The sequence below is a fragment of the Alosa pseudoharengus genome, unplaced genomic scaffold, assembly GCF_046254945.1.
Source record: "Alosa pseudoharengus isolate Yale_2024_CS ecotype anadromous, Long Island Sound unplaced genomic scaffold, YU_APseudo_1.1 YU_APseudo_1.1_scf_8, whole genome shotgun sequence".
Classification (NCBI taxonomy): domain Eukaryota; kingdom Metazoa; phylum Chordata; class Actinopteri; order Clupeiformes; family Clupeidae; genus Alosa; species Alosa pseudoharengus.
In genome coordinates this window covers 34,463,936-34,535,513 of record NW_027468870.1, presented here as the reverse complement: position 1 = coordinate 34,535,513, position 71,578 = coordinate 34,463,936, and the positions used below count along the sequence as shown (strand labels likewise).

The 71,578-nt window shown below is 43.5% G+C and overlaps 4 protein-coding genes across 5 annotated transcripts; 2 read left to right on the top strand and 2 right to left on the bottom strand.

Moving 5' to 3' along the window:
- Nucleotides 1-318: 318 nt before the first annotated feature.
- Nucleotides 319-1,793, top strand: timm8b (translocase of inner mitochondrial membrane 8 homolog B (yeast)). Its single transcript, XM_076273613.1, has 2 exons — nt 319-542; nt 638-1,793. Exons 1-2 carry the CDS (start codon nt 423-425, stop codon nt 806-808), a joined length of 291 nt encoding a protein of 96 aa, XP_076129728.1. The 5' UTR covers nt 319-422; the 3' UTR covers nt 809-1,793.
- A 12,166-nt stretch (nt 1,794-13,959) lies between these two features.
- On the bottom strand, nt 13,960-29,485 carry zbtb44 (zinc finger and BTB domain containing 44). 2 transcript variants are annotated; one of them, XM_076273459.1, is made up of 6 exons: nt 29,155-29,485; nt 24,011-25,136; nt 20,372-20,456; nt 19,549-19,700; nt 18,819-19,119; nt 13,960-17,298 (listed from the first exon to the last, which is right to left on the bottom strand). In XM_076273459.1, the coding sequence occupies exons 2-6, from the start codon at nt 25,104-25,106 to the stop codon at nt 16,923-16,925; spliced, it is 2,010 nt and encodes a 669-aa protein (XP_076129574.1). In that variant the 5' UTR covers nt 25,107-25,136; nt 29,155-29,485; the 3' UTR covers nt 13,960-16,922. The 2 variants fall into 2 exon arrangements, with proteins under 2 accessions (XP_076129574.1, XP_076129575.1); XM_076273460.1 differs by having other exon boundaries at nt 17,182-17,298; nt 19,036-19,119.
- Nucleotides 29,486-29,768: 283 nt separating this feature from the next.
- adamts8a (ADAM metallopeptidase with thrombospondin type 1 motif, 8a) lies at nt 29,769-41,176 on the bottom strand. The gene is made up of 9 exons (XM_076274619.1): nt 40,127-41,176; nt 37,861-38,100; nt 36,981-37,110; nt 36,168-36,335; nt 34,476-34,762; nt 33,216-33,402; nt 32,760-32,932; nt 32,464-32,639; nt 29,769-32,293 (listed from the first exon to the last, which is right to left on the bottom strand). Exons 1-9 carry the CDS (start codon nt 40,865-40,867, stop codon nt 31,558-31,560), a joined length of 2,838 nt encoding a protein of 945 aa, XP_076130734.1. The 5' UTR covers nt 40,868-41,176; the 3' UTR covers nt 29,769-31,557.
- A 2,116-nt stretch (nt 41,177-43,292) lies between these two features.
- adamts15a (ADAM metallopeptidase with thrombospondin type 1 motif, 15a) lies at nt 43,293-61,741 on the top strand. The gene is made up of 8 exons (XM_076274618.1): nt 43,293-44,413; nt 50,272-50,404; nt 51,162-51,329; nt 55,164-55,450; nt 55,863-56,040; nt 56,613-56,788; nt 58,440-58,615; nt 58,776-61,741. The coding sequence occupies exons 1-8, from the start codon at nt 43,478-43,480 to the stop codon at nt 59,608-59,610; spliced, it is 2,889 nt and encodes a 962-aa protein (XP_076130733.1). The 5' UTR covers nt 43,293-43,477; the 3' UTR covers nt 59,611-61,741.
- Nucleotides 61,742-71,578: the final 9,837 nt, after the last annotated feature.

The window sequence follows — 71,578 nt, the reverse complement described above, 5'->3', positions numbered from 1 at the left end:
TGTTGCCCATAACACGCTAGCATTGATGCTATGCTATGCTATGATCATGCTAATGAATGACGTCATTGGCACGTTTGAAAGGCTTTTTAGAACAATTAAGTGACTTTAAAAAATATAATACTCAACCAAGTGTATTGTCTTTGCATCCCCTTTCGAATACAATATTCTTTCTAGATCTGTCTAGAGAAAAGTGGATTTTGAGGGGTACAGCTCCATAGACCTCCATTCATTCTGGACTCGCCCGTGAGCGCCCCTAGATGCAGTACCACACCGGAAGAGTTCCGAGAGTGAAGGTTCTCTCCTTATTAGACATTCTCTGACATGCTCGACGTATAATCTGACCGACTTTCCTTCAGCCATACCTGCTTTCAGCCAGCTGGTTGGGATCCTCAGTCAAATCAGTTTATTGAAATATATTAAGTATGGCAGATTTTAGCTCCGATTACGGTTTATCATCTGCTGGTGGCTCAGAAAAGGCAGAAAGTGCTGAGCTTCAACGATTGATAGCGATAGAACAGCAGAAAGCACAATTTCAAGCCCAGGTAGGCTAACCTACACGGATATTCAATGCATGACCTCTATGTGTTTCTATTAGTCTACATTTGGACAAAAACAATATTGATTGTGTGTTTCACAGGTGCATAATTTTACTGATGTCTGCTGGGACAAGTGTATGGACAAACCAAGTTCAAAGCTAGACTCGCGAACAGAGACATGTCTTGAGAGCTGTGTGGAGCGTTTCATCGATACTACGCTCACTATCACGAATCGCTTCTCGCAAATGGTACAGAAGGGTGGACATATGTGACTTTTCCGATGCCGACTGGAGGCCATCTCAAGGACTCTTCTACAGATCCCCGCAGTTGATTACTCCAGGCCGTTGGAGATGAGGTGTGAACAAAGCTGAATGAAACGTCCACAACACATCTCTGAAAGTTTGTCATCCACAGTCGAGTCATTTGGGTTGGAGCAAGACATAGCCTAAGCCTGTCCCTCTGTCACCTGTAGCAAGATACATTAGTGATCACAGATCACTTAAGCACAGTATACAACAATAATTATGTGCTTAAATATCCAGCTCCAAACATAGCCTACCCTCAAAAGTCATTTATGTTATATTTCTGTTTCAATGTTGAATGAGCCATGATTATTCACCACAATATTGAAAGTACAATAGATAATATTCTTATCTGTGACATTGATGTTTCTTTGTTTGTTTCAACTGAACTGAACTGTGTGATGCAAATGCATTACATACTGTACCGGTATCTTCAAATGTCTGGCCAGTGTGTATCCCATTGTAAAAGTTTCTTTACACCATTCAGAGTAAAAACACATGAAAATTGTATTGCATCTCTGGTCTGACTTTGCCTCGTCAGGGCTATTGAATTGTGTGGAGAAGTGACAACTTAATGTCAAGTGAGCTCTTGTGTACATCTTTTTTAGAAAACAGGAGCTCATTTCATTGTCATTTGCCAATTGCTGTATGAATATGTAAAATGATTAATCTGACAAAGATGCCACACACAAAATGGAATTTGTATGTAATGAGTTTTTGGGTTTTAAGTAAGTGGGTTAGTCTTTGGGTGTTGTGTTTCTTCTGTTCTATCAAAATTGTAGACCAAGTTATGCAGAAGTATCAAGAGTTTTTGGATAGCTGTCTTTTCCGAATTCATGCTGAGTCAGGCTAGGTTCCATATCAATAGGAATTTAACAAATGTAATGAAACAGCCTGAGGGTTACTGTATGGCAAGGTTAGAGATTACTGAAATAAAGAGCAGTGTTTAATTTTTTTTGTTTGTTAATTAGACATCATATGGTAACAATTTGTTTGTGACGAATAGAGGGAAACAGAGCAGAGCCACATGGAGGTGCCCTCGCCCTGCTGATTAGAGTAAGGGGGCGGAGACCTGAGGTGCCACTCCCTCTCCGCAAGAAAGAAACAAGGGATCACAACCCCAGGGATCTGCCCCAGATATGAAGGCAGATATAGCCTTCATAGAAAGATAACTTGAATGATTGTAGTGAAGGCCTGAATGATTGAGTCCAAAACTTGCTTTTTTTTAACCACTGCCAGTTACAGTTCCGCCAAAGAAGAAATAGAGAAACGCATAGATATGGAAGAAACTATTAGAATAAAAGCATGCATTGTAGACATTCAACCTGATAAATATACACATATTCAATTGCATTTTCAAAACACCCTTGGTTGAATCCAGAGCAGGTCCATGCACCTCCTCATGTCAATGTCTTCTCATTCAGTTCACCTTCACTGTTGATCTGAGGTGGCCCAGGTGTGAGTGGTGTCTGCACGTGCGGGGGGGCGCTGCAGTCAGATCATGCTTCCTCTTGTCAGTGGACTTTGTGTCGGACACAAGGTGGCCCTTTCATGGCCGTGGTCTCTGTGGCGCAGCCCCCCCTGGGTGATGAGGGACCTGTCAGCACTGCTAATTAAGGACAGGAAACAGGTTAGCTTAGTGGCCTCTGACGATCATTATCAGCACACACAGGAAACAAGTAGTGTCTGTGTCCCCTTTGAGGTCTGACCGACTCTGGCAGGAGAACACTCAGAGCGTCTTATTCCTTCTAGCAGCCTCGTGTATTAAGGTATCAGCTGAAATCTTTGCATGAAGGAGGCGTAATTGAGTTAACAAGAGAGAGTGAAAGATGAGTTGGTGCTCACTGACTGTACTGTATGTATATTACAAAAGATGGTGGATACAGATTGTGGCATGTAGACAGAGAAGACTCTTAGACAGGGCTGCCTGAAAGGGAAAGGCATTGCTCTTTGATCTTTTTAATCTCACTGGCGTGTGGGTGATGATTTCTTATGAAAATATGTGTCTGAAATGTGTGTGTGTGTGTGTGGACCTGGATTTTTTCCATGACAGCTTTGTCTTGTCTGTCAAATTGAGCTTGAGATTTGAACATTCTCCTGAAACAAAGAATTTGTGAATAAAATGTCAGAAGCTTTGAGGTTGCAGAGGAGATCAAAGTATATTAATCATGGAAAAGAAGACAAAGATAAAACTCATTCTACCAGGAAATACAGTAATATTAATATTGATATTATATATATATATATATATATATATAAATATGTTTTTTTATCAATAAACTATTTTATGTTTGTCTCTTAGCATACAATACTGAAAACAAAAGCACTCTTTGTCCTTCTGGGATTAAGGATGTTATATAATTAATATAATTACAAATGAGGGGAAATTAGATATGATCCTCAACGTCCTGATATGAGCAAACCAAGTAAAACTCATTAACTTCACAAAGAGCCTGTGTACAGATATGGCTCCCTCATCAATAAAAGATTAAACGAATGATGTAAAACAAGCTCGCTCTTGATCTCGGAGCCATCACATTTCCTTCACCCAACTGAATGGCTTCCAGACATTCGGACTGACACCTAAAGGACATGGTGTCCCATGGCGGTAAGCCACTTCAAAGCAACCTTCTGGAAATATTACCCTCTGGCAATGTTCCAATGTCTCTGTAGTTTGCTGGTTATAGGGGCATTTCCTTCTGAGACCAATTTCACTTCCTCAAAAAAGGATAACTTTTCAGTAAATAGGTAGCCCCTCCAGCCAGATATCTTATCAATCAGTCTTCAACTGACCAGTTTCCTAGTTGTTATGGTGGTGAATACACACAATATGTTGCAATGACATTTAAATCAAATTAGGAAATAGATTTAGTATTTGTGTCACAACATTCAACTTCACTTTCTCTGTGCCCAAATATTTGGTGAATCCCTCTAAATGAAGTGTAACAGTAGCCTAATTTTATTAGTGCTCTGTGTTGAATGTTTCAATTGCAAAACACAGAGCAATATTTATAAATGTTAACATTTAAAATCATATTATTGTTTAATTTGACCATCATTTATCCTCAGATTCACCCCTGTGGGCTGAATAGTAATTGAGATATAGGGCTATATTTTGACAGTAATACGCATGGTCACTATAGCTTAGGGGTTTATCCAGTCCACATTGGGTATGGTTTTGTTTTCAAAAGTCCGGCGCCTGGCGCAAGAAGGTGGATCTTATGTTTCTTAATTAGTCATGGGTGTGTTTTGGGCGTAACATCCTTTAAACCAATGAGAGTGACATTTGTCATTCCCTTTAACAGCAAGCAGTGTGACTTCAAACAGCGCATCAGTATTTTGAAGGAATCTGCTTGCATGCGAGACCGTATGGAACAGGTATTCCACTAAACCAAGGGTCACCAAATGGCGGACCGCGGTCCGAGTCCGGACCCTGACGTGATCCTATCCGGACCCGGACCATAATAGCCTAATTTAGATTGCCTGGACTAATAACAACGGATAAGAATGACACCATTTCAATCTATGCCAGTTTCGACCTACAGTGTTATGAAAGATCCACTGATGATGTAGGGCTCTGAGAGGCTGCCAGTGATTCTGTGGCTGTGCAGGAAATCCTCCATTAAATCATCTTACCTCAAACTACATGTTTATCTTACATTGGTGTTGTTATCTGAGGCTGAACAACTGCTTGTCTTTATTGGTGTCCAGGCATAATGTGAGGCGTTCAACCCGAGGAAAGGGTGATGTCAGGTGGCATAATCGCTTGTGGCGACAGGTTATTCACCGCCCCACCCAGCAGGTGCAATTCCACATGATGAGCACTTGTTTACATGTGTTTTGATCATCCCACAGTTCCTTTCATACGTTGCTAAGTCAAAATGTTGTGAGTATGAGTAATGTTTTATTAAGGGATAATGAAAAGCTTGGTCAGGGTTAGGCTGTTTTTGAAAACTTCTGAGAGCCTTATACAGCATTTGTTGAAGTTTACTGTCATCTCTGTTAGACATTACAGCAAAAACATGACAATGTATTTCATCGTTACATTTGAGCACACTTTTTAGTTTGGTTGGAAAGTGTTCTCACTTTTCACCAGGGGTCAGTATTTCATCAAATTGTTCAGTCTCCCACTTGGCATTTGCCAAGTCTGTGATCCATGAATCTGCTTCTAACTAATATGTTGACAACATAGTCTAAGCCTAAGTCATGGATATTTAGTCTACAAACACAATCCAAGTGGGAACAACAGTTGAAGTTGTGCAAAGAGAATATTAAATTATGGCACCCTGAATCAGTGCAAAATAATTAATTTATTTGACGCAATTGGCAGAAAATGTTTTATTGCACTTCTTTGTTTGGCCAATTCTTTGACATGAACAGAACACCATACCATAACAAAACATCTAGGACTGATTACTCCTGTTATGTTACTTAAGTGTTGCAACCCAGATAGACAGGAGCCTACACAGGCTCTTTACGCCAGGGATGCATCTTCGCCTGGGTAATCTCCTGAGTGCCACTACTAGCCAAAAGTTTCTTAGAAAGCATTTGAATGTCATGCAATGACCCGAAGTCTCACTTTAAGAGTTTGGAGCAATCCCCTCTACAAGTTCATGACCACAGATACAGAGGGAATACTCTTTATTTTCATAAGGCAATGACACTGAACCAGCCAGTGGCTATTCCATCTCTCATGAAAGGGATGTAATAGCTACTGGAAATTAGACATTTGCGTAACAAGCAACCATCTTGTTTTCATAGATATTCTTATTATTTCCTTGTCCATATATTTTGGAATACTTTATTATGCAATTTCCTTTGTTGCTCATGTTAACATGTCTCTTGTTATAGAACAATATGAGTATTGTAAATGGCCTCCTTTAATCTCTTGCCCTTGCTCTCTCATGTGTGCGTTTGTATCTGAACTCAGTGTTCCCTCTCCACGCACCTCCTCACTTCACCAGCAGTCCCTGGCAGTGCAGGAGGCAGATTGCTGTCCAGATGTGGCTCCATCGAGCAGCGAGAGTTACCCAGACTGCACTCTTACCTCCTCAGTGTTTTCTCTCCCTTTTTCTCCATGTGAGTGTGTGTGTGTGTGTGTGTGTGTGCGCGTGTTTTAGTTTGAGTGAGTGTCTCATCAGTGCCCTCTCTGAGAGCTTCATATTGTGCAGACAAAACATTTACCTTGGGGAACCATCAGGTAGAGACAGTTAATCTGAACGGCCAACAAGGAAAACATACTATTTCATCTCACAAGGTCTTGGTGAACCGTTGGGGCTTCCAAAAAAGGAGATACAGATTTTTTAGCTCAAAAATGGAAAGAGTTTGGCAGACAGCATGTATCTCACAGTATTTTACTGTGGTCTCCATAAGTGAAGAGGCTGAAGTTAAACTGCATTAGCTGAGGGGCTTGAATCCAGTGCGTAGTTTTAGTGGATACACCACTCAGTTGTGCATCACATTTACAAGCTCGCTTTTATAAACGTTCTCAAGCACCGTCTTTTTGAAGTAGAAGGAGATAAGGCAAATATTGGGCCATAACATAAACAATGGGAGATGAAAACCGCTGAGGTAAGAGGTACGTACTCTGAGTGAAAGAGCGAATTTGCTGAACATGGTAAATATCTCTGAAAGTGTTTGAAATGCAGAGTGATACTGCAAGCGTGTAACTTCGTTTTCGTTGGAACTCATGCAGGTACAACTAGAGGGTTGCCTGAGACTGAGAGAGGGCATCTGTGAAAGCTATCTCAGTAACTTTAGGAGACAAGAGACGAGGTACACACATGGTAGTGTCATCAGTTTTCCTTGGTACGTTTTTTTTTCTTGTCTTTTTTTTTCAAACTTTTTTTTTCTTATTTATGATGGGGAGGACCAGTCTTGGCAACTAACTTTTGGCTAGCCTCTGCTCCTCCGTCCTGTCCTCTCTCCTCACCTCCTGGGTGAGTGCAGCAGGCAGCGTTTGACCCCCGAGTCACTTAAAGCAGCGATGCTGTTTGGGCTGCGCTCAAGAAACCACTCCAGCGATTAGTATCACAGCTTGGGAACAGGAAAGAGCATCAAGCTTCTGCAACGGTGCCACCACAAAAAAAAACCCTCAAATTAACGGTCTCTTTGTTCAAGTGCAAAGACAGAAATAAATAAAAGAAAAATATTTTTTGAAGGGAATGCTAATAAGAAGCAGAGATAACACATAGAAAAAGGTTTTATGACTGCTGTGATTAGGCTGTTTTTATGTTTTTTTATGATAAGGCACAGGGATAATGAAACACTCTGGGCTTCTCTTATTTCCACAGACATTTTTAAGAGGGACGGTCAGGAATGCACTTCCGTCTATCCAGCTGCGAGGGACTCTGGGATGCTCTCCATGGGCTGTCCCAGAGCAGCGTTTGGCTTCCATGGCAACAAACATATCCTTGGAAGGACGCAGGAATGCTGGGGTGTTTTACGTCAAAGCAGTTGGAACCGGGCCACGCTGCGACATTCCTTTTTTCAATAAAGGATACCCAGCAGCTTCCAGAAAAGGACTCACACACTGAGGGGGCGATTCTAATGGACTTCCTGGACTATGTTTAAAAAATCTGTTTCGTCTTTTGTCAGTTTCTTTGTGGATCCTCATCTTGAAGATGCCAAGAAGCAACCGGATAAGTGTGGTGTCATCACGGTTAACTCCTAGACATTAGACGTTTTATTTATGGGGTGAGGTTTGACTCATCCGGTGGGTTTTTAGGTCATGTCTAGCCACTGGACGTCTCGCCTTCATGGTTTGTCCGCAGTATTCCTTGATGTAATACAAGGTCCACCTCCCCACAAGAACTCCCTTAACTTAGCTCACAGATTCAGTAAGGGATGGAGACCAGTGGGAACGTGATTCTGAGAACACACTAATTCAAGATGACAGATATAATATAAAAAATGTAGACAAAACATCCATCTATAACATTCACGTCATATACTAACAATAAGCACTGTCAAACGCAAGCCATGTGCTGGGATGTCCAGAGGAACTACAGTATTTCATATCAAAATCTTCCGGGAGAGAAGTTTGGAGAGATTAACACATGACGCTCTGTTGCTGCTGCTGTAGTGGCTGATGTACATTGCCTTGCAAAAGAAAATGAGGAAAAATCCAACCTTTAAGTACACCAATTTTCTTTGGGAATGAATAATGTATCGTAAATTAATAAATGTTCTTCATTAAAATACAGGGTGCATAAGTATTCACCCCCCTATTATATGTTAAACCTATGTTAAATTGCCATAGAGGCAGGCAGATTTTTATTTTTATAGGCCAGTTATTTCATGGATCCAGGATACTATGCTTCCTGATAAAGTTCCCTTGGCCTTTGGAATTAAAATAGCCCCAGATCATCACATACCCTTCACCATAGAGATTGGCATGCTGTTATTTCAGTCAGCCTATTAGCTGGTTTGATTTGCATTGAGCTCAATGAGCATCAAACCAGCTAATAGGCTAACTGAAATAACACCATGGCAATCATATGGTGAAGGGTATGTGATGATGTGGGGCTATTTTAATTCCAATTTTTTAGTCAACTTTAGCATGGGGGTGAATACTTTTGCAAGGCACTGTATGCGTCCATGTGTTAACTGAAGTCACAGACTCAGACGCCTCCAGAGCTGTATTCATGTGAGGGGACACAATGTGTGTGTATATCACAGTGAGACTCCGCCAGACCATGAAGCATGGAGAGATGGAGTGACAGATTAAACTTGTTTTTTTTGTGACCCTGACTGAGAGGAGTGGACTCTGATAAAAATTTTACTGGTGCCCCGCTTTTTTAGCTCCAACCATACTTAAAATCACAACCAGCTCTAACTCCAAGTTAGTTAAATTGTAAAGAGTAGGATGAGATTGTCTGATTAATTTACAGCACATTAGATTTTGCCATTACCATACAGACGGAGTCTGGGCAGAAAGAGAGTGAATTTATTTATACTAGCGTTCTAATGGGTGTGTGGTTGGATAGCATACAGTTTGGAATGACTCAATATGTCTACCCAAAAGCATTCTGTCTAAGGAAGTATCCGGGGGCCTGATGACGTGGTCTTCACTTGAGGCCACTGCAGTCTGACATCTGACATTCCATTTGGCTGGAAAGACACTCTCTTATCATGTTATGTTTTAAACGTTCTGTCATTTACGTCAGGTTGAGTGTTCCAGCAACTCTCCCGACGTGCAATGGAAAAAAGCAATGGAACAAAATGCTACTCTTAGTAAGCAGTGAAAGAATGGAACATTGAAGCCTATCGCTTATTTTCACTGCACCTGGCATTGAGTCTTGAGCACTAGGAAGAACGGTTGTTATGAGATTCTTAATATTTAATGAGAGCAGAGCAAAGAGCAATTAAGTCAAGTGAAAATGGGCCTGTCTCAAGAGAGAGTGAGAAACGGTTATCCAACTGGAACTCTGATTCACAATAAATCTTTACAGACACTTAAATATCAATAACTTGCATTAATTAGCAAAAATGAATCTCATTTAATGAATCGACTTGAACAGACGCTTTATATTTAAGGCATGTCAGTACAGAAAAAAATGAAAAGTGTTCTTTATTTGCCCCCCCCCCCCCCCTCATTCACAAATTTAAACATAATTGTGGAACTGTTTTCTCCAGGATTTCTGGCTGTCTTTTTGATGGCCTTCTATGGTGTGGAATCGAAGCAACCGGCCTATCGTTGGTGCCTCAGGGAAGAACCAGAGAGGCAGTTATCTTACCTTTTTCACTTCTGTGGGGAGACAGGACTGCCTCCTGGTTTGCAGCATCTCCGATCGCAGCTATGTGGACTGTCTCCAGGGTGACGGCGGCAAACATAAAATGACAATATGACTGAGTACATGTTACAGTCCAACACACTGCCAGAAAACTGATTCCACTGTTGTGGTAAGAATTAGAACATCACTGGATGGAGACAGGAAAATGACTCATAGTATTCGTTATCACCAGCCAGATTTCAAGAAGCTATGAGTTCAGATAGGGAAAAAGAATAGGCCTACATAAAACTACAGGCATGTTTGATGTCACATTTAATATTTTAGTTTATAGAAAGTTACATTACTTTTTGTTTACACAAGGCAGGTAGAGACACATTTATCCTCAGGGGAAAAGCCATCAAAGTCATGGACAGGGCCAGATGTCTGTGAAGACGCAACAAAGTAAAACAGGCATTACGATTACGTCTTCTGTTATCTGTCCGACTGTTCCACATTATATGACCTGTTGGCTAAATACGTATCAATTCAGGAGCTCTGCATTTTTGGCTTGGGGGGTGGCTGATACCTCCTCCACACAGAGTCAGATGCTATACCTTTTAGTTTCGCAAATGAGGTTTTCTATTTCCTTCTCCCTCTGTGGTACAACCCATCTTTGGTCGTTTGATTTATGTTTCTGTGTAGGCCCATCGTCTGTGCTTGGTTTTCTCTCTCCAGGAGCCTGTCGGAGAGTGGACATAAACACATGCTCTTCATTTCTTTAACACTTCATTAGACAAGCCATGAAAAACACATGGTTTCCATATAAATTAGACTTAACTCCTATGCAATAATGAATCAGAATTTCAGCAAATTTAATTAGAATATATTCTAAATAGATAGCCTGAATATTACATTTATACGGTACATCTCTTCTATTGGAAAACAAATACACATACTATAACTCTAAATGGTGTAAAACTATAAATAGGCAAAAGAAATTCCATCCTTACATTTCAGTATTCGTAAAGAGGTATTCGATTCTAGCAGTGGTTGGCGTTACCTTTTTCCATTCACCTCGGCCTGATTTGAGTCATGGTGTCTTTGACATTGTATAAGAACTGAAATTCTGTAACGCCTCACCATAATCCACTGCAGGTGGACATGGGCACGTTTGCCTCGAGAGTAAGATATGATCAGAAACTAAACGTCAACAGCTGGACAGCATCAGAGGGACCTGGAAATGTGCGGCAGCAGATGCACCTTTACCTTGACTCATAGGTTGTGATTTTTTCCAGTCACAAATGGAAATACTGCCTAATTGCCATGAAATCCACAAAGCCATACACAGGAAATGAGACCCTATATTTTCCTACTGACATCAATGCAGACTATAGTCTTAAAATGTAAATGAAAGGTAAGGAACTCAAGGAACAGTTTGTCCTCCTGTATAGGCCAATGAGTTACTTTAATGGATTTAGGAATATATAATTTGTGATTGTAGGATTCTTTAAAATCTACCCCTGCTGTGTTTAAATGACTCACAGGCCAATACTCTGTCCTCAGTATTATCACTTTCTTCTGCCACAGATGATATATTAGATTAAATGGTCATGTATTATGTGTGACATAACACACATTCATTTAACAACCCTATGTTTGGCTGTGTACAAGGTATATTTGGCCCCCTCTCTAAAATGTTTAATGGATGGTTCTACCAGACTGATCTTGACGACAACAGTCTTGGCAGATGAAACTGTATGCCTAAGAAACCTTCTTGAAACTGGACGCGTCTCTGGTGACAGTCTGGGGAAACGTTTACCATTCAGTCTTGCCGCTTTAGTGTCTCCAGTGCCATTACATAACGCAGGTACGTGTTGGCGTCCCGCATGTGGTCAGTGTCCATCAGTGTGTTGTACAAAATGTGCAAAGGATGCTTGGTCTGTGCAGAAAGACAGACGGCTGCATTAAGGAAAGCGGAACACATTTGAGCTGTCGCTGGAATGATGGAAACCCATTACAACAACGTAAGGTGAACTCGCCCGTTCTTCACTATAAATCTGCAGCACAGAGCCAACAGCTGGATTCCTTTCGTACCTGCTGAGTTGTCACTTACTGTAGGCTGCCCACATAGTGGACTCTACAAAGAATATATGAATGCTGACATACACCCCTTGGAGTCAACAGGAAAGCTCCAATTTCAACTATTATATTGTATTATGTTGTCTGTGTCTTGCAGTAGCTTGCTGATACTTCAACTGCATTCATATTCATAGAGATCCAAGTAGTTCAATGATTTTTTTGCCATTGTATTGACACTACAAACCATTTAAGGCCATTTAAGTTTGATTTTATTATTTGACCATTGCCTCTACTGGAATTAATCCATGAGAAGTAAAACAGTTATTCATACCATCTCGTATGGTGCAAGTGTGAGGACTATTGTAGAAGTCTGCTGTTGAGTAATGTGTGAGACTGCAAACCTGTTTTTAAGACCAGGACTCAAGTTGGTCAAACAATTTTAAAAGGTGCAGGTTAAATACTTTTTTCTTTACTTCGTTTTAGTTCTAATTGGATACAAGCAAGGGGATACAAAATCTTTTACAACAAAAATTCCTTGGCATTTTCTCCTTGTGAAAAGCCCTGATGGGACTGCTTTGTTTATGACAGGTCTAGGTCTCAGGGATTGTCAGCTCACCTATGCAAAATATATGGCCATATATTTTAATGTTTTGGACTTGATCAGTTGTTAATTACTTACATGTATACAATCATTGCTGGTTCAAATATTCAGAGAAGTTTAGAAGCTCCCTGGGCAACTGAGTATTGCCGTTTGGTGTAATACCCCACCTGGACTGTAGTTTCTGCAAGACAGGTGTCTAACTGATGGACATTGCATTCAAAGCAGATATTCCTTGCACTTTCTATTCATGAAAGACTCAAATGAGTGACATGTGACTTTTATATCATATTTTGTTTTAATTTCTCATCATGTATTGTCAATTTGACTTAGAGCTACTTTTTCTAGATAGATAGATAGATAGATAGATACTGTATTGATCCCCAAGAGGAAATTCAAGATTCTAAGTAGCTTTAGTTGACCAAACTAGATGTCTCCCTAGGGTAACTTTTCTGTAGGTCGACATCTTCCAGTTTAAAGTTATTAGTATCTGCAGAGCTATATGCTTTCAAAGTAGCCTCTGTAACACTGACTAATATTGCAGTAACACTGTAGCTCTCCCCTGTTTAAGGTATTAGTTCCTCCTGTGCAGCAGTCACATGATGGAAAACTGGGACCCGACACACAATTCATCACGACAAAAGTAATCTCCCCAACAAAGTCTTGGCACCGAGTCAGGTTTCTTATTTGAAGAGATGGTGGTCCTTTCCCGTTATGTAACACTGCCTTAGTGGGTTCTGCAGGTGTTTGAGGCACATGCAGTTTAGAGTAAGGGTGTGGTGTTTTACATTCCTCTGAGTTCTGTCCAATTAGTTGTGTTAACCACTGAGTTATAGTATGGTTGACCCAATTCAGAGATTTCCTCATATAAAGTTGCTGCAATGATGCATAGTTTCTACTTGAGGAAATAAGACTGGTGGATTTTTTACACGCAGGTCATTTTCAGTGAAAACGACATAAAGCCACTTAATTGAATCCATTAACGGGCCGATGGAGCGTGACCCACTTTGTAGCTCTGACCCAATTTCCCCCATCCCATCTCCTGACCTGCAGGACGTGCAACAAGGCTGATGTGAGGGTCATGACGTAAGAGGACACCAAATCACAAACAGGTGTTTGGACTTTGCAAAAAATATAGCCTTGATATCATAGCCTAGTACTCCCGCATTCTCAATCTCAATCCCCCCACATCATGCACCCCCTTGAAGTGATCATTTATTTGTGCAGCTGTGCGATTTACTCCATGTTTTCATCTTCGGCCTCTCAAAGCACTCCTGACACCGTCAGTCCAAATGAGTCTTCCTCCTGTGCATAAGAACTGGTTTCCCATGCTAAACTTACACCTGGCTTAAAGATGCAGATGCAGGAAGTTGCGTTTGTTCATGTTTATATTTTCAATTGTTAGCAGACGCTTTTGTCCAAAACAACGTACATTATATTTTAACCAAGGACCAAATGAAATGTTTTTGTTGCGGGGGACAGGCTGCCCCAACTTTGTTTGTTTCCAGCTTTCGGAGCCTGGGCTGCCTACAGAAACTGATTTTTTTTTTACAGTGTACTCACTGAATTGGGCAGCTAGCGGATCGTGAGGAGATGATTGCAGAATGTGACAAAAAATGATATGGGCTTGAAATCACGTGCAATCGCTAACTGCACCTTTAAGCCCTCACTGGCACCCGATTCTGTGCCACTGTGTCAGTTGCAAATGATTGGTATTCTGAGGCCAATGGTAAGATTATTCATGACTTTACTTTCAATCAAAACATTGTCTATACAAAACATGGTTCAGTATAACACACTGGCACGGTAACTCAAGATGAAAACCATTGGAAAGTTACAAAAAACAGTCACCACATTTTTAGATATTAAAATAAAAATGCACACAAACAAAATATAGTTTAGCACTTCAAAAATACTTTAGGTTACAAGCTACATCAGAGCACTACCAGCATTTGTAGTTGTGATATGAATCATAGCAATGGATGTTCATGACTATTAAAATGCACTACCGATTCAATATCCAAAGGCACAAGTTACAAATAAAAACAGGTTTTAGAAAATAAAACTATACAGGAACACTTTAAAGACATTGTCACAAAGCGAATAGTAAGGCTCAAATCCATCGACTATTGAAACTCACATTGATAATAGAAATATACAAAGTTCTATACTTGAAAGATGACAAATACAAAAAACAGACCAAAATGTGTCATGACATCTGAATACCATTTCCTCTTGCTTTTAAGCATTTTACAGAGATGCACTACTGTATACAAAAACGTAGTTGCACATATCTGACAAAACAGCCAAGAAAGTAAACCATGCTATATTGATTTTTTTTCTGTATTCTTTCCCGGTATTTTTAATATGTCTGTGTGGGAAAACATGCCAGTACCACAGTGAGGTCTGGGACAGTGATATTTGCAATATTTGAAACCTTATAGAGAGTGCGTCACCAGAAGCTAAAAATGACAGACGTAACTGCACCGACCACGCAATTCACATTACTACTAATAAAAATAGGGCGTTCATACTATCTCACAGGCAGAGTTCTCAGGCATAGAGCTTAGTGTACCATACAGGATGCGGTACGGTACAGTACAGTGAGGGATATTAAAACCGCTGACATCAGAGGAAGGGCTCCCCGATCCCCCTCGCACTGCAGGAAACCCTCTGCACCTGTAGCTTCTGTTCAAAGTGCAGACACAAAAGCGCAAAACGAAAACTAACCGAAGAAATGTCACATTTTAGTTCATTATGCCAGCCTCCTCCAACCACCAACTTTTAAGAAAGGAAGTGCCAACCAACTCGAATATTCACAACTTTCACTTTCATATTGCTCATTATTTCGAACAACCAACAATACATTCTTTTTTTTTACATGATGTTCCAAAACATGTACACTGTATAACAACTGTATTGCACAATAAGGGAGAAATTGTTTTTTTCTTGAAATATTGGAAAACATCACATTAAAAAATATCACATTATAACTAAGCAGCATTTAACAATGATTGCCCTGTGCAAATGGTAGACACAAAGATATGTATATTAAATATCTAAAGAAGTCAAGTAAATGCTAAAGGATTTTACATATATAAAAGCTTTCTCACATCACCAAAAACATTGCATCCTTGCATTCCTAATTGAGTAAACAGGACTTAATGGGAGCTAGGAATAGGCACAAATAAAAGAATGGCACAGATAGTCTTTAAGAAACTTGCAAATTGGAAATATGGTTATATACTTCACTTCTACTGTATCTTTCCACATGTAACATTCAAGACTGACCATGTCCACACACCTTAACAATCCCAGTGTGGAACTGCACCCAAGTGTGATTGGGATACACAGGGTTTTGTGCAGCAGGAGCTGCAGCACACCCAGGGCCAATAGAAACCCCTCTCAGTGCAGGTTAGCTGTGACTGCTGCCAAATTACGGCTCTTTTTTTAATTTCATTTTTATTCAGTCAAAAAAATTTTTTTGGGGGATTTTCAATTTTAAATGAGCGTACAGTTCAGCGTACAATAGTGATTCCACTATTCTAACTGCTTCAGTGTGTGCGTCAAGAGAAGCAGGTATCACAAAGTCAGTCATGCAATGCTTCTCAGCTGGACAGCAGGATGAGATTATAGTTTTTCCACTTCAAAAATAAGACACTAGTGACAGCTAACCAGGACCTAAAGGCCTGCACTTCCACTACCTCAGTTTCGCATGAAATCACATACAGCTCTGCAAAAATGCATTAATTTAATGGTTTCCACAAAGGCTTAAAACTGTGTCACAGCTCTTATCCAAATCCAATATGCCTCTACACGACAATTTTCTTTGTGAACACCACAAAGTCTGCATGATTGTTTGACTCAATCAACCACATGGAGATTGTCTATAGTTAAATTGTTCCAAAACGAAACCTATTGAGACGTTATTGGAAAGAGTCCTGTTATTAAGGAAAGGGGTTGAAGTGGGATGGGGACATGTCATAGGCCTGCTCAGTGGTACAGTCCCTTATTTTGGCCATGCTACATTATCTACCAAAGCAAAGCCCTCAAAGTAACAAAGGACATAAGCCAATCTGCATCCATCACATAATGGATTCCCAATACAGTTTTTTTCTGTACAGGACTGGGTAAGGCGCTTTAACACATCCAGACTGAAAAAGAAAGATCTGACAAACGCATTTCTTAAAAACTAAAAAACAATACAAATCACAAAATGTTCTCACAATAATCATTGTGTCTCAATCCCCACAAAAAGTAAAAACAATTTCACAAGACAGTCAGCAAAAAGTCAAATGTTGACAACAATTGCAAGGGGAAGGATATCTCAGGGTATGTTCACCATCTATTCTGTCACAGAGCAACAAAGACTAGAGCTTTTGATGCATGGGAATATGCTTAAGGTGGCCAGCTCCAAAGAGAATCACAATCCAGTGTGCACTTGGAATATGTACTGCAGGGAATCCTACGTAAAATGTGTTAATCAGTCATTTCCTATGCAACCACAATACCAATGACCATTACACCAAGCCACGTTAATCACTGCAAAAAAAAGTAATTATAAAACAAACAAACAAAAATGGTGTATGACTGCCAAGCCCCAACACGATCACTATCCAGGATGCACTCTTGTACTGTGACTCAAAGGGGGCTCTTATGTATTCTACATAGGTGGATATGGGAGCATCACATCTTATTCAATGGTAATGGACACAAGTGCTGTTTTCTTTGTGCGTTCCTCCCGCTCTCCATCCCCCTCCTCCTCTTCCTCCAGGACCTCCGGAGAGTGGATGGCCACGCTGGTCTTTGGCTCGCCCGACAGCACCACCACCTCCCCCCCTGCTGCCGCCCCACGCCCCTGACCCCCGTGGGACGCCGGGGCCTCGGGCGGGGCCATGGAGGGATGGAGGTCGCAGTTCTGGGTGGAGGACACCTGAGATATGACGGGCATCTGGACAGAGGAAGAGGAAGAGCTGCCGCCGCCGCCTTCGAACGCCTGGTCCGTCATCTCAAAGTGGCCCAGCGACTCCTCCTGCATCTGACTCAGGTACTCGGGGAGGAGGAACTCACTGGGGCAGCGTGAGGAAGAATGAGAGAAGGAGCGAGGGAAGGAGGGAGGGAGGGAGGGAGGGAGGGAAAGAGAGAGAGAGCACACCACACACAATCATCTCACCACGCCACATACCTGTCAGGAAAAACACTCCCTGCACCTCCCTTCACTCTCTACTCAACCCTGAAAGAGGAGAAAACGCCTATAAAAGCAAGCTTGGCCAATGCTAATGGTATGGAAAAAAACCCACTCGTGTAGAATTGAAAACACACACACATATATATACACACACACATCTGCTGAGGTTTCCCCCTCCAGGTATGTTTTATGTGTTTGCTTATTAAAAGGATGGGGCTATAGGAACATCACGGTCGCGTGGCTGCGCTGCTGCATGATGGCTAGAGCCAGACGGCAGAGCCCACCTGGCTCGGGCGCCAGCAGGGGACCGACAGCGGCGGCTGTTCCTCGTTATCTGAGCGGAGACACACACACACGGGTATCAGGACGCAGAAAGTGGCGCCCCTGACTGCCTGCCAGCGCACGTACGCAAGTCGTGCGGCGCGGGTTTCGTGTGTGTTTTTTTTTTTAAATGGAGCCAGGGCCAACACATTGCCTCATTCCCCCTGCATTTGTGAGCATCGGCCCCACCGGTGTTTGTTTTTGCTGGACTCAGACGGGTCGTGGAGGCCAGACGAGAGGGGAGCTCTGTAGCGTGGCTGAAGAGTGAGGCTCCACGAGCTACGCATGCCTACGGCTACGCTAACGACACTATTTCAAGGTGTCTGCGGTTGCTCAACAGAGGGTGGTTCAATGTCGACAAGAAATGCTACAGTGATGACCTTACAGCTGAATCAATGTAAAATCAGACTAGCCAGTCTGAGGTAATGTTTGGTATCTATTTTTGATATTCTACCCACTAAATGAGGTATAAGCCAAAAAAGTGAAACCAATGTTATTAAAAAAAAAAACAATGTGATACCCAAGATATACAATGGACAAATCAGATTGGATCACAGCTTGCTTAGTTCAACAAGAATAAATAAGTAACTTGGATATGGTTTGCATAGTATAAACAGAAGCATAATTTTTCCTGGTATTTAAAAAAGCCATTGCTAAAAAAAGACATTTCTTAGAAGAAAGCCCAGACAGCATTACTTAGCCAATTAATGTGCAGCTGTAACATATGCAGATAAAAGTGCGCCTTTGGCAAGTAAAACAAATCCAGATAAGAGCCATCCAGATGTTGCGCCACCATGAACGACTGTCTTTTGTAATTTTATTGCATTTGGGAACAACATGTTTCCTTTTTAGAATGTTTACAACTACGTTTCTGGCACAAGCGTTGTAGCAACAACTGTGACTTTTTTTTTTTAAACTTCAAGACCTTATTTAAGTACATCATTTTTAACATGCATTGCTGTTCTAAATGGGGAGGAGGGGGTGGTGGTGGTGTGTGTGACGTGTGTTCCCTCAGTGTTAATGCATCTTTTCATAAAGGTGCTTTCTTTTTATTGTGCCCCTGCTTGCCAAAAGCCTCACCTGGTCTGGAAGTAGTTTGCTAGCTCTGACGCCTCATGGTTGAGACTCCTCAGGTGTACGATTAAATTGCCGGAGTTGGTAAACATGGCGCCGCATGTTTTGCACTCGTAAATCCGAGGCTTGCGGATGATGTGGCGGGAGACCCTCATGTGGTGCTTATATTCACCGAAGGAAGTGAAAGTGGCGCTACAGATCTGGCACCGGAAACAGCGTTTACCTTCGTGCTTCAGCCGATGCATCTTTAGGGAGTAGGCCCGCGTGAACTTTTTCCCGCAGCGGTCACACTGGAAGGGTTTAATGCCTGTCGAAGAAAATGGAAGTGGAGAGAGAGAGAGAGAGAGGCAGAAAGACAGAGGCAGAGAGAGAGAGAGAGAAGCAGAGTCCAGTGTCATGTGGGAGTCAGAATGTCGTCATAGACAAAACTCTGAAGAGAAGGGGGGGGGGGGGGGGGGGGATTCCAGGCAAGCAGGCAAACTCAAAATGACATACTTGAGTGCATAGATAGCTAGATACTTTATCCATCCGGAAGGAAATGTAGAGTATATGGAGGATGGTCATTGCTACTACAACAGACTATTTCAGTAATTCTGACAGACATACTGTCTGATGCAGACTGACAACACCCAATGACCTAGAGACAGACACTGGGGCAACAAAGAGAGAGCTGATGCAGAATGCAGGGAATGGAATACAGACAGTAGTTGGAGCATATCAGCAGAAAAGTCCTCACCAGAGTGGATGAGCATGTGCTGTTTGAGGTTCTGGATGCGGGTGAATCGGACCCCGCATGTGGGGCACTGGAAGGGCCGCGCTGGTCCCTTGATGCCGGGCCGGTTAGACGGGCTGATGTAGAGATGGTACGGGTACTGGACGTTCTCCAGCCTGGGGACACAAAGAACAACCAACGCTGTGTCATGTTACGGGAAATGACATCAAACAGATGTGCTTCTCCGAAAAGGACGGCAAAACAACTAGCAGGCGAGAGGCCTCACATCCCTCAGCACACTTTTTATAGTTTCTTCAAGAACAAACTGGAGCTTGTTTACCTAAATTGGTATTCTACTGTGTTAGCCTGGTTTGATTTCACACAGCATAATCTCTTCATTTTTACTGTGTCCTATCTTAATCCAGCAAAGATCAGCAAGGTTTCAATCATGCATTCAAAAACGGTCAGAAGAGAAGCAACTGCTACACTGGCTTAGATGACCGCGGCTTTTCTTCCACCCCTTTTGTTTTGCATCATGACAATTCATTTTTTTGCCATTATTCCAACACGAAACCCGAGATCCAAGAAGTTTCCAGCATACGGGCCAAAAAGCTTCTGGCCTGTTGGCAGTCGGGTCTGCCCTCTAAAAAAGCCACGACAATATCACATTAGCTTCCACTCTTTATGGACATTGTATAAGTGAGGAAAGGATGGAAACAGGAACAATGAAAAAAAAATATGCCTCTCCTTGGAGGGGTCCTTTTCGTGAAACTATAAAAGCGAGACGTTGTAAAAGGACACTCTGTAAAAAAAAAAAAAAAAAAAAAAGTTAAGTAAAATGTCTTGCCTCTCGTCCTCCTCCATGTGACCCGTGGTGTTGGGCGTCCCCTGAATGGACTGCAGGCCCTCTGTGACTCCCTCGTCTATGGAGCCTGCAGAGAGAGAGAGAGAGAGAGAGAAAAGCCGCCCTGAGCATCTGCAAGTCGCAGCGGAGGAAAGGGTGCACATTGACTAACCCTGTTCCAGTAAGTTTAAAATACATCGGCCAAGTTTACATTCCACAGGCGTACAAACACTGAATTCATATGGTTGTCTGCTGGACAACTAACGTGCTTGGCCATCTTTTGGAGATATTCTGCTTCATATGTACTATATCTGAGGTTCTCCTTCTAATATGAAATTGAAACATGTGACAGTGTAGGCTAGCATTTGGCTGGAGTCTAATCCTGGTGCTGGACTTGATGACATAAAGTAACTAATATTTCACACCATTTGTTTTCAGCAACGATGTCGTCGTGTGGGACACTGGACTGACCTCCACTGACATTACGACACTTTTTATAACTCAAATGAGGTATGCTAAATACACCACTATTCAGATCATTTAAATGGAAAATAGTTTCAGATCCCCAATTAAACAGCTCTTTCCACTCTGGCGGCTACACTTTCAATGGAGCATTAACAACAAAACATTTGTCATTGACTAATAGTAATTTTTACCAGAAATATTTCCTTTCAAAGAATACATTACTAAAAAGAGGAGACAGGGCGGAAGGATCAAAGGAATGGGGAAATTAACGTGTCTCATTTTCCTAGTTGTCCAACACACAACTTATGCTTATGATGAGTTGAGACAACTGGAAATATTTTGTCCTGGGCGCCGGGGCAACCAATGTCTCCACTCCTGCATGTGCACCGAAAATGTAAATCCAATTTAATTTCCTTAATACTATAAGTAAGGTGGAATGCCTGCTTCATACACTCATAACGTTTATATGGGCACACGCGCTTGGACATGACAGTTTTTGTTGTCTTGGCTCTGTAGTTCTCCAGCACATGATTTTGAAATCAAAATGAAAGACTATGAGGTCATTGTTCCAGACTTGACCTTCCAATTTTGATGCTGGAGCACGTCTACCGTTATGGAGAATGACCAGTATATGAACTGTGGCTGTGGGTTTTATTTCACTAGAGGTGCCACTATCTACATACTGACAGACTGTAAAGTAGGTGAGCTTCAGATATGATGATGTTCAAATAATGAGGGCTGTTGAAAGTATGTGTGTGTGTGTGTGTGTGAAAATATTTGAATCCTTATGTGATTGCTGGATTCAAATAGTGCTGAGCGGTATACCGGTTCACACCGTATACCGGTGTGTATTTTCGTTATGATATGAATTTTTAATATACCGCCATACCGGTGTATTTGATTACACAACGTTTGGAACGCTGCGCCGCGCGACAGTGTTTCAGACGGGACTTATTTCACAAGCACGCATGATGCCACTGCGAGGCATAGTGAGGGTAAACACAAAACACCTGAAGTTTTTCCCCTGAAGTATGACCCTTAAAGCTTAATTTCTCCTTAGATAAGAGGTTTATGTAAGGGATAACGGCCGCCGAGGTGTCCTGTTATACGGAATTAATGGACGAGGGCGAGGGGCAAAAACTCCCCGACGCGCAGCGGAGTCCATTAATTCCGCCCAAGTCCATTAATTCCGTATAACTGGACACACCTCGAAGGCCGTTATGCCGCTTATCACCCGGTTGCCACTGTAAACACTGGAAACAAGCGGTTCTGTTTAAAAAGAAGCTCACTAGTTCAGCTTGTTGTACAACTTTAGCATGGACAGTTAGCTTGTTTACAGTTGATTCCATTGTTGGGAAGCCTGCAACCAAAATATTCTAGAGCGCTGCAACCGTAGTCCTACTATGGTTGTTATAGTTACCATTCATAAGCATTGATATGGAACGGTGTCCTGTTATTCAGAATTAAAGGCCACCCGCCAGCCAATCAGAAAAGAGTATTTCTTCTCTCCGGGTGATAATTAAGGGTGTTGCACAGAATACCTTAAATTGTTTCTTTAGTTAAGGAAAAACGTTAAGGGATACTGCATTGAAAGGGATTTACCGTCACGAAAATTCTATTGAGATTAACAGCTGTAGTTAGCTGGCTAGTAGGTGATGTCGTTAGTTAGCAACCCACCGAACACAGTGAAGTTTAATGAGCTTATCATTCATCTCACTTTGAGAATATTCGCTGAAATTATCCAGGTAGCAAGTAAAGCATGTTATAGACATGCACTGAGCAATACTAGCTGGCTAGTTAGAAATGATCCTGACTGTCATCAGTGCACCAAAACGAACTTTTTTGTTAATGTTTTGCCTAGCGAACCGAACCGAAGCTCATGCCAGGCTAACAAGACATCCACATCCACATGAAGTTAACGTTAGCCTACCACTAACGTCATGTAAACCACATAATAACAATAAGGCATGTTTCTGATAGGCCTGTTTGACAGAGTAAGCATATTAGCAGAGAGGTTTCATTTTAAATTGTATAATTTTCAAAAAAGTATGCACTACTTTTTGTATTGGTTTTATAGGCTACAAGATGTTTGTGAAATTTGCACAGTAAAAGTTCTGTATTTTGACTGCAATTGTCTTTGCATTCTGATTAGATTCTTCATTAGAATCATGAGTGGCTCTTTGTAAACAGCATCATTTTCTGGGGCCATGCAAAACTGCATTACCACTAGTGTGGAGTTATTCTACATCATGACAGTAAAATAGACCATCCTTAGTCAATGTACTGCAGCAATTCCTCTCTCAACCTGTAGAAAATGCTGTGAACATCTGATTATGCATGGGAAAAAAAATACCGTCATATACCGTGAAACCGTAAGAATTTAGAAAAATACCGTGATATACATTTTTGGTCATACCGCCCAGCACTTAGGGTTGCAAAGGGGCGGAAAATTTCCGGTAAATTTCCAGAAACTTACCATGGGAAGTTAAGTTGGGGAATTTTGTAAATATTCCAAATTGGAAACTTTCATGGAATTAAAGGAAATTATGGGAATTAATGGGAATTTACGGGAATTAACTGGGAATTTTGGGTAATTCATACAAACTGTATCGTATACAAACATTAACATTTTGTTTCGTAATAAGCAATATGATTTGTATGTTGGTATTTTCGCTTAGCTTAGCATACAAAGCTAGCTAGCATGCTAGCGGGAATCCCATTCTCTGCCTATGGTTTACTAGCGTGCTAAATTAGCAACACTGAACTGCCCAAGATACACCACACCACTCAACAACAAAATCCGATTGGTTGGAACATTTTTTCCATATAGGTTTAGACATAGGTTTCCTTTATGTCTAGCAGCCTATGCCGATTGCTGGGTGCATGTGATTGACATATGTGCAGGGTAGAAATTTGATTGAAATTGTATTAAATCAGGTTGTTTTAATTAATATTAGACTGCAAGATGGGGTTTTGTCCACTATATTTAAGTTCCCTGTTATAGACTAACTTGCCATATTAAAAATTCCCAGTTTATTCCCATTCATTCCCGTTTATTCCTGTTAATTCCCATATATTCCCGTTAATTCCCATAGAAAGTTTCCAACTTTGAAAATTCCCGGAATTTTGCAACCCTACCAGCACTAGATTCAAATAAAGAATTGTGTGTGTGTGTACCTATTGATGATGACTGCGGGCTGATAAGGAGGTCCTCCTGGTTGTGCTCACTGCCCGGGACGGTTTGATGGTCGCTGAGGGAGCTGTGGGAGGCGCTGACCGGGTGGTGTGAGGCCTCCTCATGCACTTCCTCGTCGCTCAGACGCTCCACCTTCACCCGCACGCCCTCCTCCTCTTCCTCCTCCCCGCCGCCGGTGCTGTCCGTGCCCGCCATGCCCATGCTGCGCGCCCCCTCGCAGGCCAGGTACTCCACCAGCGCTCGGGAGTTTGGGTCGGGCCCGGCACCGGACGACGACTCTAGGAGCCCCTCGGCCAGCTTGGCTTTCTCCGCGGCGAAGCGCCGGTCGATGCCGAACGGGTACGTCCAGGTGAACGCCAGCGTCGGGTCGACGGCCGGGGCCGAGCTCTCGGGGAAGGAGGACGACGAGGGCGACGGGTTGGGGACTTGCGGCGAGGAGGACGACGCCGGCTGGGGGCTGGCGAAGCCCTTGCGCTTGCGACGCGACTCGCGGCACACCGGAATGTTCCGCTCCACCATGCTGCACTCGGAGGACACGGGCGAGGGCGACAGCGTGTCCAGCGGCGCCAGCAGGCACCCCCCAGCCTGGCCCTCGGGGGCCTCCTGGGGCCCGGGTCGGTCCTGGCCGGGCCCCGAAGCCCCGCCGCTGGCTCCCGCGGCCGAGGGGTTCCACAGGATGCTGGACTTCATGAACTCCGAGCAGGTGTTGGCCACGGCGAACATCTGCATGTAGCTGGCGGCCGCGAGCACGTCGATGATGTTCTCAGTGCTGATGGACAGCGTGGAGGTGTAGGCATACTCCAGGAGGGGCGCGAAGCCCGCCACCGTCACGTGGTGCAGGTCGAGGACGGGCCTCTCCTCCTCCCCCTGACGGTCATCGTCGCCGGCCTTCCCAGTCAGCTTGGCCCGCAGGAAGTCGCTGCAGCAGGCCAGGACCACTTTGTGAGCCAGGAAGAGCTGGCCCTGGACGCGGATGGTGACATCGCAGAAATGACCCTCGCTTCGCAGGACGTTCAACTTGTCCAGTAACTCCTGACTGTGATTGGGGGAATTGTGGGTAAAGGTCTTAATACCCATATTTCAGACTGGAGAAAATGGGCAGTGATCCTACAAAAACATAAATACACCTTATCAGTGACAAGCTGGAGCCTGTGCATCATTACAGAAAGGATACGAGTTCACAGTATAATCATTACCTAATTGTGCAAGTGTCCACAAGACATACATCTTGTGGCCATTTGTAAAAAAAACTGCCTTTATAGCTTTCTGGCTTCATGTCATTTAAAGTTCACTTTGTGGTTTCTGTTCTAAAATATTAGGCTTCAAAAAAACACTGGACTTCCAAATTTCTCCTAAATTCTCTGTCATGTTTGCCGGATTCTGCCCTTAATGATGAGGATATGTCAGTCAATACTCTTACAAGCATGCCAACAATTAAAAAAAAAAAAAAGTTTGATGAACATGTTTATGTCATCTGCTGGTCTCACAAAAAGATACAGCTGGCCAGTGTTGCTGACAGAGGAGAAGGGAGTGGGGAGAAGAGTTACTGTGAAAAACTGACTCGGATCGCTCAGTAATCTGAAAGAAATGAGACATTGGTAAATGTGCTATGACAATAGTATGGTGGACAAAAATCTATGGCAGACTTTACCTATTAATGTTTAGGTTATATTATATATTATATGGTTGTACAAAAGCAGCTCTATAATGGTTAAATTGAAGCGAAAACCAGTGTAAATATGTCCTTGGGAACACTGAGTTCATAGTATTACTCATCAAATCTGATCGTCTATATGGACGGTTACTGTAACTGAACCCTCGGCTGGAATTCATATGATAGTTTTGCTGAAGTATGACTAAGTCCTGAAACACTCGCAGCATTCGGCTCTGTAATTCTCTCGAGTCCAAACAAAGTCTCTCACACAACATCTGCTGGGAATTTACATAGCATTGCCTGGATTCACATGACAGACTGCGAGAAATCAGCAGCACACTTGTCTAAATTCAGGCATAGTGGTGTGCTTAGGGGTCTGTCAGAATCTCTCTCTCTCTGTTTTTTTTTTACAAAAAGGATAACACTACCTGACCCATGCACTTTAAAGTTTACCACTATGAGACCTTGTACATTTCAGAAACAAACTCATTCCAATCCAGAGTGATTCGCCAAATACTTTGGAAAATAATATTTCTGAGATGTGCAGAAGTCTATAGTCCATTCCTTAATGGCAAAAGCTTTATAGGTCTTCGGAGACAGATGGAGGAGAGTTCAGTTGAGCAGTTAGGGTCTTTGTCTCTCTAATGGCAGGCTACTTCTTGGTATTAAATCCATGTTGTAAAAGAATGAAGCAGATATGCTCCCTTCCCTATTCAGCTGGAGTCGGACTAGTAGGTGTCACACTAAGCCTTTTGGAAGTATTGCTATATCATTCAAATAATTCAAAACCAACAATCAATGGAATGACTAAATGAAAAAAAAATCACACATTTTTATTTGTAAAATTCAAGTAAAAAAATCTGAAAGTGTTACCTTGACTGGAAACTAACCATGTGTCATAACAAGTGCTAGCATAACCTTTAATTAGATGGTGATTATTGTTTCACTTTCATAACACTGCAATTCAGTTGCAACTTGCAATAACGATGGCGTACACAAGCTCTCATGTACCTATTTTGGGTTCTCTCGTATACCTGTTTTAGGCTCTGACATTTATATTAACAGGGCTCCTACGGGTCATGGAATTTCTGGAATATCATGGAATTTTGGAAAGTCTATTCCAGACATGGAAAGTCAGGGAATTAAGTTTGGGGCAAAGCCATAGAATATCAGGGAATTTAGTTGTAGCAGTTTAAAATGTACTTGCCAAAATACATTAATACAGTTTCCACACGGAATTGGTGTATATCTGGTTATTCGCTTTACTGCTTGCTTGAGTAGCCCAACTTTGTTTATTCAATGCCCATTTATTCATCTCCCACTCAAGATTCTACAAGATTCTTGAACGCTACGCGACTGCTCTGAAATCATTGGTTGGTATATTGTACTATTCATTGTTTAGTAGGTCATGAAAATTCAAGTTTTTTTGTCAGGGAAAGTCAGGGAAAAGTCATGGAATTTTACATTTGACTTAGAGTGGGAACCCAGTATTACTAATCTTGGCCAGCATGACCACATAGGGGAGTAGAGCAACTACCTAAGAGGAGCACTTTATACAGTCTGCGATTTGACTTCAGTACAGTGAATAGTTGCTGATATGCGAGTTCAGCAGCCAATCAAGTTATACCCCTCCCTTCCTTGACCCTGAAACACTGTGGAGATTGGCGGAGACTATGGTTCAGTCTGAGCCACAATGTTTGTATCTCCCTTACAGATCCAGAAATATGCTTGAACAACTTAATGTTCAAACACTTAACAGGCAACGAGAGGACTGAGAGGAAAAAATTCCCTGAATTTGTCAAAAAATTGTGTGGTATTTAACCTTTAAGCAAGTGTAGACGATTTATCATTTGAAATATTGCTCTCATGTCATAGCATTCCACTCTAGACTGACTCCTTAATGGTGATGTACACTAAGTAATTATCTTTGTATAATTGACTGTATATAAAGTCAGACATATTGGTGACACATTAAAACTATTAAGATTGCTATAGAAGAGCAGAGCATGTTATTCAGTTCTGAAAAATGACATGGTGATCTTTATTTCTATGCTTAACAATGATATTTATTTTTACACAATATTTATTTTGTATGGATATCCTTTTCCAGTGGTCACTGGGGACATGGGGCTCAGCAATATGGCTTCCACAGATTTTGACTTCACCATCTGAGTATCACTGCTATTACTGCATTTCATTTGAGAATAACAAGCATACATTTATGTCATCATGTACATTAATGTTCTTGCACTGCATTACTGTACTGTACCTGGCATAAATGGTATTTAAAAATAAAAGCTGATCTAAAAGCAAAAATAGAATTCAGACTAATCTCAGGCATGCAACCTACTCACTATATATTATTTATTGTGACCAACTGCATTTACAGCATATAGACCCTATGAGTATGAAGGCCATTTATGCAAGAAGGAACACACGCAAGAGGCTTCACTGAAAGTGCACCCAATGCAGGCTATGCAGAGATAGGCTACAATCAGGGTCGGTGTCTTGGCATAACATTAATAGGCCTACAGACCTATAATGCAAGTTAAGGCAACATTTTATTACTGAACGTCTACCTTCAACATCGTGGAGGTTGTAGTCTACTAATACAAGTCAGTAAAATTACGGACTGACAAAGGAATCGCCTTGTAAAAGGTTTTTTTTGCAAACCCTTCAACCCAATGATTCTAGGGATAAGGCAGTGTGATCGAGCCGTATTTTGACAGCTGGAATGATACTTCGTTGATGGTAATGGTATCAACATCACAGATGAATTAAAGAAATAGTATCTACTGAAGATACGACATATTCCATCAGATTTCCTAGATTGTTTTCAATGGAAGATTGCAAAGGGGGCGTGACTCTCCACATGAGTACGCTATGGGCTATGTTTTGTTTGCAGGTTTACGAACGTTGGCTATGCTAGCTAACGTCTGACATTTGAGTTGGTTGAAGTTGACAATACAAACCCAACACTGACCAAAGCGATGACGCAATTGTATTGCCCTTCATCAATAAAATGAAAGTGTGTGACCGAACAAGCTAGCTAGCTGTCCACAAAACTGGAAACATTTCATGTTGTCCGTGGTCTCCTCTCAAATGCAAACACGAGTTCCAAACAGTAGTTAAATCAGACCAGCTAGCGAGAGGCTATCTTAATCAGCTAACTTTACCAAACGCATTCGGACTGACCAAGATCATTTCTGTAAAACATCTTAAGATATAATGACTACACAACAGCACTGACAGTCGACAATAACATTCGATCTATTTAATCGGATCCATTAGCAGCAGCGCTCAGTATCGTCAACGCCAACTTAGCTGGTTATCATACCTAATTTGCTAGCCAGTGGTCTGGCTAGCTACCCGCTAGTTAGCTCATTACCAATGATACACGCAAGTATTTTTGTTACAAGTCAAGACAACAACCAATATGCTCACAGTAGAAACAGGGAAATGCGAGCTTACCGAACAAAGCAGAACGAAGGAAAAAATATCTGGAGTTGAGGCGAATAACAATCCAGTTCTTAGCGGGCATATGTGCTAACAGCTCCGATAAAAAAAACTAATGGATAGCTGAGGAGCTAACGCTAGCTAGCTTGCAAGTCTCACCGTGTGCTTCTAATAACATTCTGCTTAATTCATCCAAGCATATCATACACACGTTCGCTTTTAGTGGTCTAGAGAGACCATGCCATGTAAAAGACTATAAAAAAAGTAAAACACATTTCTTTATCTGTTGATATTGCAGCTTTTTCATCCCATCAGCGGGAAGCCAGTGGGCTGCAAATTCAGCGGTTTGTTTTTCTATCCCAGAATGCCACGCGCTCAATACTGACAACAATCTTTCCTTCACATTTTTTCCCATTAGCATAATCCTATCTTTGGTGCAGTCCTTTAAAAAAGGATATACATTTTATTTTGTGTTTATTAAGAAAACAACAGAAAAGTATAGTGAATTGTGATTAAGAGAGATCAATTACAAGCGTATGTGTACACATAGGCTGAGAGACCACAGCAATAAAGATAGTCCATGAGGTATTAAACCATTTTTATTATTATTATTATTATTGACAGTGAAGAATGCCAAATATTTGTGACAATTTCGATAAAAGAAGTTGAAAAAATATCTCAGTCGAGACATATTTTTAATTTATGATTTCACTTTCAACAATTCTGGATAGACAGCAGCATCAAGAAAAATGTAACAAACAGATGTCCGAAGGTAGAAAAAAAATAAATAGCTTAAAAGGAAGCTATAACAATAGCATTGTACAGACCTTCATTGAAGGGATAGAATGCTTTCGTTTCAGATCTACATATATAACAAAAATCTCCCGATTTGCGCACCTGGAATGCCATAACACTCACATATAAAAGATATATAGGTCAGTCTTGTTTCATCCCCAACATTAAATGCCATAGTGATGCTGTCTCAATGCTTAGCCTACTTTTCATAGTTAATCATGGTTTCTACATCATCATTCAACACAATGGTAGAACTAAGTCCTTTTCTCTCATTAAATATTTATCTACAAGTCAAGGGTGACTGTACCCTCCTGGTTGCACACAACTCTAACTGTCTAACTGTGTTAGAGTTAGGCCTATACAAGAAACTCTGTCTATGGGGTAAGTAAAACAAAAAATAAATTGCTGTATCTTAATTGTTTGAAGTAGGCTATCATGCGTGAATTACATTACTATAAGGATCAACCCAAACAGTAGAAATACACACATTGTTCGTGCTAACATGGAAATTATTTTTGACTTTTTTCTTTACAATACGAAAAGATAACCAAACTAGGCCTTCCTTTTCTCCAGAAAAGTCATGTTCTGTGATCTGGTAATCGTTACCTCAGATCATGGTATGATAAAAAAAAAAACTTGCAAATGAATTAATACATAAATCAGCTTAACCCTACTAAATAGCTTTGTGTTATGTGTGTAGTGTAACAATATCTCTGTTCAACGGAGGAGTATTGTTGTATCCCAAAAGATGATCCAGTGTTCCTGAATTAGTGAAATGTTCAAGATTCTGCAAGTTTGATTAACCAGCTTTCTCTGCGGTAGCTCCTATTAATGTACATACAGTTTCTGGCTTTATCTGATCAGAGTATGTCATTATTCACTAGCATGATTACTCAACATTCACTGACATGATTACATATCAATCAGATATACATTTTTTCCCTTGTTTACAAAAAAGTGGTCGTCATCATTGTTTGGACTCTTCACAATAAGTATTTAGATCTTTTTTCTGCAAAGATCAATGAAAATAAATAGTGTTTTGTCAGCTTTTAGGCAGCCACCAAGCCTTGATCCTGTTCAGTGTGGAGTGATTAAACTAACCCAGGAGACGATGCTTTGTGGATTAGAGGTACTCAACCAGCCCAGCGGAGTCTCAGCAGGATTTCTGTTTGTTTGTTTGTTTGTTTGTTTGTATATGTATGTATGTTTGTTTTGCAAGGGTTATGCTCCTTTGTTGAAAGGATAAATATAGACAGTATCTTCTACCAACAACCATTTAAGAGAGTATTAAACTGGTAGCCTATATCACTTGAGGTAGATCTCTAGGGGAGGGAGAAACTTCAATAGTGGTTATAATAACAAGGCGACATCAAAGAAATGATCAACAAATGAAGTTAAGTTAAACGTTGATATAGGCAACATTTCTAGGACCAGAATGGAAATCCTGGCTACTTTTGATAAGTAACCTCTCCATTCCCTTTCTACGCTAAAGCTTCCCAGCTGATCTGTGCAACAAGGTCAGATGGTTAAGGAAAAGGGAAGAAGTTTGTTCACTACATTTGCTATGGATCGCGCATCTATCAGGCCCGTCCCTCTCTCACACACACAGTCCCATACGCAGCCTCAGCAGTCCTGGTAAAAGCACTCTCCCGAGACAGCCTCTGGCCTCTTGTCTGGATTACACAACCCTGGGTCTACCGCCTTCCCAGTATAGTCCAGGCAGAGGACGCTTCTGCGGCGTTCTCCAGGCCCGCATGTCCGCGAGCAGGCTGACCACGGGCCCATCTGCCACACGGGACACGGCAGATCCCCGCAGGGCCGGATGTCGGCTGGCCGCAGGTCCATGTCGCAGAAGTAGGACAGGGATCCCGCCCCGTCCTTGCACTCCACGCTCCTGCGTGACCAGCCTGAGCCGCAGGTCTTGGAGCACTCGGACCACTCGCCCAGGACCCACTCATCGCCCCCAAAGGGCAGGAGAGCATGCGGTGACACACGGTCTGAGCTGGGCGGCTTGGCGAAGGGAACGTCTCTGGGGAGGAAGAAGGTGTACTTGATTCTTGGGGGAGACTCGTCTCCCGCCGTGGACAGGACTTGCACCGTGATGGCCTGCTGAAGCTTCTGGAAGCTCAGGATGCGCTCAAGCGTGGTCGAGGAGCCACTGTAGCGGAGCACAGCTCCAGGGACCGAGATGTACTGCTCGGACGTCGAGACGGAGAAGTTGCCGTTCAGAATGTACTGGCCGTCCTCTTTCTTTATAGCCAAATAGTTGCCATCATGTTTGATTCCACGGTGGCTACGCTGTTTGATGTCGATGTTGGTTGCCCCAGAGGGAATGGTTACAACATCATTGTAACCGTATCTATGAAAATAAAGTACAAGAAGATCTTCACCTTTAGTCCTAATTAAATCTTTTTGCTTGTAATTATAATGTAATTATAACCATAAATAATATGTAGTGTGTCTAAGACCATTATGTCAGTATTATGTAAGCATATAATCCACATCTGTTAATATGTTATTCATTCTTACGTGGCTTTATTCAGCGCTCCTGTGATTTTCCGACAGGATGAGCCATCACCACCACAGATCCCGCACTTGTCAAATCTTAGATTGGAGCCAATGACCTGGTCGCAGCCAGCCTTAATGCACTGGCCCTGGACACAGATGGATGTGGTGTCTGGGCCACAGGTGGTGCCATCTATGACCTAAACAAGCAGTAATAAAAGATATTGTATTTCACACTGACGTATGGACAAGGTTAGAATAGTGACAGCAGAAATGTTGGTGACGTAGGCTCTTTCTGAAAAGCTGAAAGTAGGGTGTACCTTTGGTTCAAAGACTTTGAATTCACTGCTCCCCTTGGCTCTGCAGAAAAGCTTACATCTGTCGCGCGGGGACACGCCAGCGTATTTTGGAATCCATTGCTTGATGTTCCCATTCATATCCAAATACCTGTTGGTATTATACCTCTCACATTGCTCCTCTCTGAAGCTTTTCCCTATATGGGGTGAAGCAATTACATTTACATTTTTTCCAGTGAAAAAGCAATGTTGCAACATTTCAATTTTCTGTTAGTGTCATGGATATTTAGCAGCACCACAGGTGACAGATTATGATTAAAATGTCATTGCCTCCAACCTCTCTCTCTGTACATTTATAACTCAAGAGTCCAGGAGTAGCAGTAATTTTGTGTTAACACTTAGCTAAATTACAGACCTCTCTAGTGAATAAACTTGTCTTATTAAATTCCTACATCAAGTAAGAGAAATGGAAAAAGTTACCGTGATCCTGCTGGCAGGCCTGAATGTTGCAGGATTGGTATTTCACTCTTTGGCCCATGCAGTAGGCTCCTCCGTGTTGAGGCTCTGGATTGGTGCACTCGCGGCGGGAGAACTCGACACCCCCACCGCAGCTCAGAGAGCAGGGACCCCACGGGCCCCACTCACCCCACCCTCCGTCCACCGGCACCTGCAGCACACCGACCAATCATGTCTCACACAGAAGGCTACACTGGGAATGCTTAGGCTGCATGTGTGGTCTGTTTGACAAATTTGATCAATCAACCAATCAGTTAACCAACCAGCCAATTATTCATTCATTCATTCAATCAATCAATGAACCAACAAAATAACTAATCAGTTAATATGTAATATACGTATGTATATCTATCTACCTATCTTTCTATCTATCTATCTATCTATCTTTCTATCTACTGTAACCATTTATATTGGTTATGAAATATGATTGGTTATCTAATATAAATGCTGAGTACTACGCTATGCTACTCTCCTGTGTCACTGTGCTGGCATGTTTCCACTTCTGGCCTGACACACGTGTTACAGCCGCCCGGCTATAACCCCCTTCTAGGCCTGGTGCTCAAGGCATGTGCAGAAATAACACATTTCTTTTCTGAGGGGCTTTCTTTATGAGCTGGCCGAGACAGGTCTTCTGACAGCCAAGCCGTCTGGGATCACAAGCGAGTTTTTAACGGGCCGCACCAAATATAATCTCTCTTTTTAAAGGGGGCTTTACTGAATACAATGTGACTTCTTTTTAAATGGCTTCTCCAAAAATAATCCGCCTTTAAAAAAGAGCTCCTCCAAATGTACTTGCACCAGCTGCAGTAGGTCTGGCATCTGGGATCAGAATTTAAAGTAGATCAATTATATTAAGATACTCTGTTGAGGGCAGCAGGGAGCCAAAAAGGAACGTGTGTGTGTATGAGGGGTGGGGGGGTGGGTGAGGGGGGTTCAGAATATGAAAATGTCAATACACTGTCAAGGGGAAGGACTCTCTATGCTTCAAAACAGTGCGGTGAGACACATCTGTCAGGGCAAGCCCAAGATTGTTTTAAAGTGGGGTACAGAGGTGGAGAGAGTGACTATACAGACAAAAAAGGATTGCGGCAATAAATCTCTACAAAGACATTTTTGGGCATCATTTCTGAGATGCGTCTGCTCTGAGAGGTAAGCATTGTGATAAATCAGGTCGCGGTGACTCAGGCAAGGCAGGCAGGCAGACAGTCAAGCACGCATACCTACCTCAAGCCTCTCCTCCGTCTTGTTCACGCAGTCGCCGCGGAGACACAGTCCATCCTCCCCTCCGCAGGGGGTCCCGTCGGCCCAGGGGAGGCTTCCGTTACGGGTGGTGCACTGCTGCTGACCCTCCTCGCGGCACCACAGCTGGGAGCAGACCTCCTGGGCATCTGGGCAGTGGCCAAAGTCCTCGCCGAAGACCTGCTGACACTGCCGATCCAGCCCGTATACGTGACCCGGGGGCTCGGCTGGCAGGGGGAGCGTCTGCTCAGGAGGATCCAGCAAACAGTCACCTGGAGTGGCACGTGAATGGACACAGTCAGACAGGCAGACAGACAGAAGCATGTTGAAACAGCCAGAGGCACAGCATAAAATATGATGACTCCGCTGAAACATGGCTTATACACTGAGAATACAAACAAATAAAGTTCACTTGCAAACAAAGCAAAGTATGATCCTTTCTAATCTAAACCTTCATTTGCGGGAATCACTGTAATTACAGCAGGCATAGTCAGAACTCTCTAATTAGTGGCTGCATAAGGAACAAAAGCCTTTAATTCACGGATAGTAACGTAACTCCTTTGTCTGTGGAAATACATTATGTCGCTGTGGCAATGTAGGTTAGCCCTCTGCAAACTCCATTATGTATGCAGGAGCACAAGGACAACACACTACTTGAAGAACGGCAAGAAAATAAGAGGGACCTGTTGTACAACTAGTTCACTATGTACCTGTGGCAATATTCAGTCTGGTTAAGACAACATGTGCTTGGCTACACTCGATTTCTCTGTGAGGGAAAACAGTTGTTAAAGCAGGAATGCGTGACTCACAGCAGATGAGTCAGAGGAGTAGAGAGCAAGCGCAAGCCAGAGTGTAGACTGAAATATCGACAATATAAATCAACAAGTGAAGGAGATACGTCTGCTATTCTGCACTGCAAGTCTAGCTTTGTCTTCCCTTTTTCAGCTTGGATAGGGATGTGGATGTAATGTCAGTACGCCCTTAAGAGCTGAATTCGGGCTCTGCTTGTGGTAGCGAACCTGAAATGCCTTCTACTAACAATCTGTGGTATTTCTCCACCTGACGCCTCCCGCTGGATTCCCGCTAACCTGACTCGGGGATGGGGTGGTGGGGGTGGTGTTGCTGCGGTGGGACCGAGCAGTTTACTTTGCAATGGTTGTTAGTTTTGACACTCTCAGCAAAATTACACAGTGTGGCTTTAAACCCAGTTATTAGTGGTGAGGGAGTAAGTTAAGGCAGACAGGGCATTGTAAAAAAGAGAGGAGAGCGGGAAAAAAATGCAAGGGTAAGAAAATAAAAATGGTTACATTATACAGAGACGTTGTGCTGCCCAGTCCAAAACGACACTGAACACTATGGCAGGTTTCCATTCACTACATGATGACAGACTGACATTCTAGGACACGAGCCTTAAAAATGTTGACAGTTATGACTTTTTTTTTCTTTGAGTTCTTTCGGAAATATTCTGTCCTTGGTGCCAAAACCAAATGAAAACTGAAAACCCCATGTTAGCAGAAGGAAACCCATCTGCCAGTAAAAGACACACCCTCAGTCACTCACAAGCACCAAACAAATCCATGTGACAACCCTATTTCCAGCATCACATTTTACCTACAGCGTGTGTCCCTATGGCAAATATAGACACAATGTGTTGACACAGTGAAACCCAGTCCTTACCATGTCCATTGTCGAAGAATTCGGTGATATATTGAGCGCTGCAAGGTGACCATGGAAAAGTTTTGTTGAGGTGGACAAACTTTGGTGCCATCATGTGGTGTCCGTCAAGCTGCCCGAACCACTTCTCACAGTTCCTGGAATCATCGTGTGGCATGCTGAGAACGTGCCCTTAGAACAAAAAGGGCACAGGAGAGAATTAATACCCTCTCAAGTGTAACAACCATCCCATATTCCACTTCCATTCCATGTAGTGTTCCATACAAGAGTCTATATGTCTTGCAGTGCTACCCACTAAGGGCCTGCAGAGTGAGTCACTAGAGAGTTTTACATACAATTGAGGAGAGCCTCATTTAAAGTAAGGGAGCCATTCTGACATGACAGATCTTTTAGACAGACCGTCAAAGTGTCCTGAAGAGCAGCTTTCCAAGAACAAGTGCCCACTGCTTAGTATAACTACATGATACCAGATTTATTTATACTGGTATAATGTTATCCTGTTTTATCTCAGCGTGCCTTGCCATGTTGATCCTTATGTAACTCTTTGTCTACATAGTATCATTCTTTCAACGGCTGTTAGTTCAGATTGTTTGGATCACTCAACAAAACCCTCAGTGACGCGTCAGTTTAAATGTGACAATGTGACAGTGTTTGAATGCAGGATAAGTCCTGAAGTTTCAAGATAACGGGGGGGGGGGGTTAAACGCACATTTTGTATGCAGGAGCCGAAATTAGATCTCTCTGGCAGAGATGCACAGTTTGAGTTGTCATAGTTGACATAGACTGGCTGGCCGCAGGAACACAGGGCACACATACCGAGCTCGTGGGCCACTGTGAAGGCAGCCTGAAGGCCATTGTCCTCGATAACAGAGCAGCTTCTTTTGGGGTCACACATGGTGCCTATATCGGCGACCCCGAGGGTGTCACACTTGTTTCCGCAAATATCCTGGAGGTGAGAGCAAGTGGGAGAGAATGTGTGAGGGAGAGACAGACAGACAGAGAGAGTGAGAGAGAGAGGAGGGGGGGGGGGTGAGAGGGGAGACACACACAGAGAGGAGGAAAGGGTTAGAGTGGGGAGGAGAGGGGGACACTGATATCCAGACATCGCTCCATTTGTTCCAGACAGACGGCTTTTTTCCCGTGCAAGCTCTTGCCAGCAAAACATATTTGTCAGTGTTTCCATCATAAAATGAAGCAAATACATGGCAGACTGTAGACTTAAAGAGAGGGAGGAAATTTAACTCTCAGATCTCCACAGCGTCCAGTCCAAGACTTCACAGCCCTTTACATGCCTAAGTTAAAAAATCAACGTATGTTAAAGATATCTAAGTCTCACTGTATAAGTCAAGGACCACCAGCAATACTAGACTGACAAGCACAAACACACACATTGATACCACATGGGGTTTAACAAGCAATACCTGAACTAAGAATGGACCTCGTGTTTGTATTCTCATTCTTGTTTTGTTTGTTTTGATTGTTTCTACCGTATTTCATTCTTAAGGGGATAAGAAAGAATGTTGTTTTTTCTTGCATGTCTTGCATGCATGTCTTCACACTAAAGGACAAAGTAGGCTACTCTAATCAAACCTATCAAATCAAAATCTTGGCTTAACAGTCTACCTGTTTTCGGTAGATCCCTACAGTATATTTCAGTACATTTCTACATCTTAAACCACGAAAGTAACAAATGTACCATTCTGGTGAAGAGGATGGCTGTGTCATAATGCTGAGGGTGCCTCTGGCTGGTTGGGTTGAACAGCTGTTGCCAGTTGCAGAAGCTGCGCAGGGCAACGCCTCCATTCCTGGACACCTCTGGGCCTTCCTCTTCATCCTCAACCAGAAACATCCTCACCACAACCAGGCTCACTGCGTTCTTCAGACTGGGGTGGGTGTAGATCTGGGCAGCCATGGCCATCATGGTCAGGAGGTAGTGCTGTAATGGGGAACGGGAACAGACGGTCAGGGAGTAAGATCCCACAGCTGTCTGGGAGATGACGAGCCACACGCAGATGAGCCACACGCAGATGTAGAGCTGGGCCAGTAACCGGTAAACATCTCCAACACTTAAGGATGCAATCAGCGCGTTTCATTCATTCCATTCATTCGATTTGGCATCTCTTCAGAATTTCATTTAAGCATATGTGTCAGAATTTCACAGTGTATCCTTTACAAAGAATATCATCTCTGTGACTGACCCAAGCTCTCTGAGATAGGTGTGGACATTTCTCAAGGAAAGAAAGAGATGATGGCCTATAATCTATTCCTTTACACTTTCACCCAGTTAGTACAAAATAAGTCCAGCAGCCAAGTGTCCTATAGCCAAGGTATTGTCAGCACATGGTTGGTGCTTTGGAATGGACACAGATGACAGCGGTTATTTCAGTTGAAACAGTAAAAATCACAAACTGTTAAACAAACGGTTCATATTTGAATTGTGGATAAAATCTTTATGGAAAATATGCTCTGTCCTTGGGGAGGGAGCAGAATATTTATGACAGTAAGCAAATTAAATCATCAAATGTTGCTGAGGTGCTCTCTCATCAGTCATTGTGAGAAATCCACATTTCTAATGGCAAGTTTGGAAGTGTTGACCACCAGTGCAGTGGGTTATGTTTATATACATGGGGTAAAACTAGGATAGTTATTGTCTATGTGAAACCTTAAAAGCAAAGCTCAAAACAAATCCCTGAGCCTATGGGGACAGAAATATTTAAACATTTTTGTTTTTCTTTCCATCAATAAAATGGGTGGAAGGCGCTTGAAAACAAACTCCTCTTGGCATCCCTTAACATCCAGATGGTGCTAACTAAAACTCAAGGTTTTTGTGCCAGCAAGTCTATTTCATGTCTTGCAAGGACCTATTGGGGCCCTATTACAGGAAAAACGCTATGTGTAGTATACAGGCTCCTTATTCATACAATCTGACAAAACCATGAGAAGCATGTGTTCATATATCACACCATATTGCTTGATTTTCCTTCCAAGAAATTCCTGAGAACATTTAAGAGCACTTTTGATCCAGAAATATTTTACATTTTTTATGTGTGTTGGGCAGTTTTCTATTGAAAAACAAAATTGAAAGCAAAAAAAGTTCCATGGAATATTTTAGGGAAAATATCTTGTTTATTATGAGCATGTACTTGGATCCATAGACGGGTTTCATGACCACGCCTTCAAGCAATGCATATGTATCTATAAGATAATCCGTTCCAAAGCAAAACCCCTGTGCTTGTTTGGCGTAGTCCTCCTCTTCTTTCACTAACCAGAACAATGAAAGGGGTCTGTTTATGCTTTGAAGAGCATTAATGGAGAGCAGCATTTAAATGTTTATGCGAGATGTTTATACTGGAAGTAGTCAAGTACTTTCGTTGTCTTCGTGAGACCTTTTAGACTCAGAAACATGCCTTACGGTACTTGCCACGGTGGCTTCACCTCGCGCACAGCTCAGAAGAATACGCGTCAGAACTGAGATAATGCACGACGCGATTCAGGTTGAAGGTTTGAATTTCTCGGCTCCGTTCCCGCCCCGCCTCCCACACATCCTCCAAAATTAATTGTTTCTCGGAAAGTAGTGGTAGTGGAAACTACTGTACTTTATAGTAATGACACTGAACTAATACTGGGCGCAAAAGACAGTCTGTGAAAATAACTTTTTACCACAAACCGGGTGGGCAAATAATGTGGTTGCCAAGTCATCTAATCTTGTCCAGTCTTTCAATTAACATCATTATTGCCCAAACGTAAAGTTAGGCTATACAACGCAGGATTTATGGATTTGCCGTGCTAAATTTTTGCCAGTTTAGGCTATTAAACGAACACCTGTATGTCACCAAATTGAAAAGGTCCTTTTAGCCATATCATCTTGAGCTAGTCAATACCATAAAAGGTAAAGTTAATATTTTCATCTATATTACCTATGCCTAGTTATATATGGAGTAAAATAGAGACTTGTAAGTTACCTTGATTTCATCCCCGTAGAAACTTGTCATGGTGGAGTCAGCTACCACCAGGGTTTCGATGTACCTGGCAGAGGATACAAAACGTTTCTGTCTTTGTGTGACCTTGGCATCCGTCTTTCCATGGGACGAAGTGGGCCTACTGTTGGACACAAGCGGTTTGACAGCTCCCATATGATCATACAAAGTCTTTATAGTGTCTTTTGAGACAGGGAAAACTCTCCTTTTAATGACGTGCACCTGCGAAAATGACCTTTCGCTGGTCTCATTACGATGCTCTTTGGGTTGAATGAAGTATTCATCGCCATTCGTTACAAATGATCCTTGGATGCCGTGGCACAAACTGACGGCCACAACAGATTCTTGATTGTTGTTAACGGTTCCCGAGTAAAAACAATCTCTAAAGTCTTGTCCAATCTCCAACGACTCGCTGTCACCTTCGAAGATATCCTCAGGTTTGGTGCCATTAAGCAGGGCAGAGAGATGCTTCGAGTTAACGTGCTGAACATTAAGTGTTGGTGCGACAAAGTTACTGTCCGGATTTAAATGAATAGTGAATTTGTTACCAAAGGCGTTTAATAGGAAACTAAGCCGCTCTACGCTCCGTCCCAATGAAGTCCAAGGCTGCTCAGCATTTCTGATACTCAGTCTGACAGGTATTATCTCCTCCGACTCAACTACTTCACCAAGCGCAACGCCGGTAAACGATAACGTGAAGAAGACAATATGCATAAAATAACCCATGATATGCTAGATAGACAGGGTAAAATGCTTCAGCTGAAACGACACTAAAAAGACAATACCATATACGGCAAATAAATCCGCTGTGTAATAAACACTGTGTAGCCTCAGGGGCTACATACAATAAGGACTGTAACGTATTTGGGGATGAACAATTTCAGCTTGTAAGTAGGCTACAAGTCAAACAAAAAAGTATACCAAAACTACCAAAACTATCCGTTTGAGAACAACTGCAAAATTTCTCAACAGGCTGTTAACGTTAACTCTAGAAGAAAAGTTAAAAGCTAAAGAACACCCTTACAGCCCACGGTATTAGCGATGACTGGTCGTGACGGCGGTATTTATACAGTCTTGCCCTTCTTAAACATACGCGGTTTATTTTTGATATCCATCAGAACTTTACTCTCTCCTCCCCCTCATGCCTCATGAAAAACCTCAACAACTTTGGGATCAGCGTTGGATCCAATGGGAACGTCCTGACACGCCCCCCACTTTCAATAGCTCTGGTTTGACATACGGACTATTATTAACCAAGTCAGCACGCAGCTCGTTTGCGGAATGCGCAAAGTTACCCGAAGTATGTTTGGCTGCTCAAGCATTTCGACAGCCCCGACTTCTTCGTGTAAACGTTGGAATAAAAAGTAGCAGCACAACTTGGGTGATACATCCAAGCCAATAGGTCCATATAACCTACAAGAACCAAACCGCAACTGGATATAGATCGTCACCTGCCGGTCTTTAGAGTACTAAGCAGGTCAATAGATTACATAATGATTAAATTTCACCACCACTAAACCAAAGAGTAGACAACATTAAAAACGACTCCATAAATATATGTAGCTCAAAACCCCTTTTGTACAAAAACGTTATAAATCACTGGGCAATCTCATATGCATATGCATGTGAAGCCTACTTCTTGAGGGTGGAAAGATTCCTGTGGCAAGTTGCGTTATGTAACAGGTCTGTGCATCATCTAAAGAAAACAATAGAATATCCAGTTACCTTTAACAACGAATGGTAGATGTCATCCAGCAAGTTTTGATAGCCTAAGTTTTTTTAAGAGCAAATAAAAAACAACAACAAAAAAAAAACATTACCTCATTTAACATACACGTGTTATTATTAGACACAGTTACCAATACGCAATTAAAAAACAGCAAGAAACAAGGAGCTTGCATAGCCTTTATCCAATCGTTAGTTCTTCAATTCAAGGAGATGGAATGACATCCACAAGGTGGCACTATCACATTATTTTTAGTCAGTAAATGAGCATATTGGAAAATGTGCGTCCTCCAAAGCAAGACACAGGACAAGCGCACAACGCACTGCTGGATATTTTCATGTTGGAAGTTTGATCACATAGCCTACACGAAACAAAACAAAAAAATCTTGAAATGACAACTATTTTATGGTCTCAACCTATTTTTCTACCACCGCGAGATGTCGTGCTTGTAACACATTTTTCATTTCCCCGGTTCTGCAGACTCCACTGCTCCAGATGCGGCCAGAGTGCTAATAGCTTCAGCAATATTAAACAGATCACGTGGAAAGAAATGACTTAGGATGCAAAATGTATGTCAGTAATACAACATGATCATAGATTGGAGGACTGGTTTGAAAATGAGCTCATTAACGATTAAATGAGTTTCAATATTCATATCTGTCTACAGACCCAATATATGTCACGTCTTATCATTCATGAAACCAGATATTTATTTACTTGCAGAAGTAGTCTACTTGGTTGTGCCCTAAGCAAATGCGGGTGCAATGACTGCTGCTTTGCCCTACCCAGCACAGCCTGAAGTCACGGTCGCATCCTGTGAAGTACCTGGATTTTTTATTTTTTGCAGTGTAGGATAGGGGCTGTAATATTCTCACCACAGAGGTAACTTGACAGTGGAGGACAGTGGAGTTCTCAGACAAACACCTCTGATTTAACATTTGACAGACACATGTGGGTAACATGGAGCTGTCAATAGTCTAGGCGCGTCTTTGCCCAACCTTGATCTGATTTACAATGTCCTTACATGCAGTGATTATGTGGAGATAAGTCTTACGACTTTTACTTTTATATACTTATCCCACACATGTAGTAAATCTCTGCAAATGTTGGAAATATAATTATTGTTAGACATGAAAGATTTTTTTACTAAGTGAAAACTGGTCGCTTGCAATGTCCTGCGTAGGTTGTCGCTCAGTGGATGCTTCGCGCTCCCAGAACAGGCAAAGTGGGAGGGAAGCACATTTATTGCAGCACGCGAGTGATGATGTTAAAGCTTGCAGAGCTACAAGTGGTTGCAGGGCTAACCTTAACCTGAGAGGCATACCCAATGAGCTCTCCGAGCACCTCCCCAAAAACTCTGATTACAATCCCTTAATGTTTACACATGACGCGCAAGCATAAAGTCGACAGAGGGACAGAGTCGCCACAGCATACAGGTAGAGCAAGGGAATGGATCTTTCGCTTGGAAATTTTGCAATGAGAGGACGTTCAAAGGCAACTTTTTAGACTGCAGCGTCTGGATTATCATCGCGGGTTTTATTTTTTTATTTTGCGATTTCCTGCACGAAGTGGTCTCAGATTTTTGATAACTGTTTTCACTCATCAGCACAATGTTTATAAGGACAGTTATTCTCATGAATTTGCTAATTGCTCATTGTGACATTGTTCTTTCAATGCAGAGTGCATTTTGCTTCCCTGCACGTCTCGATCAACCTCATTTAGGGAATAATAATTTTGTTAAAAACGACAGGGAGACATTTCCTCAAAACATTCTTATCAAAATTAGTGCATTTGAGCAGGATTTTGTTCTCGATTTGCATCCAGATTCAAGTTTCATTGCGCCGACTGTCACCGCGCAAAGCGATGTTGAGAGCGCAGAGCTGAGCCGGTGTTTCTATTCCGGTGATGTCAACTCTGAGCGGTATTCTTACGCAGCAGTTAGTCTTTGCAACGGCTTGCATGGTGCTTTTGGCTACAATGGCTGGGAATATTTTATTAAACCTGCGATGAATGACACGTCTACGGGAATCTACTGGAGAGATGAGAGAACGCATGTTATCCGACGTCGGACCAACGCGAATCTCAGTGGCAACTCCACATCCAGGTGCGCTGTGGACTCTGTTTTGAACCAGGATGCAACGCAATCACTGGAGAAATACAAGCACTTAAAGGATCTTAATGCGCACAATATGACTGAAACTGTGTTGAAGGGCCGGTCGAAGCGATTTGCCTCTATTCCGAGATATGTCGAGACACTGGTTGTTGCCGACGAGTCTATGGCTAAATTCCATGGAGATGACCTCAAACATTACCTCCTGACCCTGATGTCAGTTGCGGCCAGGCTTTACAAGCACCCGAGCATACTCAACTCCATCAGCATCGTAGTTGTCAAGTTTATGGTGATTAACGAGGCTGACAAGGGACCCAAGGTTTCTGGGAATGCAGCGATGACACTGCGTAACTTCTGCACCTGGCAGAAGAAGCTGAACAAAAACAACGACAAACACCCAGAATATTGGGATACTGCCATCCTTTTCACCAAACAGGTAAGATATCCGCACAGTTCAGTAGGGGGTGCTCTTTTATTTATTTATTTATTGTTGAATGGTATCATCTAAAAAAGGTTATTATTTTGTGTACCGAAAGACCCCATAGTCATCAGCCTAAAGTTATGATGATTATGTTGTGATAATATGATATTATGTTATGGTGGCCATGTAGTGTTTGTTTGTGAACATTTGTCACCCTGTCATCACAAACTGAAATGAAAATCTGCTATTCAACAAGATTGTATAGAATGTTTAGCAGAACAGGTGTTGAGAGTTTTCTGAACACTTTGCCAACCTGGAGCGTGATGGATGTGCAAAAAGTCGAGTGAGGCAGGTTGCAACAGGAGCATCAGGTTCATGGGGTCTGTTTTATGTGCCCTGGAGAAGGTCAAAGGTCAAACATGACCCCGGGATGCTGCCGTCTGCAGGTAATTCACTGTGTGGAAGAATGCATCTGTCAGACACTCACCATAAAATCAATCACTCCCTCATTCTATCGGTGTCCTGGAACATGTTCACCCTGGTAGTGAGCCAGGACCTTGATGGATGTGGATTGGAATGGAACAGTTGGAAGACTGTTTTACATGATGAAAACATATCATGGGGTGATCTTGAGTTTCATTCCCAAACTCAGGAAAAAGTGTCTATTGGTGAGTAGGTCATCACTTGTAACACTGAAAGAGGGTATCTTCAGGGTCTAATCTGCCTCCTGGCAAGCCAAAGACGTATCAGTCTCTGTGATTGATGTTACAATGTTGATAATTGTCTTGATGACAATCATGGCATTCCTAGAATCTAACCACATGCTCCATCACGGCTGGTAAATTTGATTCATAAGCACTGAGACTCTCATGGTTACTAATCAACTTCTTTCCATAAAATCAGACCATGGTGAACATCTGACCAATGTTAATCATCGGACCACCCACTGTTTTCAAAATGAGTAATTCCACCAGGGGGGTTCATTTTCCTCTTGTTGTCTTCCTTAGGGCCTGCTAGGTTTTTGTGCGAGGGTCCAAAGTTACTCCCTAAATTCCTTCAAGTATTACTACCATAAAATAGAGCTGGTCTGACATTCGAGTGACTTCAGTGTTTTACATTTTTTGGTTTAACACATCACAAGACTGGCCAAACAATACAGACACACTTGTACACATGTGTACACCCTTCTAATATGGCACTGAGCAGCATACTGTTGGATACAAGGTATAAGCTGTGGGCCTGTCTTTTTATTTGATACTGTTCACACCATGATAAGCTACGGTGGACATTGTATAAATCTCAAGAACATAATTCCCTACCATCTACATTCAACTGCTTGACACAGAGCAGTATCAAATTAGGTTGCTTGATGATGCTAATGGCCTATGCTTCTTGTCAGTAACGCACCATGTCATTGGGAAGGATGTATTCAATAGACTTAGTCTGATAATCACAGTCATTTGTCGGAGCCAAATGTAGTGCTTAGAACCTAATCTGCCAGTGGCTGGTGGTGATGTAGCTCTCTGAGGGGTGCAACAACAACGGGAAGTGTCCTGTTTCTGCAAGGATCTTCCCCCAGCCCAGCTCCAGCTGTGAGTGATCTAACTTTTCCCCCTTGCGTTCTCCATCCCACTGGCTGTCCCTTCTGAGGAGGCCTGTTTCCCATTATGGATGTTCCTGGAGGGCCTAGTCAGCTGGAGCAAGAGCCTCTGGAGCCCCGGCGAGAGAGAAGAGCCTCCAAATCCCACAGGTCCCTGACACACCTGCCCTCGCCCCACCGCACAACGCCCTCACAGCTCAGCTGTGGCCCGGGGGAGCAGCATCGCGCCGCGCCTCTGTAGCACTGGAACATTTTCCCTTGTGTTACCATACCTTCCTTTGTGCCTGTGTGTGTGTGTGTGTGTGTGTGTGTGTGCGTGTGTGTGTGTGAGAGAGAGAGAGTGAGTGTGTGTGTGTGTGTGTGTGTGAGAGAGAGAGAGAGTGAGTGTGTGTGTGTGTGTGTGTGTTATGATTAACTCATGCCTCATCTTTGCAGTGCATGTCCTCCAATACTCCCAGGGTGTTTTCCATGTTATGAGAAAGTACGGCCACAAGTTCACACACTAAATGCAAATGCATTGAACGGCTCCTGGAAGATATGGGGAACATGTGGAAAGTCATTCATGCTTGGAATCCGGCTTGGGTCAAGTGTGACTGCTGGGGTGTTTTTTTCTGGAGAGGTTGCACAAGGTTCCACGTCTTTGATGCCCCGCATCGAAAGTCGAAATATCTGTGGTTTTGGGTGTACACCCTTTCTCAACCCACACACACACCTTTATAGAGTTCTTGGTCACCACCAGATTAGCACATAATAAAGAAAGCTTTGGGTGCATTGGCAGTGCTGCACGTTTGGCAGTGCCCCTGCATAAGTCATTTTCTCCTTTTGTACCTGTTCTGAAAGCGGTAGTGTGTGGAAAAGGACTCCCGGTGATCCATCTGAAGCTACGTCATACAGAGTTGTAACTGTAAATGCTTCATAAAAACCAGCACAAGCCAGTTCCGTAGCTAAACAATTAACAGTGGGGCAGGCATGGAGACAAAGAGTAATGGTTCCGTCATGAAGAGCTTGTTACATGGACACCATTAAGAGGTTGTCAGTGTGTTAAGGCACGACTTTGCATGCTTGCAGTCCTGTGGTTGATTGATTTTATGTGGATTTTATGTGTCACAGGCTTTGGACTCACATTACTGTTGAATACCCTGTAGTCAGGTGGTGGGTGGATTTTGGCTGTTTGGAGAGAATGTGTGTATGGGGGTGAGGAGAGTTAAAGATTTATCTGAAAGAAAAGAAGAAGAAAGAAAGAAAGACACAAAGAGAGGGAGAGAGAGAAAGAAAAGACCAGAGAGAGAGAGAGAGGAGAATCATTTGAAGACCTAGCAGTTTGTCAATGCACACATGGAAGAGTTTGGATTTTATAAAGGCGTAATGAAAATCATATGTTTGCACCACTGGATGCCAACTGGGTCAGTCCCGCTGAAGGGGATTTTTTCCCCACCCCCAGTTGATTTGTGACTAGTCCTAACCACACCTGTAGGTGGTGGGGATGCAGGAAACTCTTTATGTAATCAAACAATGCATCATAGGTGAGGTCAGGCATTCCCACAAGGATGAATGACTTTGGGGGTTCAAGATTAATTTCCCTGGGCCACGGGCTTTGTCAAGGCTAATTAACTTCAGGCAGACGTCCAGAGGATCATGAAAGCTCGGGATTCTTTATGTCATGGAGGTAGTGTCATTAGTCTGGTATATTTTGAAAGCGATCCAAAGTACCAGACAGGTCACTTACCAGCTTTCAGAAACACTAGAGCACCATCCTGTCAAAGGCATTGCAGAAGTATTAGTTGATTTGTGGAAAGATTAGTGTGGTATTTCCATATTCTTTTTTTCTCATGTTACTGTACTGAATCTGATGTATGGGTCTGACCAAGTGTTTCAATGTAGCAATTGGTATTAGTAACTGCTGTATATTTGGTCAGCAACAGGTTTAATGTTAAATGATAGAGCAACACAAATAATGCAGATAGAGTCCATCATATTGTTTGTCACATGTGAAACCATGACATTTCTGATAATACAGATCAAAACTGGCTTGAGTCTTCTTGTGCAGAACCAAAATAAACTACTGCCTAGAACAATTTTTCAATGTGCAGTCATCTCTTTGTGCAATGTTAAAAAGGCACCACAGACATTCTTGCAAATGTCTACCTTTATAGACAAAAGTGAATCATATTTGACCCCCTTTACTTATAAGCCATCTGTATGAGTGAATAGTTAGATGGATGATCAGTTCAGGGGTCAGATCAGGCCCTCAGGCCCTTAGGTCACTCACTGGGTAGAAACATCAGCTGAGAGCCCAAATGTATTGTAAATAAACTCCAGACAAACAAAAGCCTCTCATATTTTGCCATTATCCCGCAGTAAAAGTTATGGTTTTCTTAAACTCAGATCCACAAGGCATTAAAAGCACATTCATAAATGTTATAAAGTATTCATAACGGATCATAGCATCTGACATGTCTATAAATAGACTACACTTATAAAGTCCTACCCAAACATGTATTATGAAAGCATGCATGGGGTCACATAATGGCTTTATAAAGTCCATTTGTTGAATAAACAGCATTTGTCATAATTTTACCAAGTGGTAAAATAAACATTATTTTGCATTCTGATTCTTCAAGCTTTTTTGGTTTCTACTACATAACACACTATGAGTGCAGTCATCATTGCTATTAGTAGTCGTAGTATGGACTTGTCATGAATACTTTATATCACTTTATGAATGTATTCATAATGCACTATGGATACAAGGCTTACCAAAGTTACTTTCCCGGTCCTCCTCTGTTTCCACACCTTGGCCCTCACGTCAAACACTGAGCTAAGAATGTGGCTCTGTTGCTGCTGACATATTTGAACTCTACAGCTAGCATTGGTGCAGTGGATTTTGGAGAAGAACGTAACTTTTGGCTGTGGTGTTTTTGGCGTGTCCCCCCAAAGGAGGTCAGGCAAAAGCGTGTTTGGTTATTGTTTGTCCTTGGAGGTTCGCAGCTCGCAGTCATCTCAAAAGAAGCCAGAATTGCTGTCTCTAGAAGTAGGTCACCTCTGAAACATTGCTTACTGCTGGGAAACAATGTATCTTTTTGTTAAGCAGCATTGTATGTGTGCATATGCGTGTGTATGTTTCTTTGTTGTTGTTGATAACCACCCCAAACTCTCATATGGACATCTGGATTGAATTTCTCATTGGTCAACAACTGGAGTCCATGAACAATTTGTTACAGTGATTTGGATCTTCTCCTTGGATACACTTTTGAAAAGTTTGATTCATTACTGGCAGGTTGTGTGAAGCAGAGAGGCTTATGTGGTTTAGTCGTTTGATAAGTCATGTTTTCATTTCACAGATAAGTTGCAATGGCTAGATTGTAGGTGTAATTCCTAAATCTGTACATGGCTTTTGTCAATATGATTTGGGCTATCCAAATAAGATAGTGTTTTTGGGAAACTGCCCATAGAAGGTGTGTCACCATGTCCTGTTCTATCGTCAGGAAACCGTATTTATATCAGACAGCTAAACAAACATTTTTTGAGAGGTTTAGTGTTAAACTTGGTGGTAAAAAAATATAGGTCAACTGGAAATTTTGCCCCTCAACTGCAACATTCTGAAGCAGCAGCATTACCTCATGTAGCACCAAAATCAGAAATAAATTTAACAGGCCATCTGGAATCCCTCTCTTTGGATGAAAAATGCTCAGAAACGAAATTCCCTTTTTTGGAGAGCAAATCTCTCTCTTCTCAATATGTTTTTGGTTGGGATTTTGGTCACACGTCAATAAATTCTATGGAAACAAGAGGCGCTTCCCAGAATTCCTTCAGAGTTTGATGAAATGGTGGTCAGGACTGGGCCATCCTTTAAAAAGCACCACAAAGTGACTCCTCAATATCTCTTTCATCACCTAAATTATGTGTATGGCTGTGTCCATTTGGGCATGTGATGTGTGTCAAAGCCAAAGAGCTTATTCAATTGTTTTAGAATTTAGGACCTTTTTAGTGCTGAAATGAGCAATGTACTCTAATCATCCTCTCTGTAAATATAGTTTTGTCTTAGCCACAATGATTATATGAGGATGAAATATCCACACAGTGGTCAACACTGACAGGTTAATGGCAATTGTAGGTCTCAACTCTCTGTTGTTATGATTACTCTTTTCAAGAGTTTTGGAGGAGGTCAGGTGCTAAATGAATTCAGATGGGAATGTGTTTCTGTGGCTGTCTGACTCCAGGCCAGCCTCCACGCTCTGCAGTCAGGCTCAATCAGTGTCTGTGTCTGTTCCAGGACCTGTGTGGAGCGTCCACCTGTGACACGCTGGGCATGGCCGACGTGGGCACCATGTGTGACCCCAAGAGGAGCTGCTCGGTGATTGAAGATGACGGCCTGCCCTCGGCCTTCACCACTGCCCACGAACTCGGTAAGCCCTCTTCCTCTTCCTCCTCCTCTTGCTCCTCGCCCCGGTGAGTCTGATCCACAGCACCTCCATGACTCCTCCACGCATGACTTTGACTCCCCAACACGTACAGGGCCTTGGCTCCTCTTCGTGCTCACCCGACCGACCCAGTTCCCGTGGTTGTTTATTTGAGTTTTTGATTACGCTACCCATCCCCACCGCGTATACACAACTCCTCCCCTGGAGCTCTCCCACCGGAGCTGCGGTCGGACCATGGAGCGAGCGACTAAACATTGGCATGTTTGGGGAAGACTCCAGGACTGACTCATGATGAGTGGGAGTCAGGGAGGGGTTGTGGGCTGGAGGCGGGGGTGAGGGTGGGGGGATGCAGATGGAGGATCAGGGGAGGATCAGGGGAGGATCAGGGGAGGGGAGGAGAGGAGAGGGGAGGAGAGCAGAAAGGGCTGCTAGGGGCACCGCAGAGCTGCTTCTCATGCATGTGGGATTACTGCTGACAAGACAAAACGGAAAATTGGCACCGGTCCCCCGCGCTGACTCATGACTGTGGGGAGACGGCTGACCTGATTCACACAAAAACAAGCCCCGGAGGCCCCGCACTGCCGTTTGGCTCTCACAGGCGACGGCCGAGGGGGGATGTGGCCGGCTGGCTGACTGATTGCCGAGGCTCATCTGTCCTCCCTTGTTCTTTTTTCTCTCTCATCCTTTTATCTCTCTCTCTCTCCCTCTCTCTCCCTTTCTCTCTCTCTCTCTCTCCTGACAGGCCACGTCTTCAACATGCCCCATGACAATGTGAAAGCCTGTGAGGAAGTTTTCGGAAAGCTGAAGGACAACCACATGATGTCCCCCACACTGATCCAGATCAACCGCACCAGCCCTTGGTCACCATGCAGCGCGGCCATCATTACAGACTTCCTGGACAGTGGACACGGTGAGCCTTCATAGCCTTTGTGTTTAGTCAACTTGACTTTTTTTTAAAACGTTTTTATCGCTGACGAGGATGGAGAGCAGTGGTGACCCTCAGTGACCCCTCAGACACATTCTATTTTCTCTCCTCACAGCTTCAGGTTAAGCGCCAAACGCAGTCACTTAAAATAACACGTTCCTCTGGAAGATGTAGTTGTGGAGTTCCTTCCTCCGACAAGTAGCTGTGGAAAAAATCTCAAGCTCCGACCGTCATTTGCTCGAGTTAGCTTCCCTGAAACAAGGCCGTGGCACGAGTTAGGAGGTGTAATATCCACCATGAATGTTGCTTGAGGTGAGAGAGCATAGCAGACATGGGTGGCTCCATCATAAAAACTAGTCATGCATAGGACGCACCCACACAATTGGCACAGCGACACCTCCTGCCCAACTGAAGCAGGGGAGTTTGACCTTCCTGAAGATGATTGCAGTAGGGCTGTTCTCCCGACTCAAGCCAGCCATGCTGTGATGCGAAGCTCTGCAGTCTCTCTTCCATGGCCACTGCCAACCAGGGCAAACCACCATGTCTGGCTCCCGATCTCGGCAATTTGGGGAGCGCATGTGACAAGCTGTTATTTTCGAGCGCCTCCATCTGTCTGAAATTAGACGGGGTTATGACAGGCAACCTGCTGCGGTTGTGGGTCCTGCTGGCAGCTAGGTGTAGTCCGTCCGAACTTTCTCACGCAGGTTAAAATAGCATCTTGGCCGGGTCAGGTTTTTTTTGTGTTTGTTGTTTTGCTCTGATAGCAACAAGGGGAATGTGATTGTTGCACCTCATTACTGCCACTGCGGAAAGTCGTAAAGAGAAATGGCCAGACACACACACACACACACACACACACACACACACACACACACACACACACACACACACACACACAATCACACAATCACTCACACACACTCAGACAAGCCCTTCAATTTGTACGGAAGTGCAGAATGATATATCAGATGTTGTCCTCTTAGTTTTTCAGTATCAACATTGTATGATAATAAACCCTTCTCACCACAAATCCTTTGGTGATATTTCATTACAGTTTCTTAAAATAAGCTTGACATTCAAGAGCACTTATTCACTGAAAGGGTCATGTCGTGTTCATTCTTATCAGTGAAATCCAGCACTGTGCATGGAGTCTCTAGCAAAGTTTGTTCTGCCCTCTCTGGCCAGCTGCCTTAGCCTGGATAAGCAGGATAGCGGTCAGTATAAAGGCTGAAAGAGTTGCTGTCTATGAACCAAAAGAATGATGTCACAGTTGGGCTGTTTAAATCAATCACTGAATCATTGAATGATGTCAACATTGTGCAGAGTATTCATGAATTCAGAGACAAGGAGAGGACTTGTGTTTATATACAGTAGGGTGTGATGGGCAGGAGGGGTGTTAAAGCAGTACAGCTTTTAGAGGCGTCAAGAAGGCATGTCTTGTCTTCAAAGAGACAAACATCTGACAGACACTGGCTAAGATGCCATGGACTTCGTAGTGTACACATCAGTGGCGGCTGGTGATTAAAAAAATAACGGAGGAAGGAATGTCTGCTTGATTGGCGTTAGTGGCAAATGTGAGGTTGTGATGGTGTTGGTGGCATATGTGAACAATAGAGTATGTAGGCCGCCTATCCAGACACATTTATGGCAGCAGTATGTACTATGTAGCAGGGGGGGGGGGGTCTGACCTAAGGAGCTAGGCAAGCATGCAGCAGCCAGAAAAGTTGTGGGTTCAATTCTTGGCTTCAACCATTGTGCATTTGAGCAAGGCACTTAACCCCAAATTCGTCCAGGGACAATGGACTTTGTAATATAATTTAAATATATAAGTCACTTTGGATAATAGTGCTAAATTAATAAATGTAAATGTAAATAAATGTAAATTTAGGTCTGGGAAGTATGAAATACTGTTTTCCAGATGTGAAAAATTACGGAAAGTCTGGAGGTTTTGCTCAGTGTAATATATTGGCAGAAAAGTCTATAATAATAAAAATAGACACTTGTTTTATAAAACCATGTAACTATTTACCATTAAAAATAGACCTTAAATGTGGCTATTTGTAACATGCTATTGTTTTTAAAGCCAAATCGCTATAATTTAAAGACAGGTTGTAATAGCTAAGTGGGAATTTATGAAAGCATAACTTGGATGATTATAACAACGCATAACTATCCCAAAATGTTTTATCACCAAGTGAACTGTCCACGTATGTGACAGGTCAGCAGTAGGCTATGGCTGATTGTTTTCTGTGCTAACGTTACCAGTTAGCCATTAGTAGCCTATTTGTCTGACTATGTAGCATTCAGTAGCCTACACTAGCCTTACCGTCTTGTTTTGGAATATGAATTTTTGGAGCTGGTCTTCCTGCTTTGATAAACATTCATCATACATCAGTGTATTCACAGTGTATTTGAATGTATAAAAGATTTGAGATTGTCCTCTGATTCCATTGTACTGTTTATTTCACGAGCAAAAAACAAGCTTTCCGTTCAACATAAGATTCGTAGACTGCAGATAACGTTCTTGAACCGTTGCCGCTAAAAGCAGCACCCCCTATCGCAATTGAAAATTACTGTACGGAGGAGCTTCCTCCCTTGGCCATTGAAAACGACGTGATTCACGAGCCGCTGGGGCCCGAGGCGTTTATAATGGACTTCAATGAGGGGCTTGAGGAGGAAGCTCCTCCATACAGTAATTTTCAATAGCGATAGGGGGTGCTGTTGGCATTTTGACCTAGGGGAACGATTTTGTTCATTCAAAGTGTTAAAAATAGTAATATTAACAGTAATTTATCAGATTAGTAATTCACTTTATATATTTTTTATTTTTCTCTGAAATTTTAGGGAGGGTGTTCCTCCCTTTCCTCAATGAAGGAGCCTCCTCTGGTACACATATGTTAATACCATATGGGAGCCTCTGCACAAACACACACACACACACACACACACACACACACACACACACACACACACACAGACACACACACACACACACACACACACACACACACACACATAAGCATACAGGGATTGTCTGATGTTTGAAAAGAGAGAGGGAAAAGGCAAACATTTGTCTGACATAACTGTTTATTTGAACAAAGGCTCAAGAGGAAACCGCAGATATCAGAAATTTTTTACAGGCATAACCCAAGGCCACACAATTCCCCAAGCTTATTATTCAGCTCTGCTTTTTTGCTCTTGGGATCAATCCTTTGAATTAAGAACAATATACAACATAATTACAAAATATAAACATTGAGTGAAACATTATGGTGTTCCGTTTTATGACGTTTACTTAAGTAAGCAATATGTAATACCCTGTAATAATACTTTAAACACCACCAGCATTTTTAATAAAAGTAGATACTATTTCACATTTGAAGTGCAAACCTGACTGTAACCAAAACCTCATGCAGCAACAACATGCATTAACATAAGTAAACTAAGTATAGGTTAATTGACTATTAAATACATTTATTAAGGACACTTTGTAATGTATCAGAGAGTTAGGTGTGACCTAAAATTTATTTTGGAATTAACATCAAGTCTATAAGCAAAATTATACATTTTGCATGTGATTGCATTATTAATCAATGCTGTAATAAAGTGAATATCTACTATACCCTCTTCAAAAGATAATTTGTGTAAAAATGAATTGACATTTATGTTAATATATGGCCAGTGGTGCTATGAATGGGTTGATACTGTACTTTAGTAATACTATATACTGTATTTAGAATAACACTGAGTGACGTGTAGCCATAAATCCACATGGTATGTGATTGGTCCACAGACTGAGCCTTCCTTATGTCTTTGCAGGTGAGTGCCTGCTCGACCAGCCGCAGAAGCCTCTGGCCTTGTCTGAAGTGCTTCCCGGCGTTTCCTACAGTCTGGACCGCCAGTGCGAGCTGGCCTTCGGCACTGGCTCCAAGCCCTGCCCCTTCATCGAGACGCCCTGCAACCGGCTGTGGTGCACGGGCAAGACCCGTGGCCAGCTGGTGTGCCAGACACGCCACTTCCCCTGGGCCGACGGCACCGCCTGCGGCGATGGCAAGCTCTGCCTGCGTGGCGTCTGCACCGAGAAGCAGGACGTCACAAAGATTAAGGTGAGTGGACTGGAGGGATGTCCACCCAACAGGTTGTGGGACCGGGACACACAATGCATGCATGTGGTAAGGGCTAGAATACTTCGATTATAAAGCAGACATGCTAGACTATACAAGAAATTCATGCTTCCACCCGTCTCTGCGCCACTTTGAAGTCAATTCTGTGCCTGTGGCGCCTTCCAGCAATCTCATTGTCATGAGACGCGTTTCCTGGAACTGTCACGGCAGTGTGATATTAGCCAAGTGTGTATTACAGAGAGTCAGCGCGCCAATGCCTACTTGTTACCCACTACCCCCACAGAAACAGGGTTGTCTTTGGCACGTCACTAAAACACAAAACCTCTGTGATGAGAAAAGAGAAGCCCAGCACTCAGTGCTGACCCGTCCAGACACGTTTCTCGTCTCTCCTCAGGTGGATGGCCGATGGGGGAAGTGGGGCGCCTTTGGAACGTGCTCCAGGACCTGTGGAGGTGGGGTGCAGCTGGCCAAGAGGGAGTGCAACAACCCGGTGCCTGCCAACGGGGGCAAATACTGCCAGGGTGTGCGGGTCAAGTACCGCTCATGCAACCTGACACCGTGCCCAGACACAGGTGAGGGCCCAGGCTCCCAAATAAAGTTGGCTTTTTGGTTGTTGATGTTGTTGCGGACATGTTGGTATTCGCCTTGAACTCAGACAGCCCTCATTCATAGGAGAAAGTTGCCTTGGATGACCTGATTGGACAAAAAGTCAATTTTCCGCAAGTGGAAAAGCCTATTCGGCCTTTTGCTCATAAAAAAGTAGGCTGATTTGTATGGCTGTCAGTTTATCTGTGTGTGTTTTAACTGAAGAATGCCATTTATGTGGCTATATCACAGTAATGGTTACCTCATTAAGCTGACAAAATGATTTCAAGGTTTAAGGGTGAGACGTACATTTTTTTGGCCTCCTATTTGCATAAACTACTAGCAGCAGATACCCATCAGGGAAATATGAGGTTGCAAATATGTCTGGTTTTGCCCGCAGGTTGCTAATGGAAAAGCTTGAGTAGTTTATAGATTCAGACTGACAGAAAAGATTGCGGTGACCTTAACAGGACCTCACATTCCCCCCTTGAGTTGCGTTGCGGGTGCTGGTGCCCTTTGACCTTTGTATTGCTTGACCTGTCCTTCCTCCTCTGCACAGGCAAGAGCTACCGGGAGGAGCAGTGTGAGGCCTTCAACGGCTTCAGCCTCAACACCAACCGTCTGACTCCGTCCGTGGTGTGGGTGCCAAAGTACTCGGGAGTCTCGCCCAAGGATAAGTGCAAGCTCATCTGCAGGGCCAATGGCACAGGCTACTTCTATGTCCTCGCCCCCAAGGTAAGCAAATTGACACAAATCCTCTTATCCATTCTTTTTTAAAACTGTTTACATATCCTGTTGCTTGTTATCAATCTTATAGTTGTCACAGCCATGTGGAAATTGGGCTAGAACGGCCAACACTGGTTCAAGCTGATGTCAAATATTCAGCCAAAACCAGCATGTACTGTAATTAGAACTAATTGAGCTTGATGACTTATTACTTGCCCCTAATAAAGATTGTTTATGACCTGTCTGACGTCCTTTGACAACAACTAATCTTTGTTGCAGTTTTAAATGCATTACAATTAGTAAGTGAACTGTTTACAACAGTACCTGCTTAGATCTACTTTTTTCCCCGCTACAACAAACTGCTGAACTGCATTTTAGTGGGCCTCTATGTTAAACAATTCCTTGGACATGACCCATCTGGAAAAATATTTACAAACTCCTTGTTATTAAATCCAGGACATCACCGATGATGTTTACTAGAGAACTAGCAAACAAAATGCACTTTGGCAGAAAAGAAAACAATTATGAGAAATTATGGAAGCCTGTAAGAGTCTTCCGTTGCACGTGGATAATGCACTGTGTGTCTGCATTAATGATACAAAACCTTTGGCAGACACATCTCCTTCACATGCACATGGAAGCCATAGCTCCTTCAGATATAAACAGGACTAAGAGTTGATTAAGAGACAAACAGATGGAGAGAGATAGAAATAGTAGGAGCGTTGTTTTTCTCAATGTACAGCGTCAGCTGCAGTTGGCTGTGTAAGATTGTGTAAGTAGGCGAACTCTATCATGAACAATAGGGAGAGGGGCTTGTGTATGTGTGTGTGAGTGTGTATGTGTGAGTGTGTGTGTGTGTGTGTGTGTGTGTGTGTGTGGGGGGGGGGGGGGGGGGGGGGGGGAGAAGAGAAAGATGAGAAGAATCAAGAGAAAAACTTAGAATCAGAGGGAGGGGGAGGGCTACATCGTTCATAGATACAAGGGTGAGGAGTGAAACTTTGCAGCAGCATCAGAGGTATGTGTCTTCAGCCTAGCCTGTAGAGAAGGAGGAGGAGGAGGAGGAGTTGGGGGGGGGGCAATGTCAGGAGATGGTGACATAGAATAGGGGCCCTTGATCTCAGATCAGTTGGATGAGGGCCACGTCATGCCCAAAAGAGAGGGCAATCCACCACTTTGTGGACCAGGAGAGTGAATGCCGCTCAGCTAGAACAGGCAATAGAATATGGATCTGACTGGGTACTGTTAAGCACAGCCTCGAGGAGATGGGCATGCCAAGAGTTGCCCAGGTGGAGCTCACTGACCCACTGCTAAGCTGGATGGGCTTCACACTTTCGTCCCACTCTGACCTTGGCACGCACATGCTGACCTGGCTGACCTCACAGGGGTGGGATGCGATTGGCTTGTGCTGTGCGAAACATTTGTAAACTCCTAATATTTCAAAGACACGACTGGGACACTAGCCACATATCTGTTCACAGACAAAAGGAAATCATTTCATAAAAAAAAGTCAAACTGTTGGCCGGTTATGTGAAATGTAGCCAGACGCCGATATTTGGAAAGGGGTCATATTTGGTATGTGAGCTTCACAAATCCTCTGTGGCATCTCTGAAAAATGTAATAAAAAGGAGATATCATATCTGCTCTCCTCTCCTCTCCGCAGGTGGTGGATGGTACGCCCTGCTCCCCAGATTCCTCCTCGGTTTGTGTCCAAGGAAAGTGCATCAAGGCTGGGTGTGACGGCAAATTGGGCTCCAGCAAGAAATTCGACAAGTGTGGAATCTGTGGGGGAGACAACCGAAACTGCAAGAAAGTCTCTGGCCTCTTCACAAAACCCATGTGAGTGAACTCAGATGCGCTCACACCCTTTGGCCCGATTCGCCTGTAACCTCCCACTGCAACCGACATATTGCATTAGTCATTTCCCTGCTAAGTCTATAAAACATCCTGACGTAATGTTGTGTGCTCTGCTTTTGTGTGTCGCCTTCGTTTCCCCCAGACACGGCTATAACTTCGTGGTCATGCTCCCGTTGGGTGCTGCCAATGTCGACATCCGGCAGCGCGGCTATAAGGGCATGGTAAACGACGACAACTACCTGGCGGTGAAGAACAGCAAAGGCGTGTACCTGCTGAACGGGAACTACGTAGTGTCGGCGGTGGAGCGGGACATCCTGGTGCGCGGCAGCCTGCTCCGCTACAGCGGTACGGCAGGCCTGTCCGAGACGCTGCAGGCGGTCAAGCCGCTGGGCGAGGCGCTGACGGTGGAGGTGCTGTCCGTGGGGCAGATGACGCCGCCGCGCATTCGATACTCCTTCTACCTGCCGCGCGAGACCAAGGAGGAGCGCGTGCTGAAGAAGGAAGGCCGCACGCGCGCCCAGAACAGCGTGCTGGCCGAGGACGGTGGCGGCGGCGGCAGCGACGGCAGCGACAGCCCGAGCAAAGCCGGGGACATTCTGAAGGAGAAGCTGTCGCCGGCCTTCACCAAGCAGGAGCCGGTGCCGCCTGGCAAGTGGCAGGCCTCGGGCTGGGACGAGTGCTCGGTGTCATGCGGCGTCGGCTTCCAGCGGCGGATGGTGCAGTGCCTGGGCGGCGACGGAGGGCCGCGGACGGACTGCGAGGCGGCCCAGCGGCCCAGCGCGCTCCGCTCCTGCGGGGACCCCTGCCCAGAGTGGGACGTGGGCAGCTGGTCCCCCTGCTCCAAGACCTGCGGCAAGGGCTTCAAGAGGCGGCCGCTGCGCTGCACCGCAGGAAGGGGACTGTTGTTGCCGCGCGAGCACTGCGCGAGCCAGCGCAAGCCGCAGGAGCTGGACTTCTGTTCACTACGGCCCTGTTAATGACCTCTATCCCCTCCCTTACCCCATCCCCAAACCACCACCACATATGGACTTGTCATTTTGTTAAATGATATATTCAACAAAAAAAAAGAGAAAAGGAAAAAAGAAAAGACAGAAACACTAAAAAAAAGAAAACAGAAAACGATCCAGAACTGTGTTCGTTCTGGTGCATACATTTTCGCATCTGCCTGCAACAGGGATAGACACGAGGATGATAAAAACAGACAGCCTTTGAGAGGGGCATGTGAATAACAGACAGAAGGAGGAGCGAGTAACAAAGCACAGAGGTAAAGTAGAGCGCGGAGTCATTGATGTTCATTTCAGATTTCAGCACACCAAAGTCTACCTCTGGTTGTAACAGGAGAAAATTATGTTCTTTGCCCATATTTTTTTCTGCCTGTAGAAACCAGCAGTTTTGTTCACAAGTCTAACAGTGCCCAGAGCCTAGTAAGAAACTGAGGTATCATCTTAAATCCAATCCATTCTAGAGATATTTCCACAATGTTGTAGAAAAGTGCATTGTGATGCTATAGTAACCATCCAAGAAGTTAGTTTTAGGTATTGAGTTAGCATGGTCCTGTCAGCTGCTGAGCCCATAACCCTTGGAACATTCTACTCCTGTGAGTAAGTGTCAGCAAGTAATCAATATGGAGGGACAACAGCAGCTTTGTGTGCTATCATCTTCTCAAACATAAAAAAATGGATTTGGTGTATTTCTGGAACATTCCTTTAAACAGATAGGAGTCTAAGTGAATGCCATTGTACTGCAAGTCTGGATGCAGTGGGTACTTGTTCAATACTCTCTGGTTTGTGATGGACAGAGAGAGATAGCTGTGGCCTTCTGTGACTGGGACAGGGTAATATATTAACAGGGTTGTGCTCACTGCCCATGAAGGCTCTTTCACTCCACGAGTTAATGATCTCATAGGGGCCGATGGAGCAGGAGTTACTTGCTTCAGTGGTGTCGGTCATGCATTTGGGTTAACTGAGCTTCAAACAGCTCGGCTAATAAGAGCATCCAAAGTCCTGGAGAGTGCTGAGAGTTCAGTCTTTTCCCCAGAGGTTGGGGAGACTGTGCAGGCATGAGGACCGTGTGTATGTACACACAACGAAGTGTATGCCTCGGCCATTTCTCCATGGCACTGTTTTGACATGTTATTGATAAATGGGAGTCCTCCATATTTGATCCCTGCAAATAAAACTGCAGAGCTAACCTTTTTGTGTGGTAGTCTCACGAGACCTGACAAGAAAACTTCAAAGAGTATAAGTCATGGAAAGAAACACAGACCAGACAAGCCACCCCAAATCCCCAAAGATGAAGCAGGTCAGGAAATAAACATTGGCCGCTCGGACGTCTGTGTTGTGTCACACAGCATGCTGCGCTAGCACATTAGCTCCCTGAGGATGACTCCCCATGTCCCTTCTATGTGCCTCATTCCCCTTCACCATCACTGAAACCCGGTGGGGCTCTCTACCTACCTAGCTGTAGATTGTAGCCAAGAGATATGCCATTAATCATCCGGTTTGAAGCCTCGGGTCCTCCTTGTCCCATTCTCAAAGTGTACTTAGCGGTTTGCTTTTTTATCGGAATTGTCCTCTGCTCCTCCTCATGTTATTATTGAGCCAGCAGTGCAGCTGCTATAATCATGCCCTGTCTGGTACAGTTGCCATAGTAACTAAGTTATTACTAGTAAAACGTTTTTGAGAGGTGAGCGGTGGCGATGAGGCTGTACAGTGTGTATGTTTGGTGTCCACAGCCTTTGTGGTGAACTTGTTCTTTTGTTTCGCAGTTATTGAAATCCCTGTAATCCATCATACAGTACATATACGTTTTCATTTTGTTTTGTGCGGTTCTTAAGAGGGACCACATCGTCCATCTAAAAGATGGTTCCTGTATTACTTGGAATGTTTTTATTTTATTTTCTTTTGCGCTTTTGTACTGCAAAAGATTTCAACGTCCTGCATGGGCTGCCTTGTATACCATGTATACATCCATCTGGCTGTGCACAAATAAGTCATGTAAATACCTTTTTATGTCTTGTTATTATTTTTTTTTTGTTTACGCTGGCATTTTGAATGGTCTTGACTTAAAGGTATTTATTCCAAATAAAAAAAAACATTTAGAAAGTTCACTTCACATGTTTTTTTCTGTATTTCTTTCATGTTAACTTATGGGTGAGTTTTCATGACTCCTAGCACTACAAAATAGTCAATGAACAATGTAAAAAGAGGAGGCATATAGGGTCTTTGTCAAACACTTCATCAAGTCCTAGGACTCTCTCCATGGTCCTGTCATTAAAAAGATCCCCATATAGAAATAAAGCACTCGTTAAGCCATAGATTATGTCATAGCCTGGGTGTTATTAGCCTACTTGTCAAATGTGTGTATTGTTCTATTGCATGACAAACAAAAGGTTTGTCATAAATTGTTTGTAAGAGAGAGCCAGCCAATCAGATGGTGGGAGAGGAGCGAGTGAACAAGTGTAAAAGAAAACAGACTGCTGAAGCGATCCTGCCCAACAGCTGGAAAAACCCATTCCCTGGCCATATATGGAAGCTTGACTTCATTAGGTGAGCTGTATACATAGCCATTGGGGAGAGCGGTGTCACGACTGAGCATTGTGATATTAAAGTGGACAGGGCTATTACATCAAGCTAAAGGCATTGTTTAGTCAGTGGCCATAAGAACGTTAGATTGGTCCTGACCTACTTAAGAAATGTTAGCCATGTAAAAGGAGAGCTAGAGGCCCAGTCTGCGTGAGATGTTTTGCTCTCGCCCCCAACTCCACTCCCTCCCCCCCGGTCTGTTCCCCTCTTGTTTTAGTCGTGTTTTGGCACGCTGTCTGGGCATCTGGCTTGGACGCATTCGTCCTTGACAAAACTAAACGGCTCTTCCTGCAGCTTTCAACTTCTCGCCCGGCTCCGCGTCAGAACACTTTAGGGAGTGGACGAAGGATTGTGTGTGTGTGTGTGTGTTTGTGTGTGTGTGTGTGTGTGTGTGTGTGTGTATGTGTGCAGGGGGGGGGGGGGGGGATACAAATGCTCTGAGGCAGCTTGTCCACATCTCCAGGTCCGTGCCTGAGGTCCTCATCCCAGCCTGGAAGCAGCTGCTCGGGGGACCCAGCCCTTAAGAGACGCGGGACAGGGAACGCCGCATCCTCAGGCCCTCACTTTTCTTCCATTCTTACCATAGCTCCATATTTCTTCAGAGCAGCCATTTGTTTTTCACGCTCGTAGACAATAGTGTCCGGAGCCAAGCGGACGGCTGCCAGAGGATGACAGGATGGAATGGGAAGAGCGGGGAAGTCACTGGAGGGAGAGGGGGAAAATACGATCTCACCGTTAGCACGCCGTTTCTGTATTTCCTGTCGAATGTGACTGACCCATTAAATCAGACTCCTTTCCCCCAACTCTGTGACTCCCCTGTCTGTCTGCCTCAGCCACATGCCTCAGGACATTGGGTTTAATTTTGTCAAGCTTCAAATGGCTTAAACACTGATGGAATTAATTGTGGTTTGATGTGGGCAGTCTGTGCGTGTCTGTTGCAGTGGCATTGTTAGGGTTGGTGTCTTTGTGGCATTTTTTTAGGACGAATTTGATCATGGTAGAATAAACGAGCGTCTCGTCTGGACAAAGACATTACACTCATGTGAGTGGGCATCTGTTTATCTGGGCTACTTCCGTCCGTGATCTCACCGGCAGAGCTGTATTACTCAAAAAAACCCCAAAATGGTGACCATAGGAAGAAACTCTCTTTTCCTGTTTAACACTGAAGGATGTGTCGTGACCACTGCACTTAAGTTCCAGTATGGGTTTCACAATGAGCTGTCTGGAATGAAAAAAGAAAAAAATCTAAACTAAACAAAATACAAAAAAAAATATGACATTTATCTTGGACGACTCCTCGCCTCAGTTCCTTTAACAGCTCAACCCCCCCCCCCCCCCCCAGACGCCACTGTCACATAAAACACGCTAGGCGCTGGGTTGTTCGAGGCCCTGGGACGGCTCTGGGTCACGGAGTGCGGGGCCTGACGACTAACTCTTAAACGCGCCCTTCTTTTATGGAGATGGCGGAGCTCGCTCGTACATCTCCACATGACAACGGGCTCTGTGGGCTGTTTGGAAATTGCCCAGTGGTCTCGCCATGCCATACCCCCGTGAGGCAGAAATACTGCCCTGCTTAGGCACTCTGGCTTAAGCCTCTGGCATGATTGATATGTCTGAGAGATGTGATCGAGCTGGCTGGGAATGCCGGCCTTTTCTTTTCCTCTCAAAACATGTTTCCATTTACATCAGCTGATAGCAAGACACAAGTCTAAAAAAGGCCATGACTTTTGGCTGAGCTGACTAAAATGTGCGTCCTTCACAATGCAGGGTTGCCCAAACTATATCAAAAAGAAACATGCTCTTTTTTAATTCAAGCACAAAGCTATTGTGCAGCAATGCAGGGTTGCCCAAACTATATCAAACAGAAACATGTTGTTTTTCTATTAAAGCACAAAACTATTGCACAGTAATGCATGGTTGCCAAAACTCTATCAAACCAAAACATGTTCTTTTTCTATTAAAGCACGAAACTATTGTGCAGCATTCACAGACTGCGCAACATTTATCCACACAATTTCACAAATATGTGTGGTTCAGCAGGGGAGTGGCTGTGGTAGGAGAGAGGTATTTGTGGCAATACAATAGCTGGCCTGGTTTACCTCCACTTCTAATAAAGATGGCAGAATCTCCAGCCTGAGGGTTTGTTCCCTGACCTCGATCCAGTTGAAGAATAACGGGAAGCCGCCCTGAGGCTCCCCCAGAGGAGGAGATGAAGTGGCCCACAGACATCAAATTTATCTAAATCTACCTCCCAGGCCTCCCAGGCCCGGCCCTGTGCCCTTCTTTCCTCTGTGTTTGATGGGAGAGGAACTCGTTTCCTCTGCTACAAAAACGAGTTGACAACCCACAGGAAACATCCGTTGTTGAGGGTCAGTAACCCCTTGCCTTTGAGCGCTTCTTTTCCGTGGAGCCACCAAGAAGGGGGGGGGGGGGGGGGGGATACCTCCCAGGCCGGTCTCTCTCCCTATGGCAGGCACTGAGGAGGAGGATGAGGAGAGAGAGAGAGAGTCAGCATGTTTCACGCTGATGGCCACAGGGATGGCTCAGAACCAGTGCTGACTGGGTCATTAAACCTTTCAAAAACACCTCTTCCTTCACACGGCGCATCCCATGCCAACAGCTTTTATCCAAGGGCCTGGCGAACAAATGAATACCCACACCTCCAAGTTTTTTTTTACAGTCTCAGTAAAATGAAGAACATGAAAACAAAGTGAGAGGAGAATGTGTAGATGGGATTGTAGAGTGATTGATATTGATCGAAAACAGCCTCCCCACAAATCAGTAATGTGTCAGACTCAACAGCAACAAAAAAACATCCTTTACAACTATCATGACCTGATTATCTAAAAGGATGTGCTTCCTTTGAAACCACTTGTTGCCTTTAAAAAGCAATGGTTCATGTCCTTCATTGGACTGGTCACTATATCTATGCACAAGGTATCCAAAACAAAAGGTGCTAAGGTATCCAAAACAAGAGGTGTTACAACGATGACATCACAGTAATCTCCAGGGAACCAGGAATTAGAGGAACGTTTCTTGTGAAACATTTTTCGGCACATCTTTCTAAACAGCTGTAGAGAAGTCTAAGTGTGAGCGTTAGTATGTTTATAATAAAGATCCTTATTACGTCAAAAGGTTATTTGGTGGTCCTCCATCGATGTTATCAATGAGCTACATGTAGCTGGCATGAGTTCAAGTATGTTAACCATCCATAAAAACTGAATTATGAAGTGCTCAATTACGGCGGAGAGCCCCCCTATCTCAAGCCCCACTATAATCCTAGCAGATTCCTCCAGCCACTGGAGTTTCAAAGCTGGTGCAGAGCGTGGGAACTGTTAGCAAGCTAGGAACCTGCCATACAAAAACCCCTCACACTGAAGGCACGTGACACCATCCTGACAAGCACACACACACCCATTCTGTTATAATTGAACGTCCACTCACACTCACTCACACACACTCACACACACAAACACACACATACATTCTGTCATGTGTCCACTTACTCACAATCACTAACACACACACACACATACATTTTGTCATGAGCACGTGCACTCACACTCACACGCACGCACACATGCAGGCACGCACGCACGTCGCACACACACACACACACACATACACACACACACACATACACACACACACACACACACACACACATTCTAAGGCCTTCGTTAGAGGGTGTTTTCATCAATCCCATCCACAGTTCCTTGCCACCTTTATCCTTTAAAGCTATTCTTCTACTGAGCTGCATTCAGTTGTGCACTTATTACCTCATCCGTCCTTTCAGTGAGACAGAAAAACAGTGTAACTGTGTAAGAAGGCTTTATCTGAGCTCTCAAAGCAACCCCCTGCACTGGTTAAGGCCAAGGGCAGCTGAGTGACAAGGTCAGGGCATGTGGACAAGGACAGGCCACGGCCCTGGAGAAGGGAGAGTGAGAAAGCTGCGCCAGAGTCACACAGAACAAGCGGACCGGGGCGTGAGATGGGCCAGGGTGGCATGGATGCACATAATTAAGCCCTGTGTACACTGCGGTTCTGTGTGTGTGTGTGTGTGTGTGTGTGTGTGTGTGTGTGTGTGTCTGTGTGTGTGTGTGTGTGTGTATGTGTGTGTGTGTGTGTGTGTGTTTCTATGTGTGGGTGTGTTTGTTTGGCATGGAGAAATTTGGTGCCAGGTCGAGAATGGCAGTGTGTTTGAGTGAGTGTAACAGATGGCAGGATGGTAGCTGCCCGCTGTACCAGTCGGTGTTGCATTCACCATTATCAGCAGAGAGAGACAATGTCACTCTGTGTATGATGCAAGGCGAGGCTCAGAAGGACCCCTGCAACAGGAGCTTCCCCCCATGAAACTGATAGTGTTACAGTAACTGCTGACAGCTTGCGCTCAGCTGTAAGTGCTGATATTTACAACACGCCACACCACAGAACGCTGAACTCTCTACGGTGAAAGAGAACCTATCAGCTCTGGCTCTGTGCCAGACAAGTGAAACATTTACATCCCGTTCCCATTGGACGGATAATCAAGTGATGTGTGCGTAAAGTGCTGAGTTGTTCTTGAAGGAGTGTGACCGACATGACAATAAGCCATTTTAGACATGGGTATTTCATTTCGGATTTAAAAGCAATTACAGTCGACGCGAGTCCTTCACAGCATCATACCAGTGACGGCTCTCATATTCCATTAAATGCAGTCAGGAGGCTCTAAATCTTGACAATGAGAAGGCAGATAGAGCCGAAACATCTGCATGTCTTTATGGAGGCAGAGACAATCAGACTAGGAAGTGGGGAGTGGAGATATGCAAGTCAACGTTGCCCATTTGTTTATTTCCTCCCAAGCCACGAGAGTGAGGGAAATCCCCCAAATATGCATAAAACCGATCAAAACAGATTCATCATGTCACGTCAACTACGCCACAACAATCTCAGGCTTGTCTTTACCAAAAGAAATAAAGAAATAAATTGAATAAATAAAATAAATAAATAAAATCACAGTCATCCTTCTTCTTTTAAAGTTATATCCACCTTTCTGCAAATGGAAGAGGCAAAAAGGGGGGGGGGGGGGGGGGCTCAATAAAATGTGATCCCCAAAGACAAGAAAAAAGCTGTGTGCCTGAGATCGAGGAGATACAAAAGTGTTAGTGTGGGGAACAGCATGAGAGGGGCCGAACGGAGTAAAGGAGAGAAAGGGACAGTGTGTGTGTGTGTGTGTGTGTGTGTGTGTGTGTGTGTGTGTGTTGTGTGTGTGTGTGTGTGTGTGTGTGTGTGCGTGTGTGTGTGTGTGTCAGGCAGTGGGGGCTAAGGTGTGTTTCCATTGGCTCATACCTGCGCTGGCTGTGTGACCTGCTTTCCCAGAAATTTCAGAGAACTCCTGCTCTGCGGTGCCAGCTGAACGGCTGATTCAGAGAAAAATGACCACATCTGATCGCACTGCATCTAACCTAGTTCTAGCAGTGTACATTTTTCTCGGCGCCTATCGATCATGGGGGGGGAAATCATGCAAGGGGAAGTGCTTTGTTGTGGGCATGGTTTTGATTTCACGTTGGCCACACACAAAATCACTCAACCTTCTCTCTCTCCCTCTCTCTCTGTTTCTATCTGAGTCAGCATATATGTTCACAGAAGAACATATATCTGACTGTGCACTCTACAGTATGTACATATAGCGTGCACAGCACAGACACACACATAACCACCACGCAGGGCATGAGACAGTTATAGAGTATAGATGCACTGAGTATGTGCAATGAATTACTCCATATATGAGAGTGCTGGACGTTTTCTTCTTCTCTGGGCTTCGACGACTGCAGTCCGTGGTTTGTGTGTGTTTGGGGTTGGGCCACGTCAATCTGGCCTGCCAGTCCGCAGGGACTGAGTTCATTACTCACTCGGCAAAACATCTTGAAGGGAGCAGAGAGGGGAATGAAGTCATAGGGCTGCACGATAAATCCCCAAAAGTAGACCCCTCTGCAGGAGCGAGGCTCTTTCCAACCTGTGGGGGATTCTAGTAGGGGGATTCCTATCTGGCGTTAGCCGACGTTTTTGCCTTTCGCCACTGAAAGACATAACAGACCTCGACACATGCAGTTTTCGTTTCAGCATCCGCCGAGGCCATTTCACTGCAGTCCAATGGTCCTAATAGGCATAACAGAGCAAACTGTTCTAGTCAGAGAGAAGGAATGATGTAAAAGAAGGAAAGGGAGGAATATAGAAGAAGGAGGAGAAGGAGGAGGCAGAGGAGAAGGACAGAGAGGGAGTATGATGGAGAGGCAGTTGGGAAAGAGCAAGTGGAACATTATAGTGGGTTTTCAATGAAGCCTTTCAGGGATGGTTAGCATACATTGCCTCTGGTGGCTCGAAATCCCACTCCATTTGCTGGTTTAGTGAAATTATGGTCACTAATAGCTATCCTGTAATTTATGATTAAAAACAAATGATAATTTCCCAGCTTCGATGGCTCTAGGCAAAACCCGTTTCTTGGAACATGTGCTTCATCAAGGCTAGAACCAGGCTAATGCAAGCCTCCTGTAGGTTAACGCCCTTCACAGGGAAAAAGCTCTGGAAAATACATCACCCATAATCCCACTTTAAACACAGATCCACTCAGGTCATATAGAGCGTGTAATTCTCAATCTAAAACAGCTCTAGTGTGCATATGTATGTGAGTGAGTCTGTGTGCCCACAGCCAGTATGTCTGTACATTGACTTTGAGTCACAAATTAAGTCAATCATGTTTATTTTTGGATCCAGTCTGATGTTCAAAGATTACGCTATGTACCCATGTCATAATCTTGTCATGACATATGTCATAAACGGTTATACTAATTAATGCCCCATGATGTAAAAGTGTAATGTTACCATAATCAGCAATTTCCATGACTGCATGATGCTATAATGTAGATTCATAAGTCATAATTTAGACTAGCAACATGACATGGCAAATCATAGGACATTAGTGATTATGATGTCTATGACATCTGCCATAACACGTTTATGACATGGTAATGGCAGTCCAGTGAAGTCAGGTTCAAGTTCATATTCATTTCCGATGGTGAGGTTTTTAGGGTTAGAGAAGGGAAGATGTGGTTTCATTGCTAATAAGCTGGTCATCAGAGAACACATGCTCATTACATGGCTGAAGAAGACACATTTAACATACTGTCATGACAATTTCCAAATGAGACACACTGAAGTCATGTACTATAAACTCTACATTATCTCAACAAAAAAGAATACCAATAGCCATTTAACTCCAATTGTCCCTAACCAACCTAACTGTTTCCCTCCAACAATATTTTGTTTCAGGGATCTCAAGCCTCTAACTCAAGTCATGGCCAGATAAGTGGAGGAGAGCAATGAACCCCACTGTGCTCTGGCTTGCCAGGTATTAGCAAAGCTATCAAAGAGAAGCCAGGGCATCTCTCAAGGCCCTGTGTATCCGGTCACCGGGACTTCCCGTGGCCAGGGCCTTTAGCCTTCATGTCTGCAGCGCATGTGCTGGTGAGGTGGGCTCCGGGGCTGAGGAAGGGTGCCAGGTACTGTAACTCACTGACAATGGAAACTAACGCCAGACCGCAAACTGAGGCACGGAACATCCATAGTCTCAACTTGGAGCTTACAAACGAATCCGCATTACATAATTCCTCTTCGATTAATATGTGAGTTACACATAGGACTTTGTCCGCTTTCCAAAAGTGTGTGCTGTCAAAGAGGGGGTTATAGCAACCCAAATGCCTGGCGCCGCGGAAACGAGGGGAGAAAAAAGAGAAAACACATGTCCAAAGCAACAGAACGCTTACGAAACAGCAGTCGAAGCCATAGACGAAAGGCTTGAAGAAAGGCTGGATGTCCAAGGCTCCTATTTATGCTTCTTGATATCGGTTGGCTAAAAAGCCACACAAAAAAACTGTCCCAATTGAAATGCAGAGGAGAGGAGGGGAGGAGAAGTTGGTAAGCAAGATCATCAATCATATGGAGCAATGCTGATGGAGAGGTTCACTGGGGTCTCTCATGTCATGCCAGGAGGATTAGCTTGCCCCTGTCAGGTTTGCATAAAATTTATACAGCAAAGGAGTACATTAGTTCCAGACGACTCTACATGCAAATCAGCCATCAGAGTTTCTGTTTTGGAGAACGCTTTGGGAGTGCTGTGGTTGAAGCCAGATCAAACAAAACTAAACAGGCCATATACAACTTTAGACAGCATAAATGTGCATCGTTGCCACTTGAATGTGTGCTTTATGGGGATAGCTATCCCCATTGGCTTTATGATTGTAAACAACCGTGATTGTGTATTTCAAATGTCACTCACATTGCTGAAAATGAGTCCTTTTAATTCAACTCGCCAAACGGATTGCGGAGCCAGATATAAACAAATAATGAAGAAACACATCTGAGTCAACTTTGCCTTCTCAACCATGAAGCAATAAAACCAGGAGTTACTTTTTCTTATTAAAGAATAACAGTGACTCATTCAAGTCTCGACCAAAAGGCCTTGACCATAAAGGCAGACTAATGGAGATTCAGTCCAAACAATAGACACGTAAGAAAACAGCAGAAGGCCTTTTTCGCCGTCCGAGCAGCACTGCCACTCTTCTGGTCGGTTGGGTTAAGTTCCTGCCGCTTTTGCTCTTCCAGTCTTTTATGTCGTTTTTCTGTCAGTAAGCAGCGAGCAGCAGCAGGCTAATTCATAGCATGGATTAAAGTAAACCAAGGAGGAGACAGCCATTTTGTCCTTTTTGTCCTTACAGGAATAGTGGTGTCTTTGCCAGAATACACTTAGTTTCCATAAAACCGAATCCATTACTATAAGCCTCCAAGGACATGCAAGTTCATGGATCCAACCACGGAGCATTATGTTAAAGCCAATCCATAGTTGATGACAGATATGAAAACATTATTTAGGGTATAACTCACATGAGCATATCTATTATGTATGTCAGACTCCTAGAACAAATCCAGTCGCTGATACATTTTTCTGTCTAGTAAATCTAAAGTTCATAAGTCCAGTGATTCCTTTAGTTTCTCCTTCTCTCCTGAATTCAAAGACACACACACACACACACGCACACACACACACACACTCACTGCATCGCCATTGGCTTTATGATTGTAAACAACCGAACACAACCGCACACACACTCACTCACTGTGGATACAAATTTCACCCACTTATAGCTTAGTCCTACTGACCTTAACTTCCAGAGCCTTGGCTGATCTGTCCCACTGCAAACTCAACATGAAGGAAAAAACCACAAACCCCCAGTTAGTTTCACTTTCTATCAAACCTATAAAAATAACCGTGATGACATAGCAGTCGGCTACAACCCAACAACACGTAGCTGTAAACTTCCCACAT

Coding starts and splice junctions, on each gene's coding strand:
- timm8b (XM_076273613.1), top strand. CDS start 423: ATGGCAGATTTTAGCTCCGATTACGGTTTATCATCTGCTGGTGGCTCA. Junction 543..637: donor AAGCACAATTTCAAGCCCAG/GTAGGCTAACCT, acceptor TGTGTTTCACAG/GTGCATAATTTTACTGATGT.
- adamts8a (XM_076274619.1), bottom strand. CDS start 40,867: ATGGGTTATTTTATGCATATTGTCTTCTTCACGTTATCGTTTACCGGC. Junction 37,111..37,860: donor CCATCCTCTTCACCAGAATG/GTACATTTGTTA, acceptor TCTCACCTCCAG/GATATTTGCGGAAACAAGTG. Junction 36,336..36,980: donor CACAGTGGCCCACGAGCTCG/GTATGTGTGCCC, acceptor TTTTGTTCTAAG/GGCACGTTCTCAGCATGCCA.
- zbtb44 (XM_076273459.1), bottom strand. CDS start 25,106: ATGGGTATTAAGACCTTTACCCACAATTCCCCCAATCACAGTCAGGAG. Junction 20,457..24,010: donor CCCGCAGTCATCATCAATAG/GTACACACACAC, acceptor CTCTCTCTGCAG/GCTCCATAGACGAGGGAGTC. Junction 19,701..20,371: donor CACATGGAGGAGGACGAGAG/GCAAGACATTTT, acceptor TTGTGTCCCCAG/GCTGGAGAACGTCCAGTACC.
- adamts15a (XM_076274618.1), top strand. CDS start 43,478: ATGTTTATAAGGACAGTTATTCTCATGAATTTGCTAATTGCTCATTGT. Junction 56,041..56,612: donor GACACCGTGCCCAGACACAG/GTGAGGGCCCAG, acceptor TCCTCTGCACAG/GCAAGAGCTACCGGGAGGAG. Junction 56,789..58,439: donor TCTATGTCCTCGCCCCCAAG/GTAAGCAAATTG, acceptor TCCTCTCCGCAG/GTGGTGGATGGTACGCCCTG.